Source organism: Scyliorhinus torazame, unplaced genomic scaffold (assembly GCF_047496885.1).
Source record: "Scyliorhinus torazame isolate Kashiwa2021f unplaced genomic scaffold, sScyTor2.1 scaffold_147, whole genome shotgun sequence".
Lineage (NCBI taxonomy): Eukaryota > Metazoa > Chordata > Chondrichthyes > Carcharhiniformes > Scyliorhinidae > Scyliorhinus > Scyliorhinus torazame.
In genome coordinates, this window is record NW_027307874.1 from 168,972 (window position 1) to 241,060 (window position 72,089).

At 47.8% G+C, this 72,089-nt stretch overlaps 1 long non-coding RNA gene across 1 annotated transcript; it reads right to left on the reverse strand.

Annotated features, from left to right (window-relative positions):
* Positions 1-33,845: 33,845 nt before the first annotated feature.
* On the reverse strand, positions 33,846-36,905 carry LOC140405606 (uncharacterized). The gene is made up of 2 exons (XR_011938709.1): positions 36,601-36,905; positions 33,846-34,170 (listed from the first exon to the last, which is right to left on the reverse strand). It is a non-coding gene; the product is annotated as an uncharacterized lncRNA (long non-coding RNA).
* Between the last annotated feature and the right edge of the window lie 35,184 nt (positions 36,906-72,089).

Genomic DNA, 72,089 nt, shown 5'->3' on the forward strand with positions numbered 1-72,089 from the left:
TCCACCAGCTTTACCAGAAGCAAGTATGTCCAAGGTCAACGCTCGCTACCAGACGGGCGACCTTAGCTGTTTCCCCTTCACCACTTCGACCCCAGCAGCCTCAGAACCGAACAACGGCCATTGTTCCTCTGACTGAGTGGGCGCCCGAAGCTAATTATAGGGTTTAGCAGTAGTGTTGGTTTAGTCTGTAGTATTTCGTGCATGAGTAGATATTACTGTGTGTGTAAATAAATAATATTGACTTTGAATTAACTAACTGGTGCACCGACTCTTTGATCAGTATGCGGGTTTGAAAGTTGTGGCGGTATCGAAAGATACCTGGATACTCTAGAGCAAATATAATTCGGATTAAGGAAGGCGACCATATTGACCGTCAGATTCAGAGCCAACCAAAGAGAGCAACACCTTCTAATGTTGCGACAGTGACAGTGGGTCCCCCGACTTTTTTCCCATGGGAGTACTTCCGGTCCGCTCTCTCCCAACGACAGTGATGGGAAAATTGAAACAAGCAATTAATTTCTCCAAATTGTCAATTATTCATTTCTGAACATCTCTGAATGCATCGAAAAATCGAAACAAATGGATACTTCAGTACATTCATCAACTGCTCCCTAAAAATAGTTTGGGTCACGGCATAAATACAAGTGTTTGTGCAGCAGCTCAGAAGCTGCAACATGAAGCCAATTTCCAGAACGACATCACTCATCAATGCAGAATCATCTATCAAATAATATGTCCGTCTCCATATAGAATACACCATTAAAACTGTCCATAACAGGATGAAATTCAACGAGATAAGGAACAGCAATATGATTGATTTTGTTCGACTCTCCATCTCTGGGTCTCTGGAACTCTTCGCAGCATTGTTTGCCCGAAGTCGGCTGCGGGCTTGACTGCTCACCACTATGTGTCTGATGGTTGCAACATTAAGCAACAGAATCAGGACGAATGGGACACACGGGGTCACAATGTGATGCAGAAACTCGATGGCTATCCAAACAGGAGATACTTGAGTGGAGAATGTTATAATACAGAAGATGGGTGTGTTTCTAATCATGTACCTGTCTGACAACATGAAATACCAAAAAATGTTTTTGAAACAGCTCAGCACAGCCACGGTTCCGAGAACCACAGCCGCCACTTTCTCAGTGCAATATTTATTGCTCAGCTTCTGACAACAAATGGCAACAAATCGATCAAAGGTAAAAGACACAGTAAACCAGACAGAACAGTCCGTAGCTGCATAAAGAAAGACAGCATGGATATTACACACAGGCATAGACCACAGGAAATAAAACCGCTCCCAGTAAACAATCGGGATGTGTCTGAATATTAGATCGATAATAATGACCAGTAGATCTGCTGCTGCCATGGCCAGCAGGTAGCGAATGGCACATCTGGAGAGCCCACACTTCCGAAGTGTCAGCGTCACAATAGTAGCTACATTAGCTGGAGGGAAGCAAAATAAACAGTGAAATTCTGCATCTGGATGGAGAGAAAAACGTTAGTTTGACAGAACGATTATTGATCCGGTTCGAATATTATGTCGGCACGGTATACAGTGGTTGGTACTGTTCTTTTACAGTTCCAGGCCCAGGTTCGATTCCCGGCTTGGATTACTGTCTGTGCGGAGTCGTGACGTTCTCTCCGTGTCAGCATGGATTTTATTCTCCGGATGCTGCACTTTCCTCAAAGATGTGCAGTTTAGGTATATTGGCAATTCTAAATTGACCATAATGTCCAAAATGGTTTCGTGGGATTACTGGGTTACGGGGATAGGCTGAAGGCGTGAGTCTGGGTAGCGTGCTCTTTCCAAGGCCGGTGCAGACTCTATGGGCCGAATGGCCTCCTTCTGCACAGTGAATTCTATGATTGTATGAAATATATCACCGAATCCAGTAACATTCCTAGTTGATTGCTTTGGAAAGGACACAGACGCTATTGGCTGATGGGAATTCATTGTGATGAAAACCTCGATGCTTTATAGAGGAGTGCAGAGAAAGTAGGAAGGTGATTAAGAGGGAAATTAGGAGGGCGAGGAATGATCATGAAATCACTTGGCAAGGAAGATTTACGTGAATCCCAAAGCATCTAATTCGTGCGGAAAAAAAAGGCTGACCAGCAAAAGGATTGGACCGGTTAAGGTGAGTGGGGTATCTATATGTTGAACCAGAGGACGTGACGGATTCTACGTGAGTACTTTTCATCAGTGTTCACCAAGAAAAGGACTTTGTGGAAGACGATTCTTGGGTGAGGTGTGTGGATAGTCTGGGCCATGTTCAAATCAAAAAGGAGGAAGTATTGGGTCTTTTAAAATATATTAAAGTAGATCCGTCTCCTTGGCCGGATGTGTTTACCCCAGAATACTGAGGGAAGCAAGGGAGGAAATAGCTAGGGCATTAACTGCCATATTTGTGTCCTCATTGGCCACTAGTGAGATACCACAGGACTGGAGAATAGCTGACGTGTTACCGCTGTTTGAGAAAGGCAGCAGCGATAATCCAGGAAATTATACGGCGTTGAGCCTCGCGTCGCCTGTAGGTAAATTATTGGACAGTATTTTCAGGGACAGGATTGATCCTCATTTGGAAAGAAATGGGCTAATTTGAGATAGACAGCATGGTTTTGTGAAGGCGAGGTCGCACCTCACCAAGTTGCTCAATGTTTTTTGAGGAGGTGACAAAGATGATTCATGAGGGGAGGGCGGTGGATGTTATTTTCATGGATTTCAGTAAAACCATTGACAAAGAACAGCACGTGGCACAGTGATTAGCATTACTGCCTCACGATGCCGAGGTCCCAGGTTCGATCCCATCTCTCGGACGCTCTCTGTGTGGAGTTCGCACATCCTTCCTGTGTTTGCGTGGGTTTTGCCCCCAAAACCAAAAGATGTGCAGGATCGATGGATTGGCCATGCTAAATTGCCGCTTAATTGGTGGGACAACCTCCTGGAACACAAGGTACCTCTCCCCCTCACTGATCTGTCGCAACGCCTGAAACTCAGAATCCAACTCATCAACTGTGAGCCGGAGTTCCTCGAGCAACCAACACTTACTACACATGTGGTCACTAGATACCACAATGCGGCACATCAGCTCTTATATCATGCCGGAAGAACACCCCCCCCCCCTCAAGCTCTCATTTTTAAAATGTAATTTAAATTTTTTTAACATTTAAAGCATTTTTAATATTTCCCCATTACCTCAATATGAAGACAATATATAACAAGAAATTTCAAATGGATTTTCAAATTTGAACAGATTCCTTATTCGCCAAGGAAATCACACCTTCCTGTGATGACACTCTTCATGCCCCCCGTCCCTCAAGTCGGAAGAATGTGTCAGTGAATCATGAAACCTCTTTACATTCCCAAGGTCTGTTCGATAATCTCCTGCTCAGCTCTGCGTCCGATATTTCCGTTTCACCTTCAGCCAATTTCACCCAACTCCGTGTTTTCCACCCAACTGCCAAACACTCTCGCCCTGCCAAGTAGCACTCACAGTGCAGAAAAACAGTACTGCCAAACAGTGCAGACAAACAATACTGATTGTCTTCCCTGTTTATCGGCCTCAATATCCAATGCTCTGGAAACAGAATTAAACCAGTTGCACAATCCAACAGATACAGTTGAGTGTGACTCAGCTGAATCCTGTTTCAGGAATACAACTCGCCAAACGAGTAGCTTTCAATTACCCGATTTGAGGGCGAATTTAGCTTTCAATTGAAGATCAGTTTAATTGCTAGTTACCCCCTTAGAACCCGTTAGAACTCACCACTTGAACTTGCTGTATTTGACCCAGCTCTAAAGCACTCTCGTAACAATCTCAGCGCAGGCTCCTGTTGGCAGAGTGCGCCGGAGATTGCCACAATGAAGATATGTCTTTATATGTTAATTTACGTCAAAAATGTGGAAAGAACAGCCTTCAGTGGATAGATGTTGCAGAAATGTGGAAAAGGTCAATGAGCAGCGCGAAAGGGAATATATGTGCGCAATGCTTGCATCAGAAAAGAGTCTAAAAACAGCAGGTTAAAGTCCAACAGGTTGTTTCGAATCACTATCTCGCAGCGCAGCTCCTTCGACAGGTGAGGAAGGACCTAAGGAAGGAGCTGTACTCCGAAAGCTAGTGATTCGAAACAGAACTGTTGGACTTTACCCTTGTGTTGCAAGATTTCTAACTGTGCCCACTCCCGTCCAACGCCGGCATCTCCACGTCATGCATCAGTATGGCGATTGAACAGAGGCAGGGATTTTCAGCGCGCTGCAGAGTTTGGTCATCTGAAGTGTTCCGCTGATGGCATTGGAGTTCTCGAGTCCGACTTTAACAAAGGCACATTTGAGAATATGTGAAGGGGTCTCTAAGTCAGAATTGGGGAAGTGATATTTTGGAGATGATATTATACAGTTTTGGTACTGGAAATGACGTGAGTTCGGAACTCTCCACCATGTGAAAGCAATTGCAGAGATTGTGAACTATATTATTTTAAGGCTCAGACATTGGACAGATCAGTGAAATTAGATTGATGGAGAGGTAAAGGTGTTTCAGATTGAACTTCACAAAATGCATTTTCACAACCAAATATCAATCAAACAAAATCCCGTGTTAAACAATGAATTGTAAAATTAATCGAGATATAGTTACTGACCAGGCACACCGAAAACAGCAAGGAAGGGATAGTAACCCGCCTGAATGATCTGGAGTGTGAAATAGATCCGTTTTTCCAATGACATCCATTTATAAAATGTAGAAAGTTGGTAAAGCGCGCCGAATAAACCTCTGTTTACTGTTGGAACATTCCAGTCTTTTGTTCTCAAATTCTGGCCAACTTGGATTGTTTCCAGATTTTCATCCATTGATGGAACATTCCTACCCACAGTTGTCAGATTCGGAAGCATTGTTGTATTATTCCAATCCATTGTTCTCACATTCACAGCCATTGTTGTAACATTCCAGGCTGCGAATCTCAGATTTCAATCTCTCCCCTCGCACCGCCTGCAGCCGCTGATCTCTCTCAGTTGCCAAAGCGATGCTGCCAAAGAGATTATGGGAGAACTGCTTGAAAGGAGTCTCGTTTTAAAGAAAATGGAATCCCTCAAGGGAAACAATTTGGGTCCAGGGAGACTGATCCGATTTCCACTCCCTAAAATAGCAGGTAGTAGTAATTCAGCGATCCAGGGAAATGCTCTGGGGTCTGGGTTTGAATTCAACCAGGGCATTCGGAGAGATTGAATGCAATAAAGATCTGGAAATAAATTCCGATTGGTGGTCATGAAACCTTTTTCGATTGCCGTAAAAATCCAGCTGGTTCACTAATGTCCTTCAGGGAATAATAACAACGAGCAGCGAGAAAGCAGGTGCAGATAACTATTTTCAATGAGACAGGACTTTCATCAGGCATTGACTAAAATCTAACAATCAGCCATGGATATCACAGTGACGCCGAGGAATTGAGGTGTGTACAGTGAACAAGATTAACCAGAAAGGAGAGACTGATAATCACTGTAGCAATCTCTGTAATGCCAACTGTGGTGAGTTTCGAGAGATCAACAATTCGGGACACAATTATTCTTTGTGACAAGATATGCGCACCACAAATGATACCAGATTGACTAATGCGTTCGTCTCACATGCAGCCCAAAATGGCCAGAAAGCTTGGGAATCTGTTGACCCTCCTGACTCAACACACACTGTGACCTGGCTCCTTCACCATTTAACCCGAGCACGGCAAAGGGAAGCTCAGGCCACCGGGATCGCCTCCAAAGCGGCAAAATGTTGTTGTTCCAATTCAGGGACACAGGGCTATCTGGAAACATGACGGAGGACACAGAGAGATACTAATAAAGGTGCATTCCCCTCCCTATACCGAGATGCGCGGTCCAGATAAGATCCGTGGTGGACCCACAAGCAGGAGAAATGCCGCGCCACCGAAAAGACCAGGATTAGCGTCAACCGGCCGGAGGTGTAATTGTGACCGACTCCGTCACTTCTTTCCCAGACCCTCGCGAACCTAACCAATATTCACAAGGTCCTGAGGAAACTCACCAGCCCTTGGACGCACCGGCAGCAGCTCGGATGGCGCCAATATGCAGGAAAGAAGAGTCGCCATAATTTTGTGGGGCGTAGGCTCCTGGCTCAATCTCCCCACGCGCCCGCTATGTACTCAATGACGGTGTCAGGCCTCTGCAGAGTGGATCCGCAGCGTCAAATTTGAGAATATAGGGCGTTTCCTAGTGAGCGTTGGGTCAGAGGCATCCAGCAAATGTTTATGGTATAGTGGACCACACTTAACACCAGCAGCTCACATCGAATTGAATGGTGCATTGAAAGGAAAATCATGTTGAACGGTTTCAACAGCCATTTGCAACAAGGTGGAGAAACTGACCCTTTGGAGTTTACATAGGAAGACATATTTATTTTCCATTCTGCTATCTTGAATGAGTTATCTCCAGGACCGAACACAACTTAGATTTCGATCTAATGAGAAAGTTTAATTTATGCTGCAAAACAGCAAATTGCATTGTTTGACAAATGGATGGAGAGTTAAAAGCATCATCCACGATTTATGTGTGTAAATCCATGGACCAAATGTGTACCGTGAGCCAACTGCGCGTTCAGCCGGGCAAAATGTCAGGGTATCCCTCGGTGTAACATGTGCTCTGGAATCAAGAGCAGGTTTCTACCCAACTCAATTATGGCAGTGCGGAATGTCAGGAGAGGTCGCTGGTGCGGGGCTGGACCAAAGCTCAGAAGTCATGTTGGTTTCCCAAACAATCAGGAGAACATGTGCCGAAAGTAATTTCCGGATTAATGGGGCAGGGTGTCCAGCTTCCTGTAGTCTCAGCAAATAATTCACCTATCTGTTCAATAAAGAAGCCGGATGTGTCCTGACCCCTAACTATCGACGACCGAAGACTGACTTCCACAGCCCCTGTGACCTCCCCGCTGTCGTGAGCAATCCCGAGGTTTGGAAATAACGAACTACACAAGCCCGAAATGTTACTGTTTTAGATATCAGTGATAGATTTTGGTGAATTTCCTTAAGACGGGAACACCAATACAAATTTCCTTTCACCTTCCTGGGTCAACAGTGCACCTGCATATGTGGACCACAGGGATTTCACAATATTCCCATAATCCGAAACGGAAATTTTAGCTCAGTATGTAGACGCCCTTCTCCTCCAAAACGTAAGGAGAGAGGAACACTGAGATATCCTCAATGATTCGCGAGGCCTCCCCGCCATCCTGGGACAAAAAGTTAACCCAAAATTCTGGGATGATGAAAAGCCGGATGACAATTATAGCCGCTACGTGTGAAACGAGAGGTAGAAAGGAAAAAGCTATAGACCAGCTGACAATTCCTATTCGCCCCGATTTAAAACACTTAAGATTGTATTTTAGGACTGTTATGATATTGTCTAAACCACTTGGACAGTTTTGGAACAAAGATCTTCACTATTGTTTTATTTACCAAACAAAGAACACCCCTTGGACTGGGACAGTGCTGTTCACACAGGTCATTCCTGAACTAAAAAGGCGCCAGCCGTACAGACACCGAATCCAGAATTGCATTTTGACATTCACGTAGCGGCGATGGACGCTACTATCTCTGCCGATCTAGTACAGGAAAGGCCCGGGAGGCTGGGACCGGCTGCGTCTGCGTCCTCACCCTTACGTCCGACACAACAGGAATATTCCAAATTTGAATGCCACGTACTGGCAGTTTCCGGGGCAATCCAACTTTTTACCTATATATTTGGCCTCAATCCACTAACTATTTTAGCAGAACTGACACCCCTCCAGTTATTATTAGATGGACGAATGAAAGATGGAATTATTAGACAGAATCACAATGCCCGATGAGAGTTAACGTGATAAGGTTAGGCCACTCCCGTTAACAGAAGTCTTGTGCCCACTTTCCTTGTAGACATCAGTAATGCCGGGGAAGCGCTAGAATACCACTTTGTGGCAGCACCTAGTCCCAAGGGACCGATTCTGCCAAAACAAAGGAGGGGTGGTACCCAATAGCACATTAGAAACCAGAGAACAGTAGACAGACACAAAAAACCACTCACACATTGTGTAGGCGGATCCTGGATTGATGATGGAGTGAGGGAATCCGGATGTTGCAATCATATGGAGAACTATCAAGGGCAGGTGCTGGAGGTAAGAACATCGAACCTATCCAGTGACATCAGCGCTCAGAATGTCTAATGAACAGCAGTAACATTTGTCGTCACCTACCCGGAATATTATCCCCCCCCCCCCCCACCCCCACCACATGACATTCTTTCAGACAGCATGTATGTTTCTCAAGTACTGACTGACTGTTCGCCGATATCGGAAGCTGGAGGATTTGTGTTAACCAATGAACAGCCTCTCCCGTCAACCACATTAACAAAATATGTAATCGAGAACGCCCAAGGGCATCAAAGTGCGGTAATTAAGGCAATGACTCGCCATTGGCCCTCCCCAGCAAGCAATCTAAGTGCAGATCTGTTAGCAAAGCAAGAGGCCAGTGTGTTGTCCATAAGACCAGAAGACAAAGGAGCAGAATAAGGCCTTTCGGAACATCGAGTCTGTCCGCCATTAAATCATGGCTGATAGTTTCTCACTCCCATTCTCCTGCCATCTCCCCATAACCCCTGATCCCCTTACTAATCAAGAACCTATTTAATTCTGCCTTAAAGGAACTCAATGATCTGGCCTCCACAGCCATCTGCGGTAAAGAGTTCCACAGATTCACCACAGTCTGGCTGAGGAAATCCCTCCTCATCTCAGTTTCAAATGTTCGTCCCTTTAGTCTGAGTTGGTGTACTCTGGTTCTAGTTTTTCCTACAAGTGGAAACATGCTCCCCACGTCCGCTGTATCCAGGCCTTGCAGTACCCTGTAAGTTGCAATAAGATTCCCCTCATCCTTCTAATCTCCTATGAGTACAGACCCACAGTCCTCAACGGTTCCTCATATGACAATTTCTTCAATCCTGAGATAATTCTTGTGAACCTCCTTCGGGCCCTTTCCAAGGCCAGCACATCCTTCCTTAGATACGGGGCCCATAACTGCTCACAATACTCCAAATGGGGCCTGACCAGAGCCTTATACAGCCTCATAAATGCAGTCCTGGTCCTGTATTCTAACCCTCTTGACATGAATGCTAACTTTGCATTTGCCTTCCTAACTGCCGACTGAACGTGCACATTGTCCAGGTACGTCAGCATCAAAGTGAGCGACCTATTCAATTCCAAAGGTAAGCGTTGATTTGAAACAGATTAGAGAGGTGTCAAACCCGTTCTCATCACCCTTAAAGAAGTAGAAGAGCATATTAGCCATCAGTTAGACGGACGAGTTCTTCAAGATGGACGATACATATTGCCAACCCTAGATCGAAACTGGTAATTTATCGATGTATTGAGGATTTAGATCATCATGCAATAGCAACAAGTGTAGAAAGAATGAAAAACTGATGTTGGAGGCATATTTTGGGAAATATATAAAGCATTATATTGAAAAGTGCTTGATATGTGCTCGGAAGCGCATTGACCGATACAATCTAAAGGAGAACTGGCATATACCAGGCGCTTAGAGGGACCCTGGCCGAATTTACGAATTCATTGGGTGGATGATTTTGAGCTTTGTTTGAAGGTGGAGGGGGGGGGGAGAGGCGGGACGCGGTTACAAATACATAAGCTAGTAATGATTGCTACGTTTAACAAATGGGTCAAAATAAATGGGTCTTCACAAATAAGAACACATATCAGATCCCAGAAATGTTGACGAATGAAAGGGATAGTGAGAGGGAAGAACTGAGGGAGATCAACATTGGTAGAGAAATGGTGCTGGGAAAACTGATGGGACTGAAAGCAAATAAATTACCGGGGCTTGAGAATCTGCATCCCAGAGTGCGTAAGGAGGTGGCTCTGGAAATAATGGATGCATTGGTGGTCATCTTCCGGGATTCTATTGACTCTGGAACTGTACCTGCAGATTGGAGTGCAGCTCACGTCACTCCGTTATTCAAAAAGGGAGATAGAGAGAAAGCAGGGAATTATAGACCAGTAAGACTAACATCGATAGTGGGGAAAATGCTTGAATCCATTATCAGTGTCTTTATAGCGGAACACTTAGAAATCACTGGCAGGATCAGTCTGATCAGCACGGATATGTGAACGCAAAATCATGCTTGACAAATTTGTTGGAATTTTTTGCAGTGGTAACCAGTACAGTCGACAAGGGGGAGCCAATCGATGTGGTATATTTGGACTTTCAGAAGGCGTTTGACAAAGTCCCACATAAGAGATTATTGTGCAAGATTAAAGCGCATGGGATGGGGGAAATGTATTTAGGTGGATTGAAAAGTGGTTGGCAGAGAGGAAACAAAGAGCAGGAATTAATGGGTCATTTTCAAATTGGCAGGCAGTAGCTAGTGGTGTACCACAGGTATTGGTGCTGGGACTCCAGCTGTTCACAATACATATTAATGATTTGAATGAGGGAACTAAATGTAGCATCTCAAAGTTTGCAGATGATATCAAATTAGGTGGGATGGTGAATTGTCACGAGGATGCAGGGCTCCTACAGCAAGATCTGGACAGCGGGGCGACTGGGCAAACCAATGGCAGGTGCAGGATAATTTGGGTAAGTGTTAGGTTATTCATTTTGGAAGCAAAAACAGGAAGTCAGATTAGTACCTGAATGGTTGTAAATTGGGAGAGGGGTGTACGCACCTGGACCTGGGTATCCTTGTGCACCATTCGCTGAAGGTAACCATGTAGGTGCAGCAGGTGGCAAAGAAGTCTAATGGTATGATCACCTTCATTGCAAGAGGTTTCGAGTATGGAAGCAGGGATGTGTTGGATACTGTGTCTGATGTAACTTATATTGAACATTCTTTATCCGGTGAATTTCAGACAGATTAAGCTGGTAAAACCGACCCAAGCTCGTGTAAACTGTCAATCTGTGCACATGTGTTGTTGCGTTTTTGTCAAGGGGTTTTTAACGAAACTTCAAATGACATTGACTGTAACCAATTGAAGCAGTTATATTTAATGGTGCTTCATCGCGATCTGAATGAAGCAATGATCAATGAAATGTGTAAACATCTCCAGGTTAATTTATTCATTCATTCTACCACATGCTTGTTTTTGAATAACTGTTGGGCAGGGTTTGTTCACGGAATCCTTTGCCAGAAGAATTTTTCGTGTGTCCTTGGCAACAATTTCAATCCATGTTCATGGAGTATTCTATCTGGAGATGGACTTCAATCTACAACCTTCTTCTCCGTGCCAGAGCGCTGTGTGTTCAAGTGACACACCGGGGCTTGTGCAGAAAACATCCTCGCTGTCATTCCAGTGCAGTAATGAGGAGTGGAAGAGATTACAGAGAGAAGAGGCCATGGTGGGATTTGAAAACAAAATTTAAAACCTCACAAAAATAACACTGAGTTTTCCTGGGAAAAGTGGGTTATTTCTCGAGTGTTATTCCTGCCAGTGAGAACGGTTTCTAAACAATTGAACTTTCATGAGTTGTGAGGGTTACATAATGAATGTGCAAAGAGATACGGATTGATTAAGTGCGTTAGCAAACATTTGCAGATGGAACATAAGGTAGGAAAATGTGTAAACATGTCCAGTTTTAGTCGAACAAATAGATTAATCAGCATCTTATTTCAATTCATACATTTTTCGGAACTCTGAGGTACAGCGTGATATTTGTGCCATTTTCCATGAATCACAGAAGGTTAGCCTGGAAGCACAGTCAGTGGTTTGGAAGGTAATGGTATGTTGTGGTTTATTACAAGGAGGATCTAATACGGCAAGAGATTTTCTACAGTTGTACAACGCGCTGGTCAGACGAACTCAGGAATACCGGGATAAGGGGAATGCGGTCACCAGATTGTATATATGTTACTCACGCCACAGGAACTGCCAGACACGTTGAGCTCCATCAGGTTTTTATGTTTTATTTCTGGTGTACTTTGTGTAGTTTCCATCTCTTTATATAAGGAAGATTATAACGGTATTAGATACATGCACAATTAGAGTTAGATAGTGGCCCAGTGATAATAAAACCATCTCGAAATCCAGTGGTTAGCATTGTTGCCTCACACCGCCAGGGACACGGCTTCTATTGCCGGCTTGGGTCACAGTCTGTGCGGAGTCTGCACGTTCCCCCCATATCTGCGTGAGTTTCCTGAAGTACACCACTTACATCTCATTACCCCTACCCCAATTTATAATGAATATGGGGGAGTTCCCGCCACTTTATGTTCGGTACAGCACCGCAGATTTACCAATATAGAGGGCATATCAACCTCACCCTCTGGTTTTACACTAAATATCAGCTCTCATTCTCCCACGGTATTTTGATATGCCACACACTCCCATCGTGCATTTCTACCCCTCCACCAGGTTATCTGAGACATCTCACGATCCCCTCCACCCCGCAGCATTGTGGGCTCGAAGTCGGCTGTGGGCGTTGCTGCTCAGCACTATGTGCCTGATGGTTGCAATGTTAAGCCACAGAACAGGAAGAATGGGACACACGGGGTCAGAATGTGGTGCAGATACTCGATGGCAATCCAGAAAGGATATATTTGAACGCCGAATGTTAGAATCCTAATAGCGTACCAGTCGGACAATAGGAAATACCAAAATAATGCTTTTGAAACAGCTCAGCACAGCCACGGTTCCGAGAACCACAGCAGCCACTTTCTCAGTGCAATATTTATTGTTCAGCTTCTGACAACAAATGGCCACAAATCAAGCAAAGGTGAAAGACACAGTAAACCAGACAGAACAGTCCGTAGCTGCAGAAAGAAAGGCAGCATGGATATTACACACAGGCATAGACCACAGGAAATAAAACCGCTCCCAGTAAACAATCGGGATGTGTCTGAATATTAGATGGATAATAATGACCAGTAGATCTGCTGCTGCCATGGCCAACAGGTAGCGAGTGACACATCTGGAGAGCCCACACTTCCGAAGTGTCAGCGTCACAATAGTAGCTATGTTAGCTGGAGGGAAGCAACATAATCAGTGAGATTCTCCTTCTGGATGGAGAGGAAAAACGTTAGTTTGACAGAATGATCATTGATCCGTCTCAAATATTAGCTGGACACGGTATACAGTGGTCAGTACTGTTCTTTCAGAGCTCCAGGCCCAGGTTCGATTCCCGGCTTGGGTCACTGGCTTTGCAGAGTATTCCGTTCTCCCCGTTTCTGCGCGGGTTTCCTCCGGTGCTCTGTTTTCCTCCCATATTCCATTGATGTGCAGCTTAGGTAATTTGGCCGTTCTAAATTGTCCATAATGTCCAAAATGGTAAGGTGGGGTTACTGGGTTACGGGTATAGGGTGGAGGCGTGGGCCTGGGTAGCGTGCTCTTTCCAAGGCCGGTGCAGACTCGATGGGCCCAATGGCCTCCTTCTGCACAGTAAATTCTATGATTGTATGAATCGAGTAACATTCTTAGGTGGTTGCTTTGTAAAGAACACAGATGCTAATGGCTGGAGTGAATTCTTCTGATGAAAATCTCGATTCTTTCCAGAGGAGTATAAAGAACGTAGGCAGGCGATTAAGAGGGAAATTAGGGGGGATGGGAAGGATCATGATTTGTCCTTGGCAAGTAAGATTAACGTGAATCCCAAAGCATCTTATTCGTATATAAAAAAACATGAGAGTGGCCAGCGAAAGAATTGGACCACTTAAGGAGAGTGGGGGTATCTATATGTTGAAAAGGAGGACATGTGAATGGGACTAAATGAGTACTTTGCATCAGTGTTCACCAATGAAAAGGACTTTGCGTAAGATGATTCTTGAATAGGGTCTGTAGATAGTTTGGATCTGTTGAAATCAAAAAGAGCAGGTATTGGGTATTTTAAAATATATTAAAGTAGATTCGTCTCCTTGGTCGGATGGGATCTACCCCAAAATACTGAGGGAAGCAAGGGAGGAAATTGCTGGGGACTTAACTGGCATCGTTTTATCCTCATTGGCTGCGGGTGAGATCCGACAGGAATGGAGAATAGCTGACGTGGTACCACGGTTTAAGAAAGGGAGCAGCGATAATCCAGGAAACTGTAGGCCGATGACCCTTGCGTCGGCAGTAGGTACATTATTGGACAGTATTCTCAGGGAATTGATTGATCTCCATTTGGAAAGAAATTGACCCATTTGCGACAGACAGCACGATTTTGTGAAGGGGAGTTCGTGCCTCACTAACTTCGCCGAGTTTGTTTGAGGAGCTGACAAAGATGATTCAAGAGTAGAGGGCTGTGGATGTTGTATCCATGGATTTAAGTAAAACCTTTGACAAAAGGCCGCACAGTGGCACAGTGATGAGCGCAACCGCCTCACGACGCCGAGGTCCCAGGTTCGATCCAGTCTCTGAGTCACTGTGAGTGTCGAGTTCGCACATGTTTGCGTGGGCTTCACCCCCAAAACGCAAAGATGTGCAGGGTAGGTGATTTCGCCCTGGTAAATTGCCCCTTAATTACAAAAAATGAATTGGGTACCTTATTTAATTTTTTTAAATCCATTGACGAAGTGCCCCATCGCAGACTGGTAAAAGAGGTGAAATCACACGGGATCTGAGGTGACGTAGTAAGATGGATACAGAACTGGCTCGGTCATTGATGGCAGAGGGTGTTTTTCTGAATGGAAGGCAATGGTCAGTGGTGTTCCACTGGGATCAGCGCTGGTGTTGGAGTATATAGGAACGATTTGGAGGGAAATGAAGCTGGTCGGATAAGCACGTTTTTGGGTGACACAAAGTTTGGTGGAGTGGCAGTTGTGTTGAGGATTGTCAGAGGATACAGCAGGTCACATAGAGATTGGAGAATTGGATAGGGACATGGTAAATGGATTTTAATCAGGATAAATGTGAATTAATACATTTTGGTAGATCTAACAAAGAGTGGAAATATGCAGTAAATGGCAAAATTCTTAGAATTAGAGAAAGTCAGAGAGACCTGGTCATGCAGGCGCACATATCTTTGAAAGTGGCAACACAAGTGGACAATGTAGTGAAGAAAGCAGACAGAATGCTTGCCTTCATTGGATGTGGCACCTCTTATAAATACCAGCAAGTCCTGGGTAGAAACTTGGTAAGGACGGACATGGAATATTGTGCACAATACTTACCAGAAGGATGTTGAGGGCTTTGGGGAGGGTGCTGAGGAGGTTTACCAGGATTTTGCCTGGTCTGGAGGGTGTTGGCTGTGCGGAGATGCTGAATAGACTTTTCATTTGAAAGATGGAGATTGAAGGGTGACCCGTTAGAGGTCGACAATATCATGAGGGGCATGGACAGAGTGGATGGGTAGGCACTCTTTCCCAGGGTGGACGATTCAGGCATCATGGGACATAGGCTTAAGGTCTGTGGGACAAAGTGTAGAGGATATGTGCGAAGCTGGTTTTTTAACGCAGATGGTGGTGAGTGCCTCGAACACGTTGCCAGGGGAGATTGTGAAAGCAAATACATTAACGGCGTTCAAAAGGCAACTTGCAAAAAGCATGGATAGGATGGGTATAGAGGGATACGGCACAAGGAAGTGCTGATGGTTTTGGCAAAGGTTGGTATCATGACCGGTACAGGCTTAGAGGGCCGAGTAGCCTGTTCATGTGCTGTATTGTTCTTTGTTCTTTGTTATAACCATGTCTAGGTGATCCCTTCCAAATCATATCCATTTGTATCGATTTGTGCTGTCGACTCATTGACCTTACAAGGAACATTTCCTCTGATTTCCAAAGCCAGCACATCCTTCCTTAGAGATGCCCAAATCTGCTCACAGTACTCCGAATGGGCCTTATACAGCCTCAGAATGCCTGGTCTTATCCTAGCCCTCTTGACATGAATGCTAACATTGCATTTGCCTTCTGAACTGTTTTTCAAACTTTTTTCGAGGGACCAATTTTTAGCAAACGACCAACCTTCGGGACCCACGCCGGCCGGCCTTCGTGACCTAGGAAGGCAGTCATTCGTGACCCACCATTTTTGCTTACCTTTAATGCGAGAGCTGAGCCTGCTTGGTCCTCACAATCTCACTCCAAACAGGTTCACAGGGGGAGAGGGCTATGCACATTTCGGGTGCAGGATTCAGCCGGGTCCTTTTTGCCATCTTCATCATAGTGAGGACGGAAAATCCAATCTCGTACACGGAGGTCGTTGTGAAGGTCAAAAGCAACAAAATGCTTGTTTTACTCAGCTCCGGATACTCCGCGGAGACGCTAGTCCAAAATGCTGACAGTTTGATTGACTCGTGTCGTCTTTTTGATGCGCTGTCAGAACTAAGGCGCAGAAGTTCAGTCAGCTCGATTTGGAGTCAGTCTACCCAGTCCATCTACACTTTCCTTACTAATGCTGTTTTCTTTGATGTCCCGTTGCAGTGTGGGGGACATGTAGGAACTTTGGCTTTGCACTTGCAATTGCCAAACTTTTGGAAAGCTGCGATTTCTTCACAGTGCCGAAAGCAATCGCCATCCTTCTCTTGCTATTTGATGTTCAGTTCATTTAGAATTGAAAAGATGACAGTTAGCATCCAAATTTCATCAGCAATGGAATCAGCCAGAGAGGACAATTTCTGGAGGAGGAAAGCGTGGAATTCGTACCTCAATTCGTAAACTCTGAATATCTCCGCTGTTCAGTGATCATTAGAGTAACTCTTCAAACGGATGATGTCAACTGACATTGGGAATGACTGATCACTGTATCGATTCAATGCTTTAATGTAGTCTCAATGGTCAGCAAAATCCTTCGAGGGCGAGGGTGATGAATTCCCATGGCTCTCATTATATCCCTTGCCAACCGTTCAGTTCAGTGCACGGTGAGACCATGAGGGATATAGACTCTCTCCAGATCACTTCAGTAATGCTTAGGGATGCAAAAAAGATCGAGATAACAGCCTTGTTCATCATCAGTGATCACCGCGCCTAAAGCCGCAGCCATCCGCGATCGCACTTTGACCCCAGGTTCAGGTCCCAACACTCCGGGCCGCATGAGCACTGATGAACGCCGCAACGGCTGGCCCCGTGACCCTCCCGACATCTGCCCGCGACCCACCTGGGTGTTGCCACCTCCACTTTGAAAATGCCTGCTTTATATACATTGTATCCGTGCTTGAAGCTGGCGTCAGCTTTGGCTCACTGGCTACTTCACAGCATCAACTTAATTGTAAGTTCAAACCTGTCTCACTGTGGGCGCTGCCTGCCGTTTTTAACATTTCCAAAATATATGTTTTGCACCGATAGAAAGCAGATCCAGATTTCTAAATTAGAAGTAGGTGTATTTTTGAGCGGTTGCACTACAATTATTTTTCAATGCGCCTTGTGCCACGTGTTTACTTTCTGGTTCTCACTGCGGAAACCCAAGTTCGATTCCAGCTCTGCACAATAACTGACCTCTTTGATTTGATTGGAGTTATTATTCTCACATTATCAGTCTACAGTAAAAAGAATGGTTTCTTGCATGCTATACAGAGAACGCATACTGTACATAGGGAAGGAAGGAGCGACTGCAGAATGTAATGTTACAGTTATAGCTCGGGTGTAGAGAAAATATCAACTTAATACAAGGTTGGTCCATTTAAAAGTCTGATGGCACCACTTTGCGTCTGATGTAACTTACATTTAACATTCTTTATCCGGTGAATTTCAGACAGATTAAGCTGGTAAAACCAACCCAAGCTAGTGTAAACTCTGAATCTGTGCATATGTTTTGTTGCTTATGTGTCAAGGGTTTTTTAAGGAAAGTTCTAATGAATTTGCCTGTAACCAATTGAAGCAGTTTTATGTAGTGGTGGTTCATCGCGATCTCAATTAAGTCATGATCAATGAAATGTGTAAAGATCGACAGGATAATTTATTCATTCATTCTACCAGATGCTTGTTTTTCAATACATGGTGGATAGGGTTTGTTCACGAAATCCTTTGCCTGAAGAATTTTTCGTGTGCCCTTGGCAACAAGTTCAATCCATGTTCATGGAGTATTCTATCTGCAGATGGACTTCAAACTACAATCTTCTTCTCCGTGCCAGAGGACTGTGTATTCAAGTGACACACCAGGGCTTGTGCACAAAACATCCTGGCTGACATTGCAGTGTAGTAATGAGGAGTGGAAGAGATTACAGAGACGAGGATGGAGGGATTTGAAAGCAAAATTTAAAACCTCACAAAAATAACACTAAGTTTTCCTGGGAGGAGTGGGTGATTTCTCGAGTGTTATTCCTGGCAGTGAGAGCGGTTCCTAAACAACAGAACTTTCACGAGTTGTGAGGGTTACATAATGAATGTGCAAAGGAGTACGGACTGATTAAGTGAGTTAGCGAACATTTGGCAGATGGAACATAAGGTAGGAAAATGTGTAAACATGTCCAGTAACCCTTTAAAAACAATGAGTCCATACTTGCAGTCACTGTCAGCTTTAGCTCACTGGTTGCTTCACAGCATTCATTTAATTGCAAGTTCGAACCTGTCTCGCCGTGGTCGCTGCCTGGCGTTTTTAATATTTCCAAAACATGTGTGTTGCATCAATAAAAGCAGCAGCACATTGATAATTAGAAGTAGGTGTATTTCGTTTCGAGGTTGCATTGATCTGTTTTGAAAAGAGACTTGTGCCACGTGCTTACTTTCTGACCTCACACTGCAGGAACTCAAGTTCGGTTCCAGCTCTGTATAATAACTGACCTATCACACTCTGTCAATTACTCACAATCTAAATGCAGGAAAAGAGCATGGACCATTATCGATTATACCTGTTTTGAAATTTTGGAACATAAGAACATAAGAACGAGGAGCAGGAGTAGGCCATCTGGCCCCTCGAGCCTGCTCCACCATTCAATGAGATCATGGCTGATCAAGATTGTCGACGCAGGCAAATTGATTAATCCATTCTTTCCCACGTAATACGCTGTTCCCTAGATCTCCAACAACACTCAGTGAGTTCGGAAGCATCCAACACCAAGCAGTGCGCTTGATTGCTCCTCCTGCCACAAGCATTCAATCCCTCCGCCACAGCCATCCCAAAATGCACCGCAATAACTCAACAAAGTTCCTCAAGTAATTGTTCCTTCGACAGCACCTTCCAGACCTACGACCACTGTCATTTTGAAGAACTAGACAAGCCCCTACTTGGGAAAATCACCAACTGCAATTCCCCCTCCAAATCACTCACCACTCCCACTAGGAACCATATTTACGTTCCTTCTCGGGAACGGGGATTTTTTTTTAGCTTCCTCCCATAAAGCACGTGGGTGTACCCAAACCTCAGGGCCCACAACGATTCAAGAAAGCAGCTCATCACCACCTTCTGAAGGGCAACCAGGGATGGGCAATAAATTCTGTCCCAACCAGCAACTATCATATCCAGTAAAACTGGTATTTTTAAAGCATTGGTGTTTTGAATTTCTGGGGCCTGGGAATGAATTGTTCGCCATTATGTAAAAATAAATATTCAGTACTCAATTCCTTTTTTCCAATTAAGGGGCAATTTCGTGTGGCCAATCCACCGACCCTGCACATCTTTGGTTGTGTGGGGGGGGGGGGGGGGAAACCCCACGCAAAACCGGGGAGAATGTGCAAACTCCACGCGGACAATGACCAAGAGACGGAATCGAACCTGAGAACTCAGCGGCGTGAGGCAGCAGTGCTAACCACTGGGCTATCCTGCTGTCCCTATTTGTCATTCTAACGGTGGAATGAATCATGTAACTTCTGCTTCAGAGGCACGTGAATCTAATGGATTTCTAACAGCATGTATCCTTGCAGATAGAAACAATGTGCTTACTGCAGTAAGGTGGAAGGGAATGGTGTGCAATATACTCCAGCATTAAACGCTTTCTCCCCCTTTCTCTCTTTACCATTCTCTTTTATTCTGTTTCTGTTTTGTTTATATTGGTATCGTGTGAAGATTTGATTTGCTGTGAGTCTCTTGAGCAAGATATTCTTCTACATTTTTTCCAGTCAGACACATTCTGCGACTTTGTTGCTTTTTGCAACCACAGCAAACATGACGAATAATTGGAAATTCACAACACTGAAGGAAGCTCTTTGTTCCACAATTACTGTGCCTTTGCCCATTATTACTATTATACAGATACATGGTCAGATTATTGAAGACAGGAGTTGGGACGTCTTGCTGAAGTTGTACAGGACATTGGGAAGGACACACTTGGAATACTATGTACAGTTCTGGTCACCCCCAAAATAGAAAGGAAATAATTAACCTAGAAAGAGATCAGAAAAGATTTGCTGGGCTGCTACCGGACTTGATGTTTTGAGTTAAACGGAGCGCTTGAATAGACTGGAACCACGCAATCACGGCCAATGGTTCATTCCAGTCTACCCGGCTACTATGTGGAGTCTCAACTGGCTGTGGGATATTACAGCTCTTGATTGAAAGTTTACATCAGGAGCCACCCAGGTGGTTGTCTATCCAGAAGATGTAGTAATTACAGGAATACATGAACAGGAGCACTCTGCCAATTTTGAAGACATCTTAAAATGATTCAAGAAGGCCAGAATAAGGGAAAAATGCAATTTTTGTCAGCGCAGGAAGTGATTTACTCAGGCTTCAGGGTGGACACCAAAGGGCTAAATCAGTTGTAGGAGAAAGTCCAAAGAGATTAATGATGCAACTGCGCCCAAGCATGCGTCAGAATTGATTTTCCTGTTAGGAATCATGAACTACCACATTTTCCCATTGTTGTCACACTTACATTCGGGAAGCACCAGAGGTGGTGTTGGAAATAACATCAGAATGGAACGTTTCAACTGGGTAAAGGAGCTCGACAGTCACCCAGTCTCTTGTTCCACTTCTACCCATCAAAATAGATCATCCTTACCTGTGACTTTTCCCCTTTTGGAATACGGAAGGTTTTGACCAGAAGGTGGAAGTTGGTGCAGAAATGCCGATTACCAACTACTCGAAGACTTTGAGCAATGTTGAACAAGCTGACTCCCAGGGTCTGGCTATGCTATTCGGAGTCTAACAACTGCAGCAATGCGTCTCTGGACGACATTCCCTAGTTGTAACGGATCACAAGGTGTTATTTACAGAGGACGAGACCATTCCAGCCATAACTTCAGCCAAGCTCTCACGCTAGGCTGTACTGTTACCTGCCGGCGACTATATGGGTCAACATAGGCTGGGCATCCACATTTAGAATGAAGACAATGTGAACCGTCTTCCCCTACCTCAGAGTATATATCTGCCACTGGGGCCACAGCAGAACATTCTTGATTTGCACTTCCTTTGCACGTTGCCAGTGTCAGTGAGGTGGGTCAAACATTGAACACAAAAGGACCATTTTTTTTATCTCGAGTCAACCACATGGCAGTTCATGTCTGGCAGTGTGAGAATAGATCAGAATTGCTGCGACGCTTCAAGATAGGAAAAGGCAAGTTGAGTTGTGAACACGGGATACTATTGTGGGGAGCTCGGTTGGTCGTTCCCACTTCCACGAGGAAGCCGCAGTTGAATTTGAGATACATTGCACCCATCCTATGAAATCCTGGGATTGGCAAAATGATGCTCGCACGCAGTTGTATGCAATGGCCGGGGATGGACATTGACATGAAGAATCTGGTCAAAAAGTGTGACCAGTATCCAGTGCAGCAACATGTGTTGTCTGATGCACCTGGGTACCTTTGGGTGTGCTCAGGTCGCCACTGGGTGAGACGACACTTCCAATTTGGTGGCCCAACTTTCAGATCCGTGTCCTTAATTAACGTAGATGTCCAGTCCAAGTGTTTCTAAATACACAATATGATGTCCACATACTCATGAGCAATAGCAGACAACTTGCGACAGTCTCCAATCATGGGTCACCTCAGGTTCTGGCCTTCTATAATGGGACTGCATTTTCGAGTGAAGACTTTTAAAATCATTTTACTGGATGCGCGTGACGCTGCTGAGGCCCTCATTTATTACCCACTCCGACTTGTCATTCAAAAGGTGGGTTGCCTTCTTGAACTGCTGCATCTCTTGAGGTGTAGGTACACCCATTCTGCTGTTAAGGAGGGGGTTCCAGGATTTTGGTCCAGCGACAACGAAGGAACGGCGATATATTTCCAAGTAAGAGTCGTGAGTGATTTGGAGGGAAACTCCAGATGGTGGGGTTCCGAGGTATCTGCTGCTGTTGCACTCCTAGATGGTTGCGGTCGGGGATTTGGAAGGTACTGTCGAAAGAACCTTGGTAAGTTCCTGCAGTGCATCTTGTACATGGTACACACAGTAGCAGCTACTGTTCGTTGGTGGTGGACGGTTTTAATGTTGGTGGAAGGAGGAGCAATCAAGCGAGGCTGCTTTGTCCTGGATGGTGTCGAGTTTATTGAGTGTTGTTGGAGCTACATTCATCCCGGCAAGTGGAGAGTATTCCATTACAATCCTGACTTGTTGATTGTAGATGGCAGACTGGCTTTTGGAGAGGGTAAAGGGGTGAGGGCAGGAGGTGAGTTTCTCGGCGTAGGATTCCTGGCTTTCGACCTGCCCTGGTTAGTCCAATTCAATTTCTGATCAATGATCCCCAGAATAGTGGTGGATTCAGCGATGGCAATTAAATTCAATGTCAAGTGGATATGGTAACAACCTTTCTTGTAGGAGATCGTCATTGCCTGACACTTGTGTGGTGCGAATAACTTGCCACTTGTCAGCCCAAGCCTGGATATTGTCCAGGTCTTGCTGCATTTGGACACGGACTGCTTCATTATCTGAGGAGTTGCGAATGGTGCTGATCATTATACAGTCATTCGCAAATATCTCCACTTCTGATCTCATGATGGAAGGCAGGTCATTAATGAAGCAGCTGAAGATGGTTAGGCCTGGGAGACTACCCTGAGGAACTCCTCCAGTGATGTCCTTGTGCGGAGATGATTGACCTCCAATCACCACAACCATCTTCCTTTGTGCCAGGTATGACTCCAACCAGAGGAGAGTCGTCCACTGATTCCCATTGTCTCCAGTTTAGCTAGGGCTCTTTGAGGCCTTACTCAGTCAAATGCTGCGTTGATGTCAAGGGCAGTCACTCTCGCCTCACCTCTGCAATTCAGAACTTTTGTCCAGGTTTGAACCAAGGCTGTAATGAGGTCAGCAGCTGAGTGAACCTGTCGGAACGCCAACTGAGCGTCCGTGAGCAGGTTATTGCTGAGTGACTGGCGCTTGATAGCACCGTGCCATCACTTTGCTGACGATGGAGAATAGACTGATCGGACGGGAATTGGCTGCTTTGGATCTGTTTTGTTTCTTGTTCTCACGACGCACCTGGGCAATTTTCCACATTGCCGGGTAGATGCCAGTGTTGTAGCCGTCCTGGAACAGCTTGTCTCGGGATGGAGCAAGTTCTGGAGCACAAGTCTTCAGTGCTATAACTCATGAGGACCCACGGTACCCAACATGGTTGGACAGCTCTCTACCACCCTGCTTCCAATCGACCTGCTGTTAGAGACGTTCAAGGCGATCATGAAAATGCAGGCATCTGCCATTTGAGACTCAGATCGACCCAGTCCTGACTCACCTATCAACCTATACCTCACACTACCACGGGTGCAATACCCGGCGAACTGCTGATGGACAGATATCAGAACACATTTGTACTGATCTTTTCAAATTTGTCGGGTGGGTGGGGGCCCAGCAGAATGAGCAGCAAACACCCAGTGGTTGAAAGGAAGTTGAAAGAACATTTGTGCAGGGTGATTTGGTTGATGTGATGAATTTCGGGGCTGGCCCAAATAGATTTTTGGGAACTGTCGTGTCCAAAAAAGGCCAAGTGTCAGAGAAGGTAAAGGTTTAAGGGAGAATGTTTTTAAAAATCACCTGGCCCACTGAAGAAGTATTGAACCACACACCGAGCTACAGGAATTACCTGCCCCTCGTAGACTTGTCTGGCAGTGAGATGGATGTGGATGAAAGTAATGCTGCTGCAAGTTACCCCGAGGACAAACCCAGTATAGTTTCGGGGCGGAGTGAGAAAACTCCCTGAATGGAAACATCGTCACCTATCGATATTCAGCTCGTTGAGGGCCTAATACGAGTCAGATCTACTTCCGAAGCACTCGCCAATGATTTGTGCCGCGTTCAGGGGATTACGGTCTTCTGAACGACTGATCCTATAAGAGACTCTTTTGAGAGACATGTGATTTACATTTTTGTAAGTAGTTCCTTTGTTATTTGTGAATGTTAAATGGTAAATTAATGGGTCAGGGAGGGTCATGAGACTCGATCGGCTGTTGGGATTTCAGCGTGTGAATCGTGGGGCTGGAGCCCGGGTTTCCCGCCAGCTGTGAATTTGGAGTCTTGTATCCTGGTAGCTTTTATCTCATTCACTCTCTATATTGCTGACATTAAATAAATCGTTCAATGATTAATCCATCTGGTAGTCCCCCGTCGATCGACATATTACAAATATATAAACGAGGCTCATCAGTCCTGCAGCTATTTTGAAAAACAACTATACTACCGACATGACATGTACCTTTCCATGAAGGTCGCCGTGCTTCTGCTCACTCATAATTCCATTTCCTCGCTAAGAAGCAATGTTATTATCCGCCATTCTGACCTCTAGAAATGTCTTCATGTCTAACATTATACTGACTGCTCTATCACTCCAGGGTTCATTTCTCTCTCCTTTTATAAACAGGATGGGACATTGATAATCCTCCAGTCCCCTGGAACCACTCATATATCAATGAGGATTGAATATTACGGTCAGTGTTGCCACTATTTTCAACATTCCATTCACCAGTCACTCTCACACAGCCAATCTAGCTGGTTAATCTTCTACTTCATTGTGATATAAAAAGTGTTGGATTGGAAGTGGTTAAATGAACCTGTTTGTTCAGTGACTGCAATTAATGTCAGTCTCCATGGGTCCTAATTGTATCACTGTGGGGGGGGGGGGGGGGGGGGGGTTCACTCTTCTACTAATAAGAGATTCCTTTCAATGTGTTAGCAGACACTGTCAGCGGGAGCATCAACAACAACACTGACAGAGATCAGAGGCTGCAGAGAGGCCGAGAGGAGGGAGCAGAATCTGTGAGCAATCGATCGGAACGATCCAGCAATTGATCTGAATCTGGCAAAAATCGATCAGAACGCGACAGCAATGTATCAGAATCTGGGAACTATCGATCGGAACGTGACAGCAATGGAGCAGAATCTGGCAAAAATCGATCGGAACGTTACGACAATGGACAGGGGTTTCACCACGGGTCTTTTCTATTTTTCTTCCAACGGTTTGCCTTCATCAACTCTGTTCCTCGGCACACTTCTGATCATTCAAGCCGGATATTATCCCATCCTAGCTATTATTGGTGTACCTGGTAAGTCTCCCTGTTCATATATTTATTGCATGAACCATTTTAAGCAGAGGGTAGTAGAGCAGAGCTGCTGATTGGCTGATGCGAGTGAAATTTGCATACTTCCGTGTGCTCATCCTAACTTGAAGGTGGTTTGTATAGGAGCTGTTGTCAAGTGGCACTTAAACCCGAAACACTTCTTCAGTGTTTCCCACCCTTCCCCCTCCTCTAAACAAAAAAACAACCCCTGTAAAGATCAAGAGGAAGGCTCGCGGGCAGGTAGAAGTAAAAATAAGTTGAACCGTAACATTACTGCCTGCAGGTAACAGATTGGCTGGTGACTGGTAAGTAGTTTTTATTTTATTTTCCCTCAGGTGTTATCGTGCGGGGCGCAGAGGTTGCTGAGTGAGTGCTTGCTGAGAAGGGGAGTGAATAACAGGTAAGCTCTTTCTTTTTTTTATCTGGAGGGGATGGCAGGGAAGGTGGTGCAATGTTCCTCCTGCAGAATGTTTGAGGTGAGGGACGCTGGCAGTGTCCATGCTGATTTCATCTGTGGGAAGTGCACCCATCTCCAGTTCCTCAGAAACCGCGTTAGGGAACTGGAGCTGGAGCTGGATGAACTTCGGATCATTCGGGAGGCAGAGGTGGTCATAGATAGAAGCTTCAGGGATGTAGTAACTCCGAAGAATAAAGATAGATGGGTGACGGTGAGAGGGGCTGGGAGGAAGCAGTCAGTACAGGGATCCGCTGTGGTTGTTCCCCTTAGTAACAACTATACCGCTTTGTACACTGTTGGGGGGGGGGGGGGGACTTACCATGGGTAGGCCATGGGCTCCAGGTCTCTGGCACAGAGTCTGTCCTTGTTGCTCAGAAGGCAAGGGGGAGAGGAGTAGAGCATTAGTCATTGAAGCCCATAGTGAGGGGGATAGATAGGAGAATCTGTGGGAACGAGAGAGACTCGCGGTTGGTGTGTTGCCTCCCAGGTGCCAGGGTGCGTGATGTCTCGGATCGTGTTTTCGGGATCCTTAAGGGGGAGAGGGAGCAGCCCCAAGTCGTGGTCCACATAGGTACCAACGCCACAGGTAGGAAAAGGGATAGGGATGTAAGGCAGGAATTCAGGGAGCAAGGGTGGAGACATAGATCTAGGACAAACAGAGTTATTATCTCTGGGTTGTTACCCGAGCCATGTGATAGCGAGACAAGGAATAGGGACAGAGAGGAGTTGAACACGTGTCTACAGGGATAGTGCAGGAGGGAGGGTTTCAGATTTCTGGCTAATTGCGGCTCATTCTGGGGTCGGTGGGACCTCTACAAACGGGATGGTCTACACCTGGACCAGAGGGGTACCAATATCCTGGGGGGGGGGGGGGGGAATTTGCTAATGCTCTTCGGTAGGGTTTAAACTAGTTCAGCAGGGGCTTGGGAGCCTGAATTGTAGCTCCAGTATACAGGAGGTTGAGAGTAGTGAGGTCATGAGTAAGGTTTCAAAGTTGCATGAGTGTACCGGCAGGTAGGAAAGTGGTTTAAAGTGTGTCTTCTTCAATGCCAGGAGCATCCGGAATAAGGTGGTGAACTTGGGGCATTTGTTGGTACCTGGGACTTCGATGTTGTGGCCATTTCGGAGACATGGATAGAGCAGGGACAGGAATGGTTGTTGCAGGTGCCGGGGTTCAGATATTTCAGTAAGCTCAGGGAAGGTGGTAAAAGAGGGGGAGGGGTGGCATTGTTAGTCAAGGACAGTATTACGGTGGCAGAAAGGACGTTTGATGAGGGCTCGTCTACTGAGGTAGTATGGGCTGAGGTTAGAAACAGGAAAGGAGAGGTAACCCTGTTAGGGGTTTTCTATAGACCTCCGAAAAGTTCCAGAGATGTAGAGGAAATAATTGCAAAGATGATTCTGGATAGGAGCGAAAGCAACAGGGTAGTTGTTGTGGGGGATTTTAACTTCCCAAATATTGACTGGAAACGCTGTAGTTCGAGTACTTTAGATGGGTCCGTTTTTGTCCAATGTGTGCAGGAGGGCTTCCTGACACAGTATGCAGATAGGCCAACGAGAGGCGAGGCCATATTTGATTTGGTACTGGGTAATGAATCAGGACAGGTGTTAGATTTGGAGGTAGGTGAGCACTTGGGTGATAATGACCACAATTCGATTACGTTTACTTTAGTCATGGAAAGGGATAGATATATACCGCAGGGCAAGAGTTATATCTGGGGGAAAGGCAATTATGATGCGATGAGGCAAGACTTAGGATGCATCGGATGGAGAGGAAAACTGCAGGAGATGGGCACAATGGAAATGTGGCGCTTGTTCAAGGAACAGCTACTGCGTGTCCTTGATAGGTATGTACCTGTCAGGCAGGGAGGAAGTAGTCGAGCAAGGGAACCGTGGTTTACTAAAGAAGTCGAAACACTTGAGGAAGAGGAAGAAGGAGGCTTATGTAAAGGTGAGACATGAAGGTTCAGTTAGGGCGCTCGAGAGTTACAAGTTAGCAATGAAGGACCTAAGGAGAGAGCTAAGAATAGCCAGGAGGGGACATGATGAGTCTTTGGCAGGTAGGATCAAGGATAACCCTCAAGCTTTCTATACATATGTCAGGAATAAATGAATGACTAGAGTAAGAGTAGGGCTAGTCAAGGGCAGTAGTGGGAAGTTGTGCTTGGAGTCCGAGGAGATAGGTGAGGTGGTAAATGCATATTTTTCGTCAGAATTCACACAGGAAAAAGACAATGTTGTCGAGGAAATTACAGAGATTCAGGCTACTAGACTAAAAGGGCTTGAGGTTCATAAGGAGGAGGTGTTAGCAGTTCTGGAAAGTGTGAAAATAGATAAGTCCCCTGGGCCGGATGGGATTTATCCTAGGATTCTCTGGGAAGCTAGGGAGAAGATTGCTGAGCCTTTGGTTTTGATTTTTAAGTCATCTTTGTCTCCAGGAATAGTGCCAGAAGACTGGAGGATAGCAAATCTCCTCCCCTTGTTCAAGAAGGGTAGTCGAGACAACCCCGGTAACTATAGACCAGAGAGCCTTGTGGGCAAAGTCTTGGAAATGTTTATAAGAGATAGGATGTATAATCATCTGGAAAGGAATAATTTGATTAGAGATAGTCAACACGGTTTTGTGACGGGTAGGTCGTGCCTCACAAACCTTATTGAGTTCTTTGAGAAGGTAACCAAACAGGTGGATGAGGGTAAAGCAGTTGATATGGTGTATAGGGATTTCAGTAAAGCGTTTGATAAGGTTCCCCACGGTAGGCTACTGCAGAAAATATTGAGGCATGGGATTCAGGGTGATTTAGCAGTTTTGATCAGAAATTGGCTAACTGGAAGAAGAAAAAGGGTGGTGGTTGATGGAAAATGTTCAGACTGGAGTCCAGTTTCTAGTGGTGTACCATAAGGATCTGATTTGGGGCACTGCTGTTTGTCATTTTTATAAATGACCTGGAGGAGGGCGTAGCTGGATGGGTGAGTAAATTTGCAGATGACACTAAAGTCGGTGGAGTTGTGGACAGTGTGGAAGGATGTTACACGTTACAGAGGGACATAGATAAGCTGCAGAGTTGGGCTGAGAGGTGACAAATGGAGTTTAATGCAGAATAGTGTGAGGTGATTCATTTTGGAAGGAATAACAGGAAGACAGAGTACTGGGCTAATGGTAAGATTCTTGGCAGTGTGGATATGAAAGCATTGGAAAGGGTGCAGAGGAGATTTACCAGAATGTTGCCTGGTATGGAGGGAAGATTTTATGAGGAAAGGCTGATGGACATGAAGCTGTTTTCGTTAGAGAGAAGAAGGTTAAGAGGTGACTTTATTGAGGCATACAAGATGATCAGAGGATTGGATAGGGTGGACAGTGAGAGCCTTCTTCCTTTGATGGTGATGTCTAGCACGAGGGGACATAGCTTTGAGTTGAGGGGAGATAGATATCAGACAGATGTCAGATGTAGGTTCTTTACTCAGACTGTAGTAAGGGTGTGGAATGCTCTGCCTGCAACAGTAGTGGACTCGCCAACATTAAGGGCATTCAAATGGTCATTGGATAGACATATGCACGATAAGGAAATAGTGTAGATGGGCTTTAGAGTGGTTTCACAGGTCGGCGCAACATTGAGTGCCGAAGGGCCTATACTGCGCTGTAATGTTCTATGTTCAATGTTCATTGCGAGAGGTTTTGTGTATAAAAGCAGGGATGTGTTGCTGCAATTGTAAGGGCCTTGGTGAGGCCACACCTGGAGTATTGTGTGCAGTTTTGGTCTCCTTCTCTGAGGAAGGATGTTCTTGCTCTCGATGGAGTGCAGCGAAGGTTTACCAGACTGATTCCAGGGATGGCGGGACTGTCGTATGAGGAGAGATTGACTAGGTTGGGATTGTGCTCGCTGGAGTTCAGAAGAATGAGGGGGATCTCATAGAGACTTATAAAATTCTAACCGGACTAGACGGTGGATGCAGCGAAGATGTTACCAGTGATGAGTGTGTCACGAAACAGGGGTCACAGTCTGAGGATGCAGGGTTAACCATTTCGGACTGAGTTAAGGAGAGATTTAGTCATAAAAAGAGTGTTGAGCCTGTGGAATTCATTACTACAGGAACTAGTTGATGCTAAAACTTTGAACATATTCAAGAGGCGGCTAAATGTAGCACTTGGGGAGAATGGGATCAAAGGCTACGGGGAGAAAGCAGGATTAGGCTATTGAGTTGGATGATCAGCCATGATCGTGATGAATGGCGGAGCAGGCTCGAAGGGCCAAAAGGCAACCTCCTGCTTCTATCTTCTATGTAGACGAGGTGTTGGGTGTCTTAAAAAATATTAAGGTAGATAAGTCCCCAGGGCCTGATGGGATCTACCCCAGAATACTGAAGGAGGCTGGAGAGGAAATTGCTGAGGCCTTGACAGAAATCTTTGGATCCTCGCTGTCTTCAGGGGATGACCCGGAGGACTGGAGAATAGCCAATGTTGTTCCTCTGTTTAAGAAGGGTAGCAAGGATAATCCCGGGAACTACAGGCCGGTGAGCCTTACTTCAGTGGTAGGGAAATTACTGGAGAGAATTCTTCGAGACAGGATCTACTCCCATTTGGAAGCAAATGCACGTATTAGTGAGAGGCAGCACGGTTTTGTGAAGGGAAGGTCGTGTCTCACTAACTTGATAGAGTTTTTCGAGGTCACTAAGATGATTGATGCAGGTAGGGCAGTAGATGTGGTATATATGGACTTCAGTAAGGCCTTTGACAAGGTCCCTCATGGTAGACTAGTACAAAAGGTGAAGTCACACGGGATCACGGGGGAGCTGGCAAGGTGGATACAGAACTGGCTAGGCCATAGAAGGCAGAGAGTAGCAATGGAGGGATGCTATTCTAATTGGAGGGCTGTGACCAGTGGTGTTCCACAGGGATCAGTGCTGGGACCTTTGCTCTTTGTAGTATATATAAATGATTTGGAGGAAAATGTAACTGGTCTGATTAGTAAGTTTGCAGACGACACAAAGGTTGGTGGAATTGCGGATAGCGATGAGGACTGTCGGAGGATACAGCAGGATTTAGATTGTTTGGAGACTTGGGCGGAGAGATGGCAGACGGAGTTTAATCCGGACAAATGTGAGGTAATGCATTTTGGAAGGTCTAATGCAGGTAGGGAATATACAGTGAATGGTAGAACCCTCAAGGGTATTGAAAGTCAAAGAGATCTAGGAGTACAGGTCCACAGGTCATTGAAAGGGGCAACACAGGTGGAGAAGGTAATCAAGAAGGCATACGGCATGCTTGCCTTCATTGGCCGGGGCATTGAGTATAAGAATTGGCAAGTCATGTTGCAGCTGTATAGAACCTTAGTTAGGCCACACTTGGAGTATAGTGTTCAATTCTGGTCGCCACACTACCAGAAGGATTTGGAGGCTTTAGAGAGGGTGCAGAAGAGATTTACCAGAATGTTGCCTGGTATGGAGGGCATTAGCTATGAGGAGCGATTGAATAAACTCGGTTTGTTCTCACTGGAACGAAGGAGGTTGAGGGGAGACCTGATAGAGGTATACACAATTATGAGGGGCATAGACAGAGTGGATAGTCAGAGGCTTTTCCCCAGGGTAGAGGGGTCAATTACTAGGGGGCATAGGTTTAAGGTGAGAGGGGCAAGGTTTAGAGTAGATGTACGAGGCAAGTTTTTTACGCAGAGGGTAGTGGGTGCCTGGAACTCGCTGCCGGAGGAGGTGGTGGAAGCAGGGACGATAGTGACATTTGAGGGGCATCTTGACAAATACATGAATAGGATGGGAATAGAGGGATACGGACCCAGGAAGTGTAGAAGATTGTAGTTTAGTCGGGCAGCAAGGTCAGCATGGAGGGCCGAAGGGCCTGTTCCTGTGCTGTACATTTCTTTGTTCTTGAAACTGTTTAAATGGCCATTTTTGCGGGGAAAGCACTATTAAAATCGGCTCTTTAAAGTAATTATTTTAAATAATCTTTTAAATAATCTGTGCTGACTGGAGGTCACTATTTAAATGTTCTCCCTTTAATGTAGTGCAGGGCACTATTTTAGTTTCTCTGTTGAGTGGAGAACACTTTTTCAATCATCTCTTTTGAATGTCGGACTGTATTTAAATGGACGCAGTTTAATGTAGGAAACTGTTTAATTGATTTATTTAATGTGTGGCATTGTTTAAATGACCTACATTGCTGCAGTAGTTTGTGTTTAATATTGTACATAGCTTAAATAGTCTCTGTTAAATTCAGGACACATTGGTAAATAAACTATTTCTAAAACGGCTATATTTTTAATGTTAGTTTTTTAATGTCCGCTTCATGTAGGACACTCATTCAAAGATCTTTTTAAAACTTCGTTCATGTGATGTGGGCACCGCCGTCTGTGCCATAATTTTCGGCCAATCCTCAATGTTGCAGCAGTTAATAGTCAACAACATTGCTGTGGGTCTGATGTCACATGTAGGCCGGACCAGGTAAAGGCGGCAGATTTCCTCCCGGAAGGACATTTGTGAACCAGATGGGTTTTTACGACAACAGACAATTGTTTCATGGTCACCATCAGATTTCAGTGAATTCAAATGTCACCATCTGCCATGGTGGGACTTGAACCTGCGTCCCCAGAGCATTACTAAGGGTCTCTGAGTCTTTCCTTAACTAGTCCAATGAAAATACCACTATGCCACCGCCTCCCCTCTACACCTATTCCTGATTCCTTTTGGCAGTAACCGAATCTCGTCCCCACCCTCTCTTTGCCTTCCGCACCCAGTGACAGTCATTCCCATCTCTCCGAATCCTTTCTAAACACACTGAAAATCTTCCTTAGCCGCTCATTCCCTCCCCACCCATTGAAATTATTTAAGTTCCCTTGACCCCCGTCACCACCGCTTTCCTATCCACTGAAACGTTTCCCAGCACCATCTGCACTCACTGGAAATTCCCCTCACTATTCTTCTCCCTCCGACCGTTCAAAATATCTTGGAGCAAGATCAATCCACCTGTGACGCATAAAACCTCTTCCCCTCCAGAGCGAATATCGTTCCGTCCACTAAAACCTTTCCCAGTCCTCTACCTTTGCGGTAACCTACAACCACGCATGGTGTTCGGAACCCCGTGCCCCCCCTCCCCCATGGCGACTAGAGACCCTTCACGGTGTCCTGAAGCCCTCCATGGCGCCGAGAGGTTCTTCACAGTGCCCTGAGCCCCTCCAGGGCGCCGAAAGAACCTTCACGGTTTCCTGAACCCCCCCATGGCGCCTAGAGACACTTCACGGTGCCCTGCCACCCCCATAGCGCCTGGAACCCTTCCCAGCGCCCAGCCCTCCTCCATGGCGCCAAGAGGCCCATAATGGTGCCCTGCACCCATCCTTGGCGCCTGGAAACCCTTAACGGTGCTCTACACCCCTCCAAAGCGCCCAGAGACCCGTGCCGATGCCCTGAACACCTCCATGGCACCTAGAGACCCTTCACGGTGCCCAGACCCCCTCCATGGCGCCTAGAGACCCTTCACGGTGCCCTGACCCCCTCCATGGCGCCCAGAGACCCTTCACGGTGTCCTGACCCCGTCCATGATGCCGAGAAACCCGCAACGGTGTTCTGAAACACTTTACGGCGCCTAGAAACCGTTAACGGTTCCCGGAAAACTTTTGTGGTCACCTGAAAACATCCGGGGTGCCGTGAAAAATGAAAGCAAACCTCAGCACCCACTCAACATTTCCTCCACACTCTGATCTCTTGCACCATCCCCTGAATTATGATCTCAGCTTCGGAATCACTTCACCATCCTCTTACTCACCCACTAAATCCCTCCCCTATTTTCTGAATCAATTGCCGAGCTCCAGAACCATTTCCATGGTTACCTTCTATCACTTCCAGACCCCCAGCTCGTTCTCCATAGCCCAGTACTTGAGACATCCTCACATGTAAGTGGTCAGAGAGCTGATATTGTGGCCCCCTATCTTATCTCAGACCATTTGCATCGACCTCCCCTCCCCTTTCTCTGGAATGTACACATCTGTTCCCAGCCTCAATTCAAACCGGACACCTTCGCTACAGACAGCCTGATCCTGAGGGTTAACAAGACATGAAGCAGTGACCAATGCAGTAAGTTTTATTTCTGATTACAGGCCATTATCCAGACAGCAGGAATACAAGGTCAGGTGTTAGAGGAGTGAAGTAATAAATTAGCCTGTTGTCCAGGAAAGAAGCTTCCATTCAGAGAGAACATGGAGATCCCGGGTTGATGGTCGCCCCTCACTGGATCATTCATCTTTACCTTCAATACCGTTTTGACCATTCATCTTTCGATAGAATTTTTTTTTTTTCCGGGAAAGGGGAACGTCAGGTATCATCTTCTCAGTGATTGGCACATCACTGAGTCTGGTCACGCCACTCGGCGGATGTTTTGAATGAAAACCCCCTAAAAGTAAAAGAAAACATGATGAAGGAATTAAATACGGGTTATTCAGCCTGATGGAGAACAATGAGAAAACAGAAAGCAGAATCTGTCAGCCTGACAGGGACACACTCGGCACAAAGCAGCAACATTAGGTTTGTTGTATATAATAATATTCCACAGTTTACAGCCTCCCACTCCAGAACTTGAAAAAGCCCACTCCGTCTCTCCATCTCTTGGTCTGTACAAACTCACTCCCTCCACCTCCTGGTCTGTACAAACTCACTCCCTCCACCTCCTGGTCTGTACAGACTCCCTCCCTCCCTCCACATCCTGGTCTGTACAAACTCACTCCCTCCACCTCCTGGTCTGTACAAACTCACGCCCTCCACCTCCTGGTCTGTACAAACTCACGCCCTCCACCTCCTGGTCTGTACAGACTCCCTCCACCTCCTGGTCTGTACAAACTCCGTCCCTACCTCCACCTCCTGGTCTGTACAGACTCCCTCTACCTCCTGGTCTGTACAAACTCACCGTCTCCCTCCAACTCCTGGTCTGTACAAACTCACTCCCTCCACCTCCTGGTCTGTACAAACTCCCTCCCTCCCTCCACCTCCTGGTCTGTACAGACTCCCTCCACCTCCTGGTCTGTACAAACTCCCTCCCTCCCTCCACCTCCTGGTCTGTACAAACTCACTCTCTCCACCTCCTGGTCTGTACAAACTCACCGTCTCCCTCCACCTCCTGGTCTGTACAAACTCCCTCCCTCCCGCCACCTCCTGGTCTGTACAAACTCCCTCCACCTCCTGGTCTGTACAAACTCCCTCCCTCCCTCCACCTCCTGGTCTGTAGAAACTCCCTCCCTCCACCTCCTGGTCTGTACAAACTCCCTCCCTCCACCTCCTGGACTGTACAAATACACCCCCTCCAACTTCTCGTCTGTACAAACTCCCTCCACCTCCTGGTCTGCACAAACTCACTCCCTCCACCTCCTGGTCAGTACAAACTCCCTCACTCCCTCTACCTCCTGGTATTGACAAACTCACTCCCTCCACCTCCTGGTCTGTACAAATTCAATCCCTCCACCTCCTGGTCTGTACAAATTCACTCTCTCCCTCCACCTCCTGGTCTGTACAAACCCACTCCCTCCCTCCTCCTCCTGGTCTGTACAAACGCACTCCCTCCACCTCCTGGTCTGTACAAACTCCCTCCCTCCACCTCCTGGTCTGTACAAACTCACTCCCTCCACCTACTGGTCTGTACAAACTCACTCCCTCCACCTCTTGGCCTGTACAAACTCCCTCCCTCCGCCTCCTGGTCTGTACAAACTCACTCCCTCCCTCCACCTTCTGGTCTGTACAAACTCACTCCTTGCCCCCACCTCCTGGTCTGTACAAACTCACTCCCTCCACCTCCTGGTCTGTACAAATTCACTCCATCCACCTCCTGGTCTGTACAAACTCCCTCCCTCCACCTCCTGGTCTGTACAAACTCCCTCCCTCCACCTCCTTGTCTGTACAAACTAACACCCTTCTCCTCCTGCTCTGTACAAACTCACACCCTCCACGTCCTGGTCTGTACAAACTAACTCCCTCCACCTCCTGGTCTGTACAAACTCACTCCCTCCCTCCACCTCCTGGTGTTTACAAACTCACCCACTCCACCTCCTGGTCTGTATAAACCCACTCCCCCCTCCTCCTCCTGGTCTGTACAAGTACACTGCCTCCCTCCACCTCCTGGTCTGTGCAAACTCCCTCCCTCCCTCCACCTCCTGGTGTTTACAAACTCACTCCCTCCACCTCATGGCCTGTACAAACTCACTCCCTCCTCCTGGTTCGTACAAACTCAGTCCCTCCACCTCCTGGTGTTTACAAACTCCCTCCCTCCAGCTCCTGGTCTGTACAAATTCACTCCGTCCCTCCACATCCTGTTCTGTACAAATTCACTCCGTCCCTCCACATCCTGGTCTGGACGAACTCCCACCCTCTCCCTCCTGTACCGAAGTACAGTGAAAATTAAATGGGGAGAAATGGCTGATGGAGATGCTGATCCTGTCCTCACACACAGTCCACATTCTCACAATCTGTAGCAGTGTCAGTGACCAGGAGCAGTAACTGAATTCTGCAATAAGGACAATGACAGAGTTTCCGGATCAATGATCCCACTTAGACCCAGCAACGTGCCCCGCTCAGTAACTTGTGGTTTCATTATTGATCCGTGTGGACCAGCTCACAAAACCAACAAGCCCCGCGAAACACTCCGATAGTGACTAAAATATCAGAGATTTACCAATGGAGATTGTTTATCCTGAATTCTTCAGTTTGTTTTAGAATCTCACAATCCACATCTCTTAACCTATCAAACTATTGCACACAAAGAAAATACAATCGCTTTAAAATTAATCTGCATGAACCCCAGCGGCTTTAGTGTTGGAGAACGTTGAGAGATTCTTACTTCCTTCCATAATATCTAGTCTCGCTCCAGTAGGATTGCTCTGAGTCAGCACGAGAAGTACAAGCACCAGGAACAGCGCTTTCTGCATCTTCACTGGGGTCTGTCAGAGTTACGGTCAGAATGCTGGTGTAGATCTGCTCTCTATCTAATCGCGGAGTGTTGCTGCTTTTATAATCCCACGAGCGGGCGTGTCTGCTTCCTGGTGATATCATTGGAAACTGTTTTCCTTAATGCTGCCTTATTTCCATGAATGTCACCTTTAGCAAAGCCAGATCCACACAGCTGTTTAGTTTAAAAATCTAAAGGGGAAAGCAGTGTACCTCGCTAGTGTTCCACATGATGTGTTCCTCTTGCTGACAGCCTCTCCCTCCGAAATGAAGCTGTGCTTAGAGTGCATATACAGACACAGTGCCTGTAAAATGTTCATCAAAACCCCTGAATTTGGACGAACGTCCTTTGTTGTGAAGGTTAATAGCACATCTGTATCTCAGATCCTGTCTCGTTGTCTACGGCCATCTTCAGATCCCTATCCACATGTAGGTCCGGACACTGTATCCCAGCACTCTTCAGACCGGAGACATTATTTCCGTGTAGTCTCTCCCTATCACTCTTGTCAAAATGCATCACGTCACAACGAAGGAAAACAAGAGCAAAGCAAATTACAGCACAAGAGCAGGCCCTTCGGCCCTTCAAGACTGCAGCCACTTTGCTGCCCGTCTGAAAGGCGCTTCTGTGGCCGCGAAAGGACTCCAGGTTGGTAGTTTGCCTCCCTGATGCCAAAGTCCTGGACGTCTCTGAGCGGCTGCAGAGCACTTCAAACGGAAGAAATCAGACAGAGGTCTTTGTCCACATTGGCAGGAATGACATAGGAGAAGGAGTAGCGAGGTCCTGTAACCGCAATTTACGCAGCTCGGTGCAAGGTTAAAAAGCAAATCCTCTAGGGTTGTAATCTCGGGAATACTCCAGGTGCCATGTACTCGCAAGGCTAGCAACAGGGATATAGTGCAGATGAACACGTGGCTAAAGAACTGGTGCAGAAGGGAGGGCTTCAATTTTTTGGATCACTGGGATGTGTTCCACGGAAGGCGAGGCCTGTACAAGGGCGGGTTACACCTGAACTAGAGGGGCACCATTACCCTGACTGGGAGGCTTGCTTGTATGCTATGTGTCTTACTTGTTATACTCCGTGCATTGAAGAAGATACACTCCAGACCTCCAGGCCCACTGAGTTCGACCTCCCTCAGCCTACCCTTCCTGTTTTCCAGGCTGACACTGGTACCATGCTCATACCCAGTTTATGCACTTGCTAGCTGACTGTTCTGATTCCCATCCCTGCCAAATTAGTTTAAACCCACCCGAACAATACAGCTGTAGATGGTTGGGCCATGGCACTATCCTGAGGAACTCCTGCAGCGATGTCCAACCATCATACTTTCTGCCAGGTATGACTCCAACCAGCGGAGGGTTTTCCCCGATTCCCATTGACTCCAGTTTAGCTAGGGCTCCTTGATGCCACACTCGGTCAAATGCTGCCGTGATATCAAAGGCCGTCACTCTCACTTCACCTCTGGCAGTCAACTCTTTCGTCAATGTTTGAACCAAGGCTGTAATGAGGTCATAGGTTGAGTGACACTTGCGGTACTGAAACTGAGCATCCGTGAAGGGGTTATTGCTGAGTAAGTACCGCTTGATAGCACTGTTGATGGCTCCTTACATCACTTTGCTCATGATGAAGAGTAGGCTGATAAGGAGGTAACTGGTTGTGTTGGATGGGTTCGGTGTCTTGTGTACAGGACACACCTGGGCAATTTTCCACATTGCCGGTAGATGCCATTGTTGGAGTTCTACTGGAACAGTTTGGCGAGGGGTGCGGCAAATTCTGGAGCATAAGTCTTCAGTACTCTTGCCGGAATATTGTCAGGACCTATAGCCTTTGCAGAATCCAGTGTCTTCTGCCGTTTCTTCATATCACGTGGAGCAAATCGTATTGGCTGAAGACTGACGTCTGTGATGCTTGGGACCTCCGGAGGAGACCAAGCTATGTAATCCACACGGCACATCTGGCTGAAGATTGCTGCGAATGCCTAGCCTTGTGTTTTGCACATACGTGCTGGGCACCTCCATTATGGAGATATTTGTGAAGTCCTTTCCTCCAGTGAGTTATTTAATTGTCCAACGCCATTCACGGCTGGATGTAGGAGTACTGCAGAGCTTAGATCTCATGCGTTTCTTGTGGAATCACTTTGCTCTGTCTATTATTTGCTGCGTACGATGTTTGGCTCACACGCAGTCCTGTGTCGTAGCTTCACCAGGTTGACTCCTCATTTTTCGGTACGCCTGGTGTTGCTCCTTTCAGGCTCTCCTGCACTCTTCATTCAACTAGGGTTGAACCCCTGTCTTGGTAGTAATGGTAGAGTGGGGGATATCCCAGGCCATGACGTTGCAGATTGTAGTTGAATACAATTCTGCTGCTGCTGACGGCCCACAGCTCCTCATGGATCCCCAGTCTTCAGTTGCTACATATTTTCGAAGTCTACTCCATTCAGCTCGTTGTTAGTGCTACACAACACAATGGAGGGTATCATCAAACTGAAGACGGGACCTTGTCTACATAAGAACTGGACGATGGTCACTTGCACCTATATTGTTATGGACATGCGCATCTGCAGCAGGCAGATTGGTGAGGAAGAGGTCAACTATGCTTTTCCCTCTTGCTGGATCCTTCACCACCTGCTTCAGTCCCAGTCTGGCCGCTATGTCCTTTAGGACCCAGCCAGCGCGGTCTGCGGTGGTATTACCAAGTCGCTCTTGGTGACAAACATTGAAGTGCCTCACCCGGAACACATGCTGCATCCTTGCCACGCTCAGAGTTTCCTCCGAGTGGGATTTGAATCCTGGTCCCCAGATTATTATCCTGTGTCTCTGGATTATGAGTCCAGCGACGATACCAGTCAGCCACCGCCTTCACAGAGGAACACCATCTTCGTGTATTTCATGATGCCTTTCTTATATTCCTTTTTTATCTCTGTCGCACATCCCGACTACTGATAGGGCGTCTGTACCTAACTCCCATCAGGCTTTTTCCCCTTTCTGCTCCTCAACTCTACCCACGCAGATTCTATGCCTTCCGACCCAATATCGCTTCTGACCATCAATTGGATTTATTTCCATACGAACAATACAACCACGTTCCCTCGTCCCATCTTCTTGTCCTTTCTGGAGGACATATATCATTGGATAGTCAAATCCCACCCTGATCCCCTTGCTACCACGAGTCTATGATGCCCCCAACATCGTACCGGCCAAATTTCAATGTGCGCGACCACCTTATTCACCTTGTTTCGTATAATGCGCGCATTCAGGTGCAACCCCCTCATTCCAGAATAGACCGCCACCATGCCCCACTACGTTATCATATTTGTCCCCTCTTTTGCTTCAGCTGAAGTTAGACTTCTGCCACCTTCTACTGTTGTACTAGGTGTTCTGGAAACTTTATTATCCTTTGTGGAGGCCTCGGCCCCTTTAATTAAATTAAAGTCCTCGCCATTGAAATGCACTTCTACCTTCTCCTTTAAGATGGAGTTTCTCATTCTTCATAGAACTGAATCACCACCCGCACCCGCCCCCCACCGCCCCACCCCGCGCCACTATTTAGTTAAAAGCCCTGCCTACAGCCCGAGGTCTGCTATTCGCCAAGACTCTGGTGCAAGTATGATTCAGATGAACGTGCCAATGTTACATGGATTTGAACCGATTTCTCCCAAAAATTATCTTTCCCTCCTTTATCTTATTTACCAGTACCAATTGTCATGTGACAGTCCCTTTAATAAAAGTGTGTTTTATCAAATGGCTGCAGCGATGTCATTTGTAGGTGGATCTGGAATGTGATTCTGCGTTTTACTTCCTGCGTTTTGAGCTGGAAGCTGTTTTGGGCTCTGTGCTTTAGTTTCACTTTCAGTTGGAGAGCTGAGTTCAAACCAAGCAGGTGTATACTGGTCTCTCTCTCTCTATGTTAAGCAAGATGTTCACATCACTTGATAATTTAAAAGTGATAGCTGTTCTCTGTAAATAACTCAAACCTTCTGTCTTTGGTAAAAAGTGTTTTGGCTGATGGGTGTTGTTAGGAAAGTTACTAAGAGTTACCTATAGAGTACAGTATCTTTTTGGGGAGTTATCAGTGTTGGTAGTTGGAAAGACGTTTACTGGTCAGTTTATAAAATTTTAACTGAATTCATAGAATAAACATTGTTTCGTTTTAAAAATACTTTAGATCTCTGTTGCATCACACCTGTAAATTGGGCCCTTGTGCACCCTATAACCAAAATCTATTAAAAGTTGTGGGTCAGGTGAACTCCATGATATACTTTGGTGTTCTCTAAACCCTGGCCCATGTCACAATTAGCTCGTGGCTCAGATATCAATCCAGAGATTATTACCTTTTCAGTTCTCTTTTTAAAAAATTCAATTCCTAGAACTCACACTCACGTAGCAGAACCTCTGTCCTAGTTCTAGCTATGCCTTAGGTACCAACGTAGACCATTAGAACTGGATCATTACTCTCCTACTCCGAGTGCACAGCAGTACCGCGAGAGAAGACCTGAGAGGGATCATGCAGCGAGGCAATGTGGGTAGAGATCAGAAACAGGGAGGGTACAGCCAAACTTTTGTGGTTTTACTATAGGACTCAGCCAGCGGGAGATAGAGGATCAGATATGCAGGCAGATTTTGTAAAGGTTTAAAATTAACAGGATTGTTGTGGGGGGTAATATTCACTGTCCATATATTGACTGGGACGCATTTATTTCCAGGGGCTTGGATCTGGTAGAACTTGTACGGAGCATCCATGTGGGCTTCTTGAAACAATATATAGATAGTCCAACTGGGAAAGGGTCCACACTGGGTCTGGCACAGCGGAATGACCATGGCCAGGCTTTCGAAATTTCAGTTGGGGAACATTACATGTAGAGTGACCATAATCTATTTTGTTTTAAGGTACTGTTAGACAAAGATAAGAGTTGTCCTCTGGTGAAGGTGCTAATTTGGTGGAAGGCTGATTATAACAATATTCGGCAGGAACTGAACAGTCCAGATTGGGAGACGGGGGGGGGGGGGGGGGCGGGAGGCGGAGGTTTGAGAGTAAATCAACATCTGGCATGTGGAACGGTTTCTAATGTCAGTTGAAGGAAGTCAGGACCGGGATGATCCTGTGAGGAAGAATAAGAAGGACAAGTTTCTTGGATAACGAGGGATATTGTGAGCCAGGTCCAAAGTAAAATGAAGCATGTGTAAGGGCTGGATGGCTGGGAACACACAAAGCCTGTGAGGAATTTAAATAAAACAGGAAGGAACATACGCTCGGAGTCAGGGCTTAAAGGGTCATGAAAAACGTCATCGGGAAACAGGATTTAAAAAAAGCCCAAGTCTGTTCGACAAATATAACGGGAAAGAGATGAGCCAGTTAAACGGTTGGCCAAGTGAAGGACAGCGGAGGGAATATCTGCTTGGAACCAGAGGAAATCGGCGAGGTACTGAATGAGTACTTTGCATCAGCATTCACCACAGAGAACGACTTGAGGGATGATGTGTCTGGGGAAGGGTGGGTTACATTGGTCAGCTCAGGCTTGTGGAGCCTAAAGGCCTGTTCATGTGCTGTACCTTTCTTTGTTCTTTGTTCATCTTCACCCCAGACGAGAAGGCCCAGCCCGTGCACCAGGCAGGCACCAGTCCCTGCGAGATTATCCATCTTGGTCACAGTAAACAATGTCAATGCCCGTAACTATACTCTCCCCAATGACGCCTCCATTTGTTTCTCCGCCCCCAGCCGCCCCCCCTCCCGCCCCACCCCCTACTCACACTTTGACCGATGCCTGTACGATGGTCAATTTGGTCATCCTCTCTCCAGTCCCCGATTCCACCCACACAGGAGGAATGAATGTCAAACTTTTGGAGATGTACATGGGCTGAGGATCCTGTAACTCTACCTCCTGGACTCCTCTACCTGGATCTCATCTCCCTATCAACATGGCCCTTCTTCTGTTACGTGTCGCTTCGTTCCTCATCTAGGTTATATTCATGTTCTGTTTCTTTGTAACCATATGTAAAATATATACATAACTATTATTTATGTCTTACTAATTTCAGACCTTATATGACAGATTTTCCGCTGAATTGTCTTCCAACATTAGGTCTACAAAATATCTTTCTCCATATTTTTTAAATTAACTAGGAGCCTCCCTCACTCCAGGGATCGATGTCCAATAGGAAAATACACTCAGAAGATCAGGAGCAACACTTGCAAAATATTGAAATCTATAAGATACGTCTACAATTACAAATTGACACAGCAGCCTCAGTTACAGAGACAGTGTCAAAGATAATACCCTCAGCGGCTGAATATCCACAGGGTATTGGAACAGAGAATTCAATAGATCCAAAACCCTCTGAGATAAATAATTTTCACCTCGTTTCAGTCTTTTGTGGCGGCCCCTGAGACTGCGTCTCCCCTATCCAGATTGACCGGTGAGTGTCTACAGATACGGGTGGATATATCGCGATGCGGAGTAGGTATTTGAGTGAGACATGAGAGCAGAAGGACAGTGTACAGTTTATGGTATAAATAGTCTTCCTTATACAGGCACACAGAGTGTAAAGAACAGATTGAATTATCTCAGCCAAAAAGTCAACTTGGCTGTCACAACATGGCAGACATGACAGAGACATGACTGCAAGATGCTCACAACTAGAAATGCTGACCAAACAGCTAATAAAATCCACAAAAACGGTGCCTGAAAGCAACCTCGCAAGTGATAACATCGTCATCACAGGAAATATTTACAATTTTATTAAGAAAATGAGAAAAGTTAGAAGATATGTGGGCCCTTTTAATCTTATAATGGGGCTATTTTCAATTAAAAGAAGGTGGTGACAGATATGCTGAAGGATGGATTGCTTTCAGTATTTACAATAGAGGAAGAGATTGGCATGCCAGAGGTCTCAAGGACAATATTATTTAACAGGAGCAGGGATTTATTAAAATTCACACAGTCTGTGTATCACTAATGGAGGAATTACTAGTTTTGAAATGTGGCAGATACCAAGGAATAGGCCCTTCCCCTTCCAGGGGGTTTAAGGAAGGAGTTGGGAACATTGTAGATTCCTGAGATCACGAGTACCCGCGCTCGCCATGACCATGACCCTTATTCTGGAACTGTGTCTCCGAGTTCAACCACCGAGCTCATATGCAGGATCCTCATGCTGTAAATGTGACTCTTAGTTCTCCAGCGAGCTGAAAAACATGACTATTAATCTGGAACCGTGTCTCGCAGTCTCCCAGAGGTTTATGCACGTAATACATTTTATGTAACTGTGTCGCAAAATGCTCAAGCAAGCTTCCTTACAGTACTCTTGTTCTGTAACTGGGCCCGCCAGTTCCACAGGGAGCTGACATACATGACGTTTGTTCTGTAACTGTATCTCCTGGTTAACAGGCAGTGTGCACACATGATCCTTACTCTGTAACTGTGTCTCCCAGTTAACAGGTAGTTTGTAAAAATGATCGTTATTCTGCAACGTTGTCTCCTAGTTCTCTCGCGACATCATTTAAATGTCACTTGTTCAATTGCTGTTTCTCCTAGGTCGCTGCCTATGAAATTTTCAATGGTTTTAATATTCATGTCCAATTTTTTCCGACCTTTGCTTCTATATTTTCGTCTAAATTTTCTTGCAAACTTTGGCCTCAATAATGATCTTCCTTCACGTTATTTAAACTGTCTCGGATTCTGCCTCACCGACGGATCTGATGAATAATTAATGATCTCACAGGTAGACATCCTTTCGGAAGGAGCGGTCACAGTATGGTTGAATTTAAAATACAGATGGAGGGTAAGAAGCTAAAATCCTATTGCAGCTTCATCTGCTTAAGCAAAGGAGACGACACTGAGGGAGGAGTTGGCTAATGTAGACTGGGAGCAAAGACTTCATGGTTGGACAATTGACGAAACGTGGAGTACATTCAGAGTTTATTCATAGTGCTCCGCAAAGGTATGTTCCAGTGAAAATGAAGCAGTGCAGGAAAAGGGATAATCAGCCATGGATATCGAAGGAAAAACTTGAATAAAAATCCAAACAAAGTGGCAAAGATTAGTGGGAAACTAGAGCATTTGGAAACCTTTGCAAGTCAATAGAAAGCCACGAAAAAAGCAATAAAGAAAAGGAAGATAGATTAAGAGACTAAAGTAGCTGGGAATATAAATGAAAAGGAGTGGTTAGGGTCAACATTGGTCCTTTCGAGTATGAGAACGGGATTTAATAATGGGAATTGAGGAAATGGCGATGGAGTGAACGAATATTTTGTGTCGGTCTTCACAGTATAAGCCACAAACAGCATGCCAATAATTAAAGGCAAGGAGGCTATGGCAGGTAAGGACCTAGAAACGATCATTATTACTAATGAGATAATGTTTCGTAAGCTATTGGGGCGACAGGTACACAAGTCTCCTGGCCATGATGGAATGCATCCCAGGGAACTAAAAGAGATGGCGGCGGAAATAGCAAATGCACTCGTGATAGTTTACCAAATGTCGCTGGAATCTGGGGTGATTCTGGCAGATTGGAAAACAGCAAACATGACGCCACTGATTTAAAAAGGAGGGAGACAAAAGGCCAGTTAGCTTAACTTCTGTAGTGGGGGAAATGCTAGAATTTATCATCAAGGAAGAAATACCGAGACATCTGGATCGAATTTGTCCCAATAGGCAGACGCAGCATGGGTTCATGAAAGGCCGGTCATGCTTCACTAACTGTCTGGAATTCTATGAGGACATTACTAGCTCGGTAGACAACGGGGAACTCGCGGATGTGAGGTATCTTAATTTCCAGAAGACATTCGACAAGGTACCTCACGAAAGGCTGCTACATCAGTTAAAGGTGTAAATTGTTACGGGTAATGCAGTAGCATATATAGAGGATTGGTTAACTGAAAGAAAGCAAAGAGTGGGGAAAACAGTTTTTGTCTTGTTGGTGATCATTGGCTAGTTGTGTTCCTCGAGGATCAGTGTTGAGATCGCAATTGTTTACAATTTACATAGATAATTTGGAGTTTGGGACCAATTGTAATGTGTCAAAGTTCGCAGATGTCACTAAGATGAGTGTTGGAGCAAAGATTACAGGACACTGAATGTCTGCAGAAAGCTGTAGATCGTTTAAGTGAGTAGGTAGGGATCTGGCAGGTGGAGTACATGTATGGTAAATGTGAGTCAATCTATTTTGGTAGGAATAAAGCAAAATGGACTATGATTTAAATGGTAAAAAATGTCAGCTTGCTGCTGTGCAGAGGGACCTGGGTTTCCATGTGCATGAATCACAAAATGTTAGCTTGCAGGTTCAGCAGGTGATTAAGGCGGCAAATGATATGTTGTCGTTCATTGCCAGAGGGATGGAATTTAAAGAACAGTAAGGTTATGTTGCAGCTGTTCAAGGTGCTGGTGAGGCCACACCTGGACTACTGTGCACAGTTTTGGTGTCCTTCATTGAGAAAGGATGTGCTGACACTGGAGGGGTGCAGAGGAGATTCAGCAGGTTTATTCCGGAGTTGAAACGCTTGTCTTTTGACGAGAGACAGAGTAGACTGTGACTATACTGATTGGAATTTGGAAGAATGAGGTGGGACCTTGTGGAAACAAATGACGGGAATAGATAGGATAGAAGCAGGGAGGTTGTTTTCACTGCTGAGTGAATCTAGGACTAGAAGGCATAGCCTAAAAATATGGGACAGCAGATTTAAGACTGAGTTTAGGAGGAACTTCTTCACCCGAAGGGTTGTGAATCTGTGGAAATCCCTGCCCAGTGAAGCAGTTATTGCTGACTCGTTGAATCTGTTTTTAAGACAAAGATAGATATATCTTTGAACAGTAAAGAAATTAAGATTTATGGTGAGCGGGAGGGTAAGTGGAGATGAGTCCACAAAAAGATCAGTCACGATCTTATTGAATGGCGGAGCAGCTCGAGGGGCCAGATGGTCTACTCCTCTCTCTAGGTCTTATGTTTTTATTGTGTTCTTATGTCGAACAGTGAAATACTCTCAGCAGATCAGCAGAAACACTTGCAAACTATTCAAATACACCCGATACATTTGCAAGTTGACACATCAGCCTCAGTTACAGAGACAGCCTGTCAAAGATTATAGTCTCTGCGGCTGGACATGCACAGACATATCGGGTAGAACATTTAAAAGATCCAAAATCATCTGAAATAAATAATATTCCCCTCGGTTCAGTCTTTAGTGCCTGCCCCTTACACTGAGATTGTATCACCTCATATCGGTCTCCCCGCATAGTGTACAGAAACGGGTGGATATGCCACTTTAAGATGAATATTAAACATTTGGGTAATGTATTAAAGATGAACACTTTGCAGTTTACAGTATCAACACTGTTCCTGATATAAACTGATGGAGTATGAAGAAAACTTTTCATGAACCCAGCCTCAGATTCAATTTGGGGTTGCAACATGGCAGCCAGAAAAGACATGTCTGGAGATGGTTGCAACTGTAAAGGGTGACAAAGTAGATAGTATAATCCGTAAAAATGGAGTATTGAAATAAACTCGCAAGTGAAAACAAAACATTCACAGAAAATGTGTAGTATTATGTGGAAAAGGAGAGTGGTCGGAGAGAATGTGGCTCCTTGTAAATTCAAAATGGTTCTGTTCTCAATGAAAATAAAGTGATGAAAAACATGTAGGATGAATCTGTTACAGTATTCACCATTGAGGGCGCGGTTTCCATGTCAGGGAGCCTAAGAAAACTATTATTGAACAGGAGCAGGAACTGAAAAAAATTCAGTCGGGGTGTCACTAATGGTGAAATTAATAGCGTTCGAACGTGAATACTCCCCACCAACAGTGCGTTCCCATTTCAGGGTCTTCAAGGGGGGAGATAGAAACACTGCAGATTCCTGAAATCAGTAGAACCCAGATACCTGAGATACAGACCACTGTTCTATAATTGTGTCTCCTAATTCCCCAGCTGAATTATATGCATGACCCTCATTCTGAAATGTGGCTCCTAGTTCCACATACACATAGTATACCTGTCCCTTATTTTGTAACTATGTCGCCTGGCTCTCTATATGACTTATACATATAACCCTTATTCTGTAACTGTCTCAGAGGTCCCCAACTAGGTTATTCAAATGAGCCAGTTTCTGCAACTGTGTCTTCTGGTAACAGTTAGGTAATATGCATGATTATAGTTTTTAAAATCTGTCTCCTAGTTTCCCACCTCGCTAATAAAAATGACACCCATCCTGTAACGTGTATAGACTTTCCCCAGCTCGATTATCTGTAAATTTGCCTCTTTGCACCACAACTAATTTTTGTACATGATTCTTATTCTGCAACATTGTCTGCTTGTTCTCCAGGTAGAGTGTATACATGTTTTCTGTAACTGTATCTTGTATAACCACCTGGCTTATATACATGACCCATATTCTATAGCTGGCTCCTTGTCAGTCTGTAACTTTGTCTCCTAGTTCCCCAGCTAACTTACGTACATGACCCTTACTCTGTACCTGTATCGCCTAGTTCCCCAGTTAACTTACATAGGTAAGGTTTACTCTGTAACTGTGTCTGCTAGTTCCCATCTACCTTTTATACAAGACCCTTATTCTGTGCCTGTCGTGCCTCGTTTCCCAGCTAGTTTATATACAGGACCCTCATTTTGTACTCGTGTCTCCCATTCCCCAGCTAGCATGTTTAACTAACCCTTATTATGTACCCGTGTCTCCCAATTTCCCCATTTGCGTGTATACATGGCCCTTAGTGTGTACCTATGTCCCATAGTGTGTCTATGTTCTCCAGCGACCATGACTACGTGGCACTTATTCTGAAACTGTCACCCAGTTCCCCAGCGAACTTACATACATACTCTTATTCTGCAACTGTGTCTCACAGTCCCGCAGCTAGCTGATAGAGATGAAACACGCGATGTTAACTGTGCCTCCAAGTTCATAGAATTCACAGTGCAGAGGGAGACCATTTGGCCCATCGAGCCTGCACAGGCCGTTAGAAAGATCACCCTACTTTAAGTCCACCTTATCCCCGCAACCCAGTAACCCCACCCAAACCTTTTTGGACATAATGGGCAATTTAGCATGGCCACTCCACCTAACCTGCACATCCCCGGACCGTGGGAGAAAGCCGAAGCTCCCGGAGGAAACCCACGCAGATGTTGGGAGAACATGCAGACTCCGCACAGACAGTGACCGAAGCCAGGAATCGACCCTGTCACCCTGGCGTGTGAAGAAACAGTGCTAACCAATGTGTTCCTGTGCCACCCACTGACAGTGCCACCAAGTGACACTTACTCTCAGTAATAACCTGCTCGCTGACCCCCAGTTCGGTTCTACAACAAGTGAATATGCATAACTCTTATTGTGTAACGGTGTCTCCCAATTCACCATTGTGCTTATACGCCTTACACATGTTCTATAACTGCGACCCTGAGTTCTCCGGCTAGCTTATATATATGACGCTGATTTTGTAACTGTGTCTCCCGCTGCCCAGATAGCTCATATACATGACCCTTATTCTGTAACTATATATCCTGGTTCCCCAGCTAGTGATATCCATGGTCCTTATTTTGTAACTGTCCAGACAGTTGCTGAGGGAGATTTTATACGACCCTCATTGTGTATCTGTGTCTCCTAGTTCCCCAGATAGCTAGGTACACATGACCCTTATTCTCTAACTGTCTCTTCCTGTTCATCAGCGAGCTAATATACATGTCCCATTTCCGTAACTGTGTCTCCTAGTTTCACAGCTAGTTACCATACATAACTCTAACTCTGTAACTTTGTCTCCTCGTTCTGCAGGTAGCTTCTCTACATGGCCAGTATTCTGTTACTGTGTCTCCGACTTCTCCAGCGCGAATGTATACATGACTCTCACTGCAACTGTCACCCTGTTCCCCAGCCAACGTACATGCATACTCTTATTCTGTAATAGTGTCTCACAGTTCCCCAGGTAACAAACATGTATAAAACTCATTCTGGAACTGTGCCTCCGAGTTCTCCAGCGAGCTTATGTACATGACCATTACTCTGTAACGGTGTCTCTTAGTTCAACATCTAACCTACACGCATGATCACGATTCTGTAACTGTGCCTCCCATTTCCCAGCTGGCTTGTATACCTAACAGTTATTCTCCACCTGCCACTTCCAATTTCCCCGCTTGTGATACACATGACCCTTATTATGTAATTGTCTCTCCCAGTTCCCCAGCTAGATTTTGTGCATTTCTCTTATTCTGCAACTTTATCCCAGTTCACTGAGAGCTTTATATTATGACCCTCATTATCTAACGGTGTCTCAGAGTTCTCCAGTGACATTAAATTAATAAATATGATTCTGTTATTGACTCCCAGATCCTCCGCGACATTATATACATGACCGTTATTCTTCAACCGTGTCTCGCACTTGCACAGCTCGCTAACATACATGAGCCTCATTGTGTAATTTTGTCTCCTAGTTCCAAATAAATGACCCTTATTCTGCAACTGTCTGTCTTGGTTCCCCAAAAGCTTATACACATGATCTATATTCTGTAACTGCGACTCGTAGTTCTCCAACTAACTTGTATACATGAGGTCTATTGTGTAACTGTATCTCCTGCTTCCCAAGGTAGCTTATATACATGAACCATTTTCAGTAATGTGTCAGCCAGGTCCTGAGCAAGTTTATATACATTACCCTCTGTATGTACCTATGTCTCCCAGTTCCCCAACTAGCTCGGTATATTATTCCCTAGTTGTACCTCCTGGTTACCCAGCGAGGATATATCCATAATCCTTATTCTGTAACAGTGTCTCCTAGTTCCAGTTAGTTGGAAACATGATTCTTCCTCTGTAACTGTGTTTCCTTGGTCCTCAGTGAGCTTATACACCTGACCCTTATTTGTAACTGTACTCGTAGTTCCGTAGCTAGCTCAGATCTATGACTTTGTTCCAATCTTGTGTTTCCAAGTCCTCCGGCTATGTATTTTGCCATGATTATTTGATTTATCTTCAATTAGTTCAGAGCAGTGCTTCCAAATTTTCCTCTAAATTGTTCACCACAATTAGGTCGAAAGAACGATCTTCATTCACGTCACTTAGACTGACTCGGAAATAGGGGCCATGTAAATAATCGCACTGTGGAAGAGGAGGTGCAGTGACGAATAAGGTTCGTGTATATATGCCAGCTGGCATATGGCCCATATTATGTACAATTAGGATCAGGCAAACTACCCTTGGGTTGTGAAGTCAGCCACCAGAGGCCATAGGTTTAAGGTCAGTGGGGAAAAGTTTAGTGAAGATGTGCGAGGCAAGTTTTATTACACAGGATGATGAGTGGCTGGAACGTGTTATCAGATGAGGTTGTGAAAGCAGATCTATTAACGACGCTCAAAATGGATGCCGACAAATACATGGATAAGGTGGATATAGAGGGATACGGCACTAGGAAGTGCCGAGGGTTTTGGCTAAGTGTGGTATCATGGCCGTGAAAGGCTTGGAGGAGAAGGTCCTCTTCGTGTTCATTGTTTCCAAGTGAGCTTCTGTGGAACAATGAGACATGGTTACAAATCAAGGGTCATGTATCAAAGCTAGCTGGGGAACAAGGAGTCACAGTTACAGAATATGGATCATTAAGATAAGCTTGCTGGGGCTTGGAGAAACTTCCAGAATTAGGTAATGTAAATACGCTAGCTGGAGAACCAGGAGGCACGGGTGCAGAATAAGTCTCAAGTATAAAAAGTAACGATGGACCGAGTAAAGACGGTTAAGAAGGAAGGTTGGTGAGATAAGTTCAAAGGGGAACTCTGAGGTACAGAGACAGAATCACGGTCATGTGTACAGATTAATGAAGAATTAGGAGGCACAAGATCAGAATAAGGGACAGGTAGATAATTGAGTTGGGGAACAGAGACATGCGCAGGGTCAGGTTGATGTGTATTAGCCAACGGAGAATCTGAGAGGCCTATGTTCAGAATAAGAGTCATGCATGCAAACGGATACCGAATAAGGATAATGTGTATCGCTGACTGGAGAAGTAGCAGAAAAAAAATTACAGAATCAAGGCCTTATATATAAGCCAGCTGGGAACTGGGAAATGCATTTACACATTTAGGGTCATGTCTGGAAACTAGACAATCAGGTTCCTGGGAGGTACAGTCTCGGAATAAGGGGCAGCCAGTAAAGTCTGTAAAAAGGGGCATATTACTGATTTCAGAGGATTTGGCATCTTTTGAATTTTCTATCCCAGAACTCTGTGAATTTTCTGCAGCAGAGGATATTACCTTTAACAGGCTGTCTCTGTGACTGAGGCTTCTGTGTCAACTTGCAAATATATCTTATAGATTTTAATAATTTGCAATTGTTTCTGCTGATCTTCAGAGTGTATTTCCCTTTTGGACATTCATCCCTGGGGTCCGGGAGGCTCAGAGTAAGTTTTAATAACGTGACGAAATATGTTCTTTAAACCTAATTTTACATGAAAACATGGAGTAACCTATGTAACCAAAGTTCCGAAGTAATTGAAATTAAATATAATACTCTTTGAAAAATACATAACCAAAGAACCTGGAGACACTGCAATAGAAGACATACATTAATATGGGCTAGCTGGGGAAATTGGGCACACAGTTACAGAATACGAATCATGTATGTAACCTCTATGGGGAGCGAGGAGACACGGTTATTGAATAAGGTCGTGCATATCAGCTAGCTGGTGAACTGGGAGGTACAGTAACAGAATAAGGGTCATGTATATAAGCTCGCTGGTGAAGTGACGGACCAACATTATGAATAAGGCTGATGAATAGCAGTATACAAATTGGCAAGTCATCCTTCATTTATATGGAACAGTTGTAAAGCTGCACTTGGATTATTGTGCACAATTCTGGTCGCCACACTGCCAGAATGATGTAGAGTGTAAAGAGGACAGTTATCAGGATGGTGCCCGGTTAGGAGGATGTTAGTTATGTGGAGAAGATGAATAGACTCGGACTGTTTTCATTAGAACCCCGGAGGTTGAGGGGCGAACTGATAGAGGTTTACAAGATTATGAGGGGCATGGATAGAATGGATGGGCAGGCACCCTATCCCAAGGTGGTGTCTACCACCAGGGGTCATGGACCTAAGGTCAGACGGGAAATTTTTAGAGGAGATCTGCGAGGCAGGTTTATTACACACAGCGTATAGAGTGGCTGGAACACGTTGCCAGGGGAGGTTGTAGAAACACATACTTTTGCGGCGTTGAAAAGGCATGTCGCAAATACATGGATCAGTTGGGTATGAAGCGATACAGCACGAGGAAGGGCTATGGATATAGGCCAAGTATGGTATCATCACCGGTACAAGCTTGCAGGGCCAAATGTCCTGTTCCTGTGCTATATTGTTTTTTGTTCTATATAAGCTCGCTGGGAAACAAGGCGATACGATTACAGAATAAGGTTCATGTATCTAAGCTAGCTTTGGAACATGGAGACTCAGTTACCGAATGATGTTTAGGTATTTACGTTATGTGGGCATATGGAGATACCATTACTGAATGAAGAGCCATGTCTATAGGCTGGCTAGGGAAATGGGAGACACAGTTACATCGTGTGGGCAATGTCAATACACAAGATTTTTAACTTGGAGACACAGGTGCAGCACGGGTCATTAAGTGAAGCTTGTTGGGAAATAGTAGAAACAGTTACAGACTGTGGCTATATTTCCAAGTCAGGGTGGTGAGTGACTTGGAGGGGAAATCACCAGGTAGTGGGTTTCCTCGATATCTGAATTTTGTCCAGTCCCTGCTCCGGATTCAATTATTTGTTTCCTTGTATCGCTCGCATTTTGAACTCTTCCTCTCTTGTAAATACTGAAACCAAGTCATTAAATGCATGTTTGTCATGTCCTTATTTTAATTGGCAAATACACCATCAACAGTTAAAAAAGGACGACATTCCATGTGACGGCTCTCCTTTTCATAATTAATTTCAAACGCTCCCTGTGATGATTTTAGTATTCCTTGCGATTTTAGTTCCATGCTCTATTTTATTTGTACTTTACTCTTGCTTTGTCACTGTTTACAACTGTGACAATCCTGCATCCACGATTCTATCATGGCTGCCATGTTGTCACACGGAAGTTCAATTTGTGGCTGGTGTCATTTAATCTATTCTTCAAACGTTTTGTGTGTGTCTGTACAAACAAAATTAATAATATCGTAAGCTAGACACAGTCATTCTGCTCTAATTTTGTTTTACCCAAACGCGGTAACTGTTGCTATTTCAGCGACTTATCCACGTTTCTGTAGAGACACTAACTCGGGAGACGGATACTGCAAGATACAAACTCGGAACAAGGGGCAGCCACTGAAGTCTGTAAAAAGGGGCATATTTATTTCATTCACAGGATTTGAGATGTTCTGAATTCTCTACCCCTGAACGCTGCGAATTCTCATCTGCAGAGGATATTATCTCTAAAAGGCTGTCTCTGTAACTAAGGCTGCTGTGTCAACTTGCAAATATACCTTCTACATTTGAATTATTTGCAAGAGTTGCTGGTGATCTTCTGAGTGTATTTCCCTATTGGACATCGATGTCAGGGTGAGGGAAGCTCAGACTAAGTTTAAATAACGTTAAGAAATATAATTTTTTGGACCTAATTTTGGATGACAACTGAGAGGAAACAGTATAACCAAAGCTATGAAATAATTGAAAATACATACAATACTTCCATTAAAATACATAGCCATAGAACTTGGAGACACTGCAATAGAAAACATGACATTAATAAGAGCTAGCTGCGGAAATGGGGCACATTGTTCCAGAATAAAGTTCATGTAGAAAAGCTCGCAGGTGAACTTGGGAGACACAGTTAGAGAATAAGGGCCATTATATCAGCTCGCTGGGTAAGTGGCGAGCCAACTTAAAGAATAACGCTGATGTATGTCAGCATACAAACTGGCACTTCGTGCTACAGTTGTTTCGAAGCTATGTTAGGCCACACTTGGAATATTGAGCACGATTGTAGTCCCCAGAAGGATGGAGAGGCTTTGGGAGAGGGTTCAGAGTAGGGTTACCAGGATGTTGCCTGGTCTGCAGGATGCTAGCTATGCAAAGAGTCTCAATAGACCCGGACTGTTTTTATCAGAACCCCGGAGGATGATGACTAAGTCCGTTGAATATCAGTACAAAAAGTCATCCTTCATGTATTTGAATGTATGCTGTAAGGCCTAAAGGATTATGAGGAGCATGCATAGAGTGGGTGAGCAGGCACTTTACTCTTGAGTGGATGTCAGCCACCAGGAGGCATAGGTTTAAGGTCAGTGAGGCAAAGTTTCGAGGTGTGCGAGGGAGGTTTTATTGCACAGGGTGGTGAGTGCTGGAACGCATTATCAGATGAGGTTGTGGAATCAGATATATTAACGGCGTTCAAAATAGTCAACAACAAATACATGGATAAGATGGATATAGGGGGATACGGCACGAGGAAGTGCTAAGTGTGGTATCATGACCGTGAAAGCATTGGAGGACCAAAGGTCATCTTCGTGTTCATTGTTCTACAGGAGCTCGCTTCGAGGAAACGATGTAAACAAAGGTTCGAAATCATTGAAATTAAATATAATATTCTTTGAAAAGTACATAACCAGAGAACTTGGAGACACTGCAATAGAAGACATATCATTAATATGAGCTAGCTGCGGAAATTGGACACACAGAATACGGGTCATGTATGTAACCTCGCAGGGCACCGAGGAGTGACGGTGATTGAATAAGGTCATGAATATCAGCTAGCTGGTGAACTAGGAGGCATTGTAACAGAATAAGGGTCATGTATACCAGCTCTCTGACGAAGTGACGGACCAACGTTATGAATAAGGCTGATGAATAGCAGTAAAAAAATTGGCAAGTCATCCTTCATTTATATGGAACAGCTGTAAAGCCGCACTTGGATTATTGCGCACAATTCTGGCCGACCACTGCCAGAATGATGTAGCGTGTGAAGAGGACGGTTATCAGGATGTTGCCTGGTCAGGAGGATGTTAGTTCTGTGGAGAGGATGAATAGACAAGGACTGTTTTCATTAGAACCCCGGAGGTTGAGGGGCGAACTGATAGAGGTCTACAAGATTATGAGGGGCATAGATAGAGTGGATGGGCAGGAACTCTATTCCAAGTTGGTGCCTGTCACCAGGGGTCATGTATTTAAGGTCAGTGGGGAAAAGTGTAGAGGAGATCTGCGAGGCTGGTTTATTACACACAGCATGGTGAGGTCGTAGAAGCAGGTACTTTCATGGCGTTCAAAAGGCATATCGACAAAACATGGCTAGATTGGGTATAGAACGATTCAGCACTAGGGAGTGCTATGGATTTTGACCAAGAATGGTATCATCACCGGTACAAGCTTGCAGGGCCAAATGTCCTGTTCCTGTGCTATATTGTTTTTTGTTCTATATATGCTCCCTGGGAAACAAGGAGCTACGGATACAGAATAATGTTCATGTATCTCAGCTAGCTTGGGAACTGGGAGACTCAGTTATCGAATGATGTTCAGGTACTTAAGTTATATGGGGACATGGAGATACCATTACTGTGTGAAGAGGCTGGCTATGAAAATAGGAGACACAGTTACATTGTGTGGGCAATGTAAATACACAAGATTTTTAACTTGGAGACACAGCCACAGCACGGGTTATTAAGTGAAGCTTGTTGGGAAATAGTAGAAACAGTTACAGACTGTGGCTATATTTCCAAGTCAGGGTGGTGAGTGACTTGGAGGGAAATCACCCGGTAGTGGGGTTCCTAGATATCTGAATTTTGCCCAGACCCTGCTCCTGTTTCAATAATATGTCTCCTCGTATCGCTGGCATTTTGAACTCTTCCTCTCTTGTAAATACTGAAACACAGTCATTAAAAAGCACGTTTGTCATTTCCTTATTTTAATTGACAAATGCACCATCAATTGTTAACAAGGGCGACCTTCCATGTGACCACTCTCATTTTCATAATTAATTGCAAAAGCTCCCTGTGATGATTTTAGTATTGCGAGTTTATTTTCACGCTCCATTTATTTGTATTTTACTCTTGCTTTGTCACCATTTACAACTGTGACAATCTTGCATTCATGATTCTGTCATGGCTGCCATCTTGTAACCCGCAAGCTAGATTTTGTGGCTGGAGTCATTTAATCTATTATTTATACTCAGGGTATGTACAAACAAGATTAATAATGCCGGAAGCTAGACACAGTCTTTCTGCTCTAATTTTGTTTGTTAACTATTGCTATTTCAGTGACTTATCCACGTTTTTGTACAGACACTAACCCGGGTACTGGAAGATACAGTCTCGAAATAATTGGCAGCAACTGACGCCTGTAAAAAAGGGCATATTATTTATTTCAGAGGTTTTGGGATGTTCTGAATTCTCTACCCCAGAACGCTGTGAATTTTCAGCTGCAGAGGATATTATCTTTAAAAGGCTGTCTCTGTAACTAAGGCTGCTATGTCAACTTGCAAATATACCTTCTAGATTTGAATTATTTGGAAGAGTTGCTGGTGATCTTCTGAGCGTATTTCCCTTTTGGACATCGGGGTCAGGGTGAGCGAAGCTCAGACTAAGTTTAAATAACATTAAGAAATATAATTTTTGGACCTAATTTTGGATGACAACTTAGAGGAAACGATATAACCAAAGTTATGAAATAATTGAAAATAAATATAATACTTCCATAAAAATACAAAGCCATAGAACTTGGAGACACTGCAATAGAACACATGTTCTATTCAATAGACATTAATCAGAGCTAGCTGCGGAAATGGGGCACACAGTTACAGAATTATAGCTCAGGTATATAAGCTCGCTGGTGAACTGGGAGACACAGTTACAGAAAAGGGCCATGAATATAAGCTCTCTGGGTAAGTGGCGAGCCAACTTAAAGAATAACGCTGTTGTATGTCAGCATAGGAACTGCCAATTCATGCTGCAGTTGTTTCCAACTTATGTGTGGCCGCACTTGAATCATTGAGCACGAGTTTTGTCCACAGAAGGATGGGGAGGCTTTGAGAGAGGGTGCAGAGGAGGTTTACCAGCATGTTGTCTGGTCTGCAGGGTGTTAGCTATGCGAAAAGGCTGAAAACACCCGGACTGTTTTTATCAGAACGCCGGAGGTTGATGAATAAGGCTGGAGAATATCAGTATAAAAAGTCATCTTTCATTTTTTTGGAACCGATGTAAGGCATAAAATATTTTGAGGTGCGTGCAGAGAGTAGATGAGCAGGCACTCTACTGTTGGGTGGAGGAGTCAGGCACCAGGATGATTTATGGTCAGTGGGGAAATGTTTAGAGGAGATGTGCGAGACAGGTTTTATTAGATTGGGTGGTGATTGCCAGGAACGCATTATCAGATTAGTTTGTTCAAGCAGATATATTAACGGCGTTCAAAGGGGTTAACGACAAATACATGGATAAGATAGATATAGAGGGATACGGCGCCAGGAAGTACTAAGTGTGGTATTGTAGCCATCTGGGATGGCCACTTCCCGATTACAAAATGGACTCTTTGTAAGGATTGCAGGGAAATTGGACAATACTGAGAAAACAAGCAGGTTCAGGGTTTGTCTGTTGATTCGAGCCGCAGCTCCCAGACAAGACCAAAAACTGTAGGTCAATTAGCATACTAATGGCCCATCTCCGGGACCAAAAGAGTAACATTTGAGTAACCGATACTAAGGCAGACACCCCGGCGCCAGAGGAGACCAGAACATAGCAGGCCAACGGCCACCTAGGACACGCCCAGCAATCAGGGCACCCACCCCTTTATTGGATGAAATCGATAGGAACCATCGAGAAACGGCCCAATTGATTGGGGCCAAGTTCATGGCTCGCCCAAAAAAGCGTGCAGCCCCTTCACAGAGAGCGAGGGAGGCACAGAGAGCGAGGGACACACAGAGCGAGGGGCACACAGAGATCGAGGGACGCACAGAGCGAGGGAGACACACAGAGAGCGAGGGACACACAAAGAGCGAGGGACACACAGAGAGCGAGGGACACACAGAGCGAGGAACACACACAGAGAGCGAGGGACACACAGAGAGCGAGGGGCACACAGAGAGCGAGGGACGCACAGAGAGTGAGGGACGCACAGAGCGAGGGACACACACAGAGAGCGAGGGACATACAAAGAGCGAAGGACACACAGAGAGCGAGGGACACACAGAGCGACGGACACACACAGAGAGCGAGGGACACACAGAGAGCGAGGGACATGCAGAGAGCAAGGGACACACAGAGAGCGAGGGACACACAGAGAGCGAGGGACACACAGAGCGAGGGACACACACAGAGAGCGAGGGACACACAGAGAGCGAGGGACACAGAGAGAGCGAGGAACACACACAGTGAGCGAGGGACACACAGAGAACGAGGGACACACAGAGAGCGAGGGACACACAGAGAGTGAGGGACACAGAGAGAGCGAGGGTCACACAGAGAGCGAGGGACACACACAGAGAGCGAGGGACACACAGAGAGCAAGGAACACACACAGAGCGAGGAGCGCACAGAGAGCGAGGGACGCACAGAGAGCGAGGGACGCACAGAGAGAGCGAGGGACGCACAGAGCGAGAAACACACAGAGAGCGAGGGACACACAGAGCGAGGGGCATACAGAGAGCGAGGGACGCACAGAGAGTGAGGGACGCACAGAGCGAGGGACACACAGAGCGAGGGGGACACAGAGAGCGAGGGACACACAAAGAGCGAGGGACACACAAAGAGCGAGGGACGCACAGAGAGCGAGGAATGCACAGATAGCGAGGGACACACACAGAGAGCGAGGGACACCAAGAGAGCAAGGAACGCACAGAGCGAGGGACACACACAGAGAGCGAGGGACACACTGAGAGCGAGGGACACACAGAGAGCAAGGAACACAAAGAGAGCGAGGGATGCACAGAGAGCGAGGGACATACACAGAGAGCAGGGGACACACAGAGAGCAAGTAACACACACACAGAGCGAGGGACACACAGAGAGCGAGGGACACACACAGAGAGCGAGGGACACACAGAGAGCAAGGAACACACAGAGAGCGAGGGACACACAGAGAGCGAGGGACGCACAGAGAGCGAGGGATGCACAGAGAGCGAGGGACACACACAGAGAGCAGGGGACACACAGAGAGCAAGTAACACACACACAGAGCGAGGGACACACAGAGAGCGAGGGACACACACAGAGAGCGAGGGACACACAGAGAGCAAGGAACACACAGAGAGCGAGGGACACACAGAGAGCGAGGGACACACAGAGAGCGAGGGACGCACAGAGAGCGAGGGACGCACAGAGTGCGAGGGACGCACATTGAGCGAGGGACGCACAGTGAGTGAGTGGTACACAGAGAGTGAGGGGCACACAGAGAGTGAGGGGTACACAGAGAGCGAGGGACACAGAGAGCGAGGGACATACAGAGAGCGAGGGACACACAGAGAGCGAAGGACACAGAGAGCGAGGGGTGCACAGAGAGCGAGACACACACACACAGAGTGAGGGACACACAGAGTGCGAGGAACACACAGAGAGCGAGTGACTCACAGAGAGCAAGGGACACACAGAGAGCGAGGGACGCACAGAGAGCGAGGGACACACAGAGAGCGAGGGACGCACATAGAGCGAGGGACACACAGAGAGCGAATAACACAGAGAGCGAGTGGTGTACAGAGAGCGAGGAACACACACAGAGAGCGAGGGACACACACAGAGAGCGAGGGACACACAGAGAGTGAGGGACACACAGTGAGTGAGGTACACACAGAGAGCGAAGAACACACAGAGAGCGAAGAACACACAGAGAGCGAGGGACACACAGAGAGCGAGGGACACACAGAGAGCGAGGGACACAGAGAGCAAGGGACACACAGAGAGCGAGGGATGCACAGAGAGCGAGGAACACACAGAGAGCTAGGCACACACACAGAGAGCGAGGGACACACAGAGAGCGAGGGACACACACAGAGAACGAGGGACACACACAGAGAATGAGGGACACATGGAGAGCGAGGGACACACACAGAGAGCGAGGGACACACACAGAAAGCGAGAGACACACAGAGAGTTGGGACACACAGAGAGCGAGGCGCACACAGAGATCGAGGGACACACAGAGAGCTGGGACACACAGAGAGCGAGGGACACACAGAGAGTGAGGGACACACAGAGAGCGAGGGACACACAGAGAGCGAGGGACACACAAAGAGCGAGGGACACACAGAGCGAGGGGCACCCAGAGAGCGAGGGACACAGAGAGCGAGGGACACACAGAGAGCGAGGAACACACACACAGAGCGAGGGACACACAGAGAGCGAGGGACACACAGAGAGCTGGGACACACAGAGAGCGAAGGACACACAGAGAGCGAGGGACACACACAGAAAGCGAGGGACACACACAGAGAATGAGGGACACATGGAGAGCGAGGGACACACACAGAGAGCGAGGGACACACACAGAAAGCGAGAGACACACAGAGAGTTGGGACACACAGAGAGCGAGGCGCACACAGAGATCGAGGGACACACAGAGAGCTGGGACACACAGAGAGCGAGGGACACACAGAGAGTGAGGGACACACAGAGAGCGAGGGACACACAGAGAGCGAGGGACACACAGAGAGCGAGGGACACACAGAGCGAGGGGCACCCAGAGAGCGAGGGACACAGAGAGCGAGGGACACACAGAGAGCGAGGAACACACACAGAGAGCGAGGGACACACAGAGAGCGAGGGACACACAGAGAGCTGGGACACACAGAGAGCGAGGGACACACAGAGAGTGAGGGACACACACAGAAAGCGAGGGACACACACAGAGAGCAAGGAACATACAGAGAGCGAGGGACACACACAGAGAGCGAGGGACACACACAGAGAGCGAGGAACACACACAGAGAGCGAGGGACACACACAGAGAGCGAGGGACACACACAGAGAGCGAGGGACACACACAGAGAGCAAGCGACACACACAGAGAGCGAGGGACACACAGAGAACGAGGGACACGCACAGTGAGCGAGGGACACACAGTGAGCGAGGGACACACAGAGAGCGAGGAAAACACAGAGAGCGAGGAACACACAGAGAGCGAGGGACAGACAGAGAGTGAGGGACACACGGAGAGCGAGGTACACACAGAGAGCGAGGGACACACAGAGAGCGAGGGACACACAGAGAGCGAGGGACACAAAGAGAGCGAGGAACACACAGAGAGCAAGGGACACACAGAGAGCGAGGGACACGCACAGAGAGCGAGGGACACACAGAGAGCGATGGCACAGAAAACGAGTGGTGCACAGAGAGTGAGGGACACACAGAGAGCGAGGGACACCCAGACGGTGAGGGACACCAGAGAGCGAGGGACACACAGAGAGCGAGGGACACAAAGAGAGCGAGGGACGCACAGAGAGCGAGGGACACACAGAGAGCGAGGCACATAGTGAGCAAGGGACACACAGAAAGTGAGGGACACAGAGAGCGAGGGGTGCACAGAGAGCGAGGGACACACAAAGAACGAGGAACACACAGAGAACGAGGGACACACAGAGAGCGAGGGACACACAGAGAGCGAGGGACACACAGAGAGATTGGGAGGCAAAGAGAGCGAGAGACACACAAAGAGCGAGGGACACAGAAAGCGAGGGGTGCACAGAGAGCGAGGGACACACACAGAGAGCGAGGGACACACAGAGAGGGAGGAACACACACAGAGAGCGAGGGACACACACAGAGAGCGAGGTACACACAGAGTGCGAGGGACACACACAGAGCGAGGGACACACACAGGGCGAGGGACACACACAGAGCGAGGAACACACACAGAGAGCGAGGGACACACACAGAGAGCGAGGGACACACACAGTTCAAGGGACACACACAGACAGCGAGGGAAACACAGAGAGCGAGAGACACACAGAGAGTGAGGGACACACAGAGAGCGAGGGACACACAGAGAGCGAGGAACACACACAGAGAGCGAGGGACACACACAGAGAGCGAGGGCCACACAGAGAGCGAGGGACACACAGAGAGCGAGGAACACACACAGAGACCGAGGGTCACACAGAGAGCGAGCGACACACAGAGAGCGAGGGACACACAGAGTGCGAGGGACACACAGAGCGAGGGACACACAGAGAGCGAGGGACACACAGAGAGCAAGGGACACACACAGAGCGTGGGACACACAGAGATCGAGGGACAGACAGAGAGTGAGGGACACACGGAGAGCGAGGTACACACAGAGAGCGAGGGACACACAGAGAGCGAGGGACACACAGAGAGCGAGGGACACAAAGAGAGCGAGGAACACACAGAGAGCAAGGGACACACAGAGAGCGAGGGACACGCACAGAGAGCGAGGGACACACAGAGAGCGATGGCACAGAAAACGAGTGGTGCACAGAGAGTGAGGGACACACAGAGAGCGAGGGACACCCAGACGGTGAGGGACACCAGAGAGCGAGGGACACACAGAGAGCGAGGGACACAAAGAGAGCGAGGGACGCACAGAGAGCGAGGGACACACAGAGAGCGAGGCACATAGTGAGCAAGGGACACACAGAAAGTGAGGGACACAGAGAGCGAGGGGTGCACAGAGAGCGAGGGACACACAAAGAACGAGGAACACACAGAGAACGAGGGACACACAGAGAGCGAGGGACACACAGAGAGCGAGGGACACACAGAGAGATTGGGAGGCAAAGAGAGCGAGAGACACACAAAGAGCGAGGGACACAGAAAGCGAGGGGTGCACAGAGAGCGAGGGACACACACAGAGAGCGAGGGACACACAGAGAGGGAGGAACACACACAGAGAGCGAGGGACACACACAGAGAGCGAGGTACACACAGAGTGCGAGGGACACACACAGAGCGAGGGACACACACAGGGCGAGGGACACACACAGAGCGAGGAACACACACAGAGAGCGAGGGACACACACAGAGAGCGAGGGACACACACAGTTCAAGGGACACACACAGACAGCGAGGGAAACACAGAGAGCGAGAGACACACAGAGAGTGAGGGACACACAGAGAGCGAGGGACACACAGAGAGCGAGGAACACACACAGAGAGCGAGGGACACACACAGAGAGCGAGGGCCACACAGAGAGCGAGGGACACACAGAGAGCGAGGAACACACACAGAGACCGAGGGTCACACAGAGAGCGAGCGACACACAGAGAGCGAGGGACACACAGAGTGCGAGGGACACACAGAGCGAGGGACACACAGAGAGCGAGGGACACACAGAGAGCAAGGGACACACACAGAGCGTGGGACACACAGAGATCGAGGGACGCACAGAGCGAGTGACGCACAGAGCGAGGGACGCAGTGCGACAGACACAGAGAACGAGGGACACATAGAGCGAGGCACACAGAGAGCGAGGGACACAGAGAGGAGGGACACAGAGAGCGAGGGGTGCACAGAGAGCGAGGGACACACACAGAGAGCGAGGGACACACAGAGAGCGAGGTACACACAGAGAGCGAGGGACACACAGAGAGCGAGGGACGCACAGAGAGCGAGGGACACACAGAGGTCGAGGAACACAGAGAGCGAGGGGTGCACAGAGAGTGAGGGACACACACAGAGAGTGAGGGACGCACAGAGAGCTCTGGACACACAGAGAGCGAGGTCACAGAGAGCGAGGGGTGCACAGAGAGCGAGGGACACACACAGAGAGCGAGGGACACACACAGAGAGCGAGGGACACACAGAGAGCGAGGTACACACAGAGAGTGAGAGGCACACAGAGAGTGAGAGGCACACAGAGAGTGAGGGACACACAGAGAGCGAGGGACACACAGAGAGCGAGGGACACACAGAGAGCGAGGGACACACAGAGCGAGGGGCACCCTTAGAGCGAGGGAAACAGAGAGCGAGGGACACACACAGAGCGAGGGACACACAGAGAGCTGGGACACACAGAGAGCGAGGGACACACAGAGAGCGAGGGACAGACACAGAGAGCGAGGGACACACACAGTGCGAGGGAAACACACAGAGAGCGAGGGACACACAGAGACCGAGAGACACACAGAGAGTGAGGGACACACAGAGAGCGAGGGACACACAGAGAGCGAGGAACACACACAGAGAGTGAGGGACACACAGAGAGCGAGGGACACACAGAGAGCGATGAACACACACAGTGAGGGACACACACAGAGAGCGAGGGACACACACAGAGAGCGAGGGACACACACAGAAATCGAGGGACACATACAGAGAGCGAGGGACACACAGAGAGCGAGGGACACACAGAGTGAGGGACACACAGAGAGCGAGGGACACACAGAGAGCGAGGGACACACAGAGAGCGATGGACACACAGAGAGCAAAGGACACACACAGAGCGTGGGACACACAGAGATCGAGGGACGCACAGAGAGAGGGACGCACAGAGCGAGGGACACAGAGCGAAGGACAAAGAGTGCGAGGGACACATAGAGCGAGGCACACAGAGAGCGAGGGACACAGAGAGCGAGGGACACAGAGAGCGAGGGACACAGAGAGCGAGGGACACACAGAGAGCGAGGGACACACACAGCGAGCAAGAGACACACAGAGAGCGAGGGACACACAGAGAACGAGGGACACGCACAGTGAGCGAGGGACACACAGAGGGCGAGGGACACAGAGAGCGAGGGGTGCACAGAGAGCGAGGGACACACACAGAGAGCGAGGGACGCACAGAGAGCTAGGGACACACAAGGAGCGAGGAAGACACACAGAGAGTGATGGACACACAGAGCGCGAGGGACACAGAGAGTGAGGGGTGCACAGAGAGCGAGGGACACGCACAGAGCGAGGGACACACAGAGAGCGAGGGACGCAGAGAGAGCGAGTGGCGCACAGAGAGCGAGGGACGCACAGAGAGCGAGGGACGCACAGAGAGCGTGGGACACACAGAGAGTGAGGGACACATACAGAGAGTGAGGGACACACAAAGACGAGGAACACACAGAGAGCGAGGGACACACAGAGAGCGAGGGACACACAGAGAGCGAGGGACACAAAGAGAGCAAGGGACACACAGAGAGCGAGGGACACACAGAGAGCGAGGGACACACACAGAGCGAGGGACACACACAGAGAACGAGGGACACACACAGAGAACGAGGGACACACACAGAGAATGAGGGACACATGGAGAGCGAGGGACACACACAGAGAGTGAGGGACACACACAGAAAGCGAGAGACACACAGAGAGTTGGGACACACAGATAGCGAGGCGCACACAGAGATCGAGGGACACACAGAGAGCTGGGACACACAGAGAGCGAGGGACACACAGAGAGTGAGGGACACACAGAGAGCGAGGGACACACAGAGAGCGAGGGACACACAGAGAGCGAGGGACACACAGAGCGAGGGGCACCCAGAGAGCGAGGGACACAGAGAGCGATGGACACACAGAGAGCGAGGAACACACACAGAGAGCGAGGGACACACAGAGAGCTGGGACACACAGAGAGCGAGGGACACACAGAAGCGAGAGACACACACAGAGAACGAGGGACACACACAGAGAATGAGGGACACATGGAGAGCGAGGGACACACACAGAGAGCGAGGGACACACACAGAAAGCGAGAGACACACAGAGAGTTGGGACACACAGAGAGCTGGGACACACAGAGAGCGAGGGACACTCAGAGAGTGAGGGACACACAGAGAGTGAGGGACACACAGAGAGCGAGGGACACACAGAGAGCGAGGGACACACAGAGCGAGGGGCACCCAGAGAGCGAGGGACACAGAGAGCGAGGGACACACAGAGACCGAGGAACACACACAGAGAGCGAGGGACACACAGAGAGCGTTGAACACACAGAGAGCTGGGACACACAGAGAGCGAGGGACACACAGAGAGCGAGAGACACACACAGAAAGCGAGGGACACACACAGAGAGCAAGGAACACACAGAGAGCGAGGGACACACACAGAGAGCGAGGGACACACACAGAGAGCGAGGAACACACACAGAGAGCGAGGGACACACACACAGAGAGCGAGGGACACACACAGAGAGCGAGGGACACACAGAGAGAGCAAGCGACACACACAGAGAGCGAGGGACACACAGAGAACGAGGGACACGCACAGTGAGCGAGGGACACACAGTGAGCGAGGGACACACAGAGAGCGAGGAACACACAGAGAGCGAGGAACACACAGAGAGCGAGGGACACACAGAGAGTGAGGGACGCACAGAGAGCGAGGTACACACAGAGAGCGAGGGACACACAGAGAGCAAGGGACACACAGAGAGCGAGGGACACACAGAGAGCGAGGGACACAAATAGAGCGAGGAACACACAGAGAGCGAGGGACACACAGAGAGCGAGGGACACGCTCAGAGAGCGAGGGACACACAGAGAGCGATGGCACAGAAAACGAGTGGTGCACAGAGAGTGAGGGACACCCAGAGGGCGAGGGACACAAGAGAGCGAGGGACGCACAGAGAGCGAGGGACACACAGAGAGCGAGGCGCATAGTGAGCAAGGGACACACAGAGAGCGAGGGACACAGAGAGCGAGGGGTGCACAGAGAGCGAGGGACACACAAAGAACGAGGAACACACAGAGAACGAGGGACACACAGAGAGCGAGGGACACACAGAGAGCGAGGGACACACAGAGAGATTGGGAGGCAAAGAGAGCGAGGGACACACAAAGAGCGAGGGACACAGAGAGTGAGGGGTGCACAGAGAGCGAGGGCCACACACAGAGAGCGAGGGACACACACAGAGAGCGAGGTACACACAGAGTGCGAGGGACACACAGAGAGCAAGGTACACACAGAGAGCGAGGGACACGCAGAGAGCGGGGGACACACACAGAGGGAGGAACACACACAGAGAGCGAGGGACACACACACAGAGCGAGGGACACACACAGTTCAAGGGACACACACAGAGAGCGAGGGAAACACAGAGAGCGAGGGACACACACAGAGAGCGAGAGCCACACAGAGAGCGAGGGACACACAGAGAGCGAGGAACACACACAGAGAGCGAGGGTCACACAGAGAGCGAGCGACACACAGAGAGCGAGGGACACACAGAGTGCGAGGGACACACAGAGCGAGGGACACACAGAGAGCGAGGGACACACAGAGAGCGAGGGACACACAGAGAGCAAGGGACACACACAGAGCGTGGGACACACAGAGATCGAGGGACGCACAGAGAGAGTGACGCACAGAGCGAGGGACGCAGAGCGACAGACACAGAGAACGAGGGACACATAGAGCGAGGCACACAGAGAGCGAGGAACACAGAGAGTGAGGGACACAGAGAGCGAGGGGTGCACAGAGAGCAAGGGACACACACAGAGAGCGAGGGACACACAGAGAGCGAGGTACACACAGAGAGCGAGGGACACACAGAGAGCGAGGGATGCACAGAGAGCGAGGGACACACAGAGGTCGAGGAACACAGAGAGCGAGGGGTGCACAGAGAGCGAGGGACACACACAGAGAGTGAGGGACGCACAGAGAGCTCGGGACACACAGAGAGCGAGGGCACAGAGAGCGAGGGGTGCACAGAGAGCGAGGGACACACACAGAGAGCGAGGGACACACACAGAGAGCGAGGGACACACAGAGAGCGAGGTACACACAGAGCGTGAGAGGCACACAGAGAGTGAGAGATACACAGAGAGTGAGGGACACACAGATGGCGAGGGACACACAGAGAGCGAGGGACACACAGAGAGTGAGGGACACACAGAGAGCGAGGGACACACAGAGCGAGAGGCACCCTTAGAGCGAGGGACACAGAGAGCGAGGGACACGCAGAGAGCGAGGGACACACAGAGAGCTGTGACACACAGAGAGCGAGGGACACACAGAGAGCGAGGGACAGACACAGAGAGCGAGGGACACACACAGTGCAAGGGACACACACAGAGAGCGAGGGACACACAGAGACCGAGAGACACACAGAGAGTGAGGGACACACAGAGAGCGAGGGACACACAGAGAGCGAGGAACACACACAGAGAGTGAGGGACACACAGAGAGCGAGGGACACACAGAGAGCGAGGAACACACACAGAGAGTGAGGGACACACACAGAGAGCGAGGGACACACGCAGAGAGCGAGGGACACACACAGAGATCGAGGGACACATACAGAGAGCGAGGGACACACAGAGAGCGAGGGACACACAGAGTGAGGGACACACAGAGAGCGAGGGACACACAGAGAGCGAGGGACACACAGAGAGCGAGGGACACACAGAGAGCAAAGGACACACACAGAGCGTGGGACACACAGAGATCGAGGGACGCACAGAGAGAGGGTCGCACAGAGCGAGGGACACAGAGCAAGGGACACAGAGAGCGAGGGACACATTGAGCGAGGCACACAGAGAGCGAGGGACACAGAGAGCGAGGGACACAGAGAGCGAGGGACACACAGAGAGCGAGGGACACACACAGCGAGCAAGAGACACCCAGAGAGCGAGGGACACACAGAGAACGAGGGACACGCACAGTGAGCGAGGGACACACAGAGGGCGAGGGACACAGAGAGCGAGGGGTGCACAGAGAGCGAGGGACACACACAGAGAGCGAGGGACGCACAGAGAGCTAGGGACACACAAGGAGCGAGGAAGACACACAGAGAGTGATGGACACACAGAGCGCGAGGGACACAGAGAGTGAGGGGTGCACAGAGAGCGAGGGACACGCGCAGAGCGAGGGACACACAGAGCGCGAGGGACGCAGAGAGAGCGAGTGGCGCACAGAGAGCGAGGGACGCTCAGAGAGCGAGGGACGCACAGAGAGCGAGGGACGCACCGAGAGCGAGGGACGCACAGAGAGCGAGGGACGCACAGAACGAGGGACACACAGAGAGCGAGGGACACACAGAGCGAGGGACACACAGAGAGCGAGGGACACACAGAGAGCGAGGGACACACAGAGAGCAAGGGACACACAGAGAGCAAAGGACACTCACAGAGCGTGGGACACACAGAGATCGAGGGACGCACAGAGAGAGGTACGCACCGAGCGAGGGACACAGAGCGAGAAACACAGAGAGCGAGGGACACATAGAGCGAGGCACACAGAGAGCGAGGGACACAGAGAGCGAGGGGTGCACGGAAAGCGAGGGACACACACAGAGACCGAGGGACACACAGAGAGCGAGGGACACACAGAGAGCGAGGGATACACAGAGAGCGAAGGACGCACAGAGAGCGAGGGACACACAGAGGGCGAGGGACACAAAGAGCGAGGGGTGCACAGAGAGCGAGGCACACACACAGAGAGCGAGGGACGCACAGAGAGCTAGGGACACACAAGGAGCGAGGAACACACACAGAGAGTGAGGGACACACAGAGCACGAGAGCCACAGAGAGTGAGGGGTGCACAGAGAGCGAGGGACACGTAAAGAGCGAGGGACACTCAGAGAGCGAGGGACGCAGAGAGATCGAGTGGCGCACAGAGATCGAGTGGCGCACAGAGAGCGAGGGACGCACAGAGAGCGAGGTACGCACAGAGAGCGAGGGACGCACAGAACGAGGGACACACAGAGAACGAGGGACACACAGAGAGCGAGGGACGCAGAGAGAGCGAGTGGCTCACAGAGAGCGAGGGACGCACAGAGAGCGTGGGACGCACAGAGAGCGAGGGACAAACAGAGTGCGAGGGACAAACAGAGAGCGAGGGACACACAGAGAGCGAGGGACACACAGAGAGCGAGGGACGCACAGAGAGCGAGGGACGCTCAGAGAGCGAGGGACACACAGAGAGCGAGGGACACACAGAGAGCGGGGGACACTCAGAGAGCGAGGGACACACTGAGAGCGAGGGACACACAGAGAGCGAGGGACGCACAGAGAGCGAGGGACACACAGAGAGCGAGGGACACATCGAGAGCGAGGGACACATAGAGAGCGAGGGACACATAGAGAGCGAGGGACACACTGAGAGCGAGGGACACACTGAGAGCGAGGGACACACCATGAGCGAGGGACACACAGAGAGCGAGGGACACACAGAGATCGAAGGACGCACAGAGAGCGGGGGATGCACAGAGAGTGAGGGACGCACAGAGAGCGAGGGACAAACAGAGTGCGAGGGACAAACAGAGAGCGAGGGACACACAGAGAGCGAGGGACACACAGAGAGCGAGGGACACACAGAGAGCGAGGGACGCACAGAGAGTGAGGGACACATAGAGAGCGAGGGACACATAGGGAGCGAGGGACACATAGTGAGGGAGGGACACACAGAGAGCGAGGGACGCACAGAGAGCGAGGGACGCACAGAGAGCGAGGGACACACAGAGACCGAGGGACACATAGAGAGCGAGGGACACATAGAGAGCGAGGGACACATAGAGAGCGAGGGACACACTGAGAGCGAGGGACACACTGAGAGCGAGGGACACACCATGAGCGAGGGACACACAGAGAGCGAGCGACACACAGAGATCGAGGGACGCACAGAGAGCGGGGGATGCACAGAGAGCGAGGGACGCACAGAGAGCGAGGGACAAACAGAGTGCGAGGGACAAACAGAGAGCGAGGGACACACAGAGAGCGAGGGACACACAGAGAGCGAGGGACACACAGAGAGCGAGGGACGCACAGAGAGTGAGGGACACATAGAGAGCGAGGGACACATAGGGAGCAAGGGACACATAGTGAGCGAGGGACACACTGAGAGTGAGGGACACACCGTGAGAGAGGAACACACTGAGAGCGAGGGACACACAGAGATCGAGGGACGCACAGAGAGCGAGCGATGCACAGAGAGCGAGGGACGCACAGAGAGTTAGGGGTACACAGAGAGTGAGGGGTACACAGACAGTGAGGGGTGCACAGAGAGCGAGGGACACAGCTAGAGCGAGGGACACAGCGAGACCAAGGGACACAGCGAGAGCGACGACACAGCAAGAGCGAGGGACACAGCGAGAGCGAGAGGCACAGCGAGAGAAGGAGAGAGAGAGATAGAGTGATAGAAAGTGAGAGAGATGTACACAGTGAGCGAGAGGGGGACAAAGAGAGAGAGGGATAGAGATAGAGGGACAGGGAGAGAGGGGGACAGAGAGAGGGGGGAACTTTTTGGGAGAGGGCGACAGAGAGAGTGACACAGAGAGAAAGAGGTAGACAGTGAAAGAGAGGGATAGAGTGAGAGGACACTTTGAGAGCAACAGGGACACAGAGGGAGAGAGGGACAGAGAGAGGTGGGCACACGGAGAGAGTGAGGGACACACACAGAGAAAGAGGTACACAGCGGGTCAGGATCTGAGGTTTCGGGGACGTGAGTGGGTCAGGATGTGAGGGATAGGGGACATGAGGGTGTGATGGTGTGAGGGTGCCAGGACGTGAGGCAGTCAGGACATTAGGGTTATCAAACTGACCGTTTTCATTCAATCCA